Genomic DNA, 72,089 nt, shown 5'->3' on the forward strand with positions numbered 1-72,089 from the left:
AAATTAAAGCAAGATTAGACGTTTTAACTACTCTGACATCTCTAGGCCATATTTGGTGGCATACCCTTTAAGGGAAAGGATTCCCATTTTTTGAAAAAAATTGGGGATTAGTTGTGGAACCCACTTCACATCGAACTTTAAAGATCCGAACTGTCTATTTTGTAAATCTTGATTCATAGATCATCTTTACAAAAAGTCAATTGAATCCAAAACCATTTGCTTATATAACTATCACAAAAAAATTTCAGTGTTTCTTATAGAACAAAGTGTTTGTCAATTTTTTTGAACTCAATTAGATATCTTAAATATTTCCAATTTGGCTAATATTTTGCAAGGGTGATCTATGAGGTGCAACTTGAAAAATAAACGGTTTGAATCGTTGAAGTTCGATATGGTGTGAGTTTCACAATAAATCTCCATTTAAAAAAAAATAAAAAATAAAAAAAATCCTTTCCCTCAAAGGCCTTCATATATATGAAATATATGGATTTGTCGTACTTAAGTCTTCGAATAGGAGTTGAGATGTTGAGTGTTTCCTAAATTTGACTTGGAATTAATGCTGTATGGTGGAGGCACACCAAATTTGATTTCCAACTTTGGCATGTATTAGCAGCAATAGCATTATATCGACCAATCATTTCCCACAAACGAAGAGTTAGGTATATATGGTCAATTGCTTGCGCCCTTTGGCATCGTCGTCATTATCTATTTGTTTTCGGGGAAGTCATTGAACAGATTTACTGGGATCACACGCACGCCTCAACTACTCGCGTCTATGTCATTCAAATCTACGTACTTTGACTACTGCATGTCGAATCTACGTAATAAGAAGAGTGAAGAATTAGGAGGGAATTAGCAGCGTAAGAATCTCTACTCTTCCAATCTATTCTCTCTAAATAGGAGATAACTGAATGAAAGAGAGATTTAAAGAGGAGAGAATCTTACTCTTTCCCTCTAATGATAGAAGAAAATGAAATGGGAAAAGTAACGTAGTTTACCTTTGATTGTTGATCAGTAATTAGTGGAAATGATGGTTGTATATGATGAAAGTTTGGCCATTGTGTAATCAAATGCTGAGTAAAAGTGGATTTCGAAAGTTGTGTTGCTGAGTAACTACCAACTAATGCTTTCGGTGCCATAATATATGGTTGTTGCTTTCTTCAACATATAATGATTCGTGGATTGAAAGTAGGCCTGACAATTTCTGACACGACCCGATAACCCGACCCGACACGACACGAAATTAACAGGTGTTTGAGTCGACACGATAACGAATCGGGTCTTATCGGGTAACCCGATAAGCACCTGTTAAGATAACGGGTTGGTTCGGGTATACACGTGGGTAACACGAAACACGATAAGCAGAATATTATTTTTATAATTTTATAACCCTAAAAAAATACTGTAATAATTATATACATTAATTTTACAATTTTATACCCCTAAAAATTATAATAAATATATATATAAATAATTAACTATAAAATTTATAATTATTATAAATTTATAATAATTATATATACTATAATAATTATACCCCCAAAATATTAAGTCCATCTATAATAATTATATATATATATTAAATTTTATAAAAACTGTAATAATTATTAATTAATAATTTAATATGCATGATCATGCATTGCATATTTGCATGATTTTGCATCCATTGAAATTTGATGCGTCAGACTCAGATGTGATTTGTTTCCATTCAAATTTCAATAATCAATTTTTTGCCATTGCCATTTGCCAACTTTGCCGCCCTTTTTGAAAAAAAAAAATGGAGGGAAAATGAAAATGTTAAGAAAAGTTGAAAATAAAACAAAAAAGTGAGGGAATTAGGGAAAGATGTTGGAGGAAAAAGTGAAAATGATAAGAAAAAGTTGAAAATGTAACAAAAAAGAGAGGGAAAAATGAAAATTAATAGAAGTGGTGAGAAATTTTTTTTTTTTTTTTTTAAGTTATTACCTATCGTTTTACGAAAAGTGAGGGAATTAGTCAATCTATCGTTTTACAAATTCTTCAAAACTAATTTCAACGATCCAAACCGTCAAAATTGTTTGTATATGCTTGGAGATCACTTCACCAAAAAATCACAAAAAAAAAACATTCAGAGATCAAGTAACGGGACAAAGCTTTTCAACGGTTATAAACGAAAAATCACGATTTAACGGTTATTTTAACTCCGATTTTGATGATTTTTTATAACTACACTCATTGACCCTATATGAATACAATGAATGAATTCGATCTTCAATTTAAAATATTTACACAAGTGGATACCACAAAATCTTATGTTATACTTAATGAAAGTATAAATAAACTCTAAGTGTTAGTCAATCTATCGTTTTACGAATTCTCCAAAACTAATTTCAACGATCCAAACCGTCAAAATTGTTTGTATATGCTTGGAGATCACTTCACCAAAAAATCACAAAAAAAAAACATTCAGAGATCAAGTAACGGGACAAAGCTTTTCAACGGTTATAAACGAAAAATCACGATTTAACGGTTATTTTAACTCCGATTTTGATGATTTTTTATAACTACACTCATTGACCCTATATGAATACAATGAATGAATTCGATCTTCAATTTAAAATATTTACACAAGTGGATACCACAAAATCTTATGTTATACTTAATGAAAGTATAAATAAACTCTAAGTGTTAGTCAATCTATCGTTTTACGAATTCTCCAAAACTAATTTCAACGATCCAAACCGTCAAAATTGTTTGTATATGCTTGGAGATCACTTCAGCAAAAAATCACAAAAAAAAAACATTCAGAGATCAAGTAACGGGACAAAGCTTTTCAACGGTTATAAACGAAAAATCACGATTTAACGGTTATTTTAACTTCGATTTTGATGATTTTTTATAACTACACTCATTGACCCTATATGAATACAATGAATGAATTCGATCTTCAATTTAAAATATTTACACAGGTGGATACCACAAAATCTTATGTTATACTTAATGAAAGTATAAATAAACTCTAAGTGTTAGTCAATCTATCGTTTTACGAATTCTCCAAAACTAATTTCAACGATCCAAACCGTCAAAATTGTTTGTATATGCTTGGAGATCACTTCAGCCAAAAATCACAAAAAAAAAACATTCAGAGATCAAGTAACGGGACAAAGCTTTTCAACGGTTATAAACGAAAAATCACGATTTAACGGTTATTTTAACTCCGATTTTGATGATTTTTTATAACTACACTCATGGACCCTATATGAATACAATGAATGAATTCGATCTTCAATTTAAAATATTTACACAAGTGGATACTACAAAATCTTATGTTATACTTAATGAAAGTATAAATAAACTCTAAGTGTTAGTCAATCTATCGTTTTACGAATTCTCCAAAACTAATTTCAACGATCCAAACCGTCAAAATTGTTTGTATATGCTTGGAGATCTCTTCAGCAAAAAATCACAAAAAAAAAACATTCAGAGATCAAGTAACGGGACAAAGCTTTTCAACGGTTATAAACGAAAAATCACGATTTAACGGTTATTTTAACTCCGATTTTGATGATTTTTTATAACTACACTCATTGACCCTATATGAATACAATGAATGAATTCGATCTTCAATTTAAAATATTTACACAAGTGGATACCACAAAATCTTATGTTATACTTAATGAAAGTATAAATAAACTCTAAGTGTTAGTCAATCTATCGTTTTACGAATTCTCCAAAACTAATTTCAACGATCCAAACCGTCAAAATTGTTTGTATATGCTTGGAGATCACTTCAGCAAAAAATCACAAAAAAAAAACATTCAGAGATCAAGTAACGGGACAAAGCTTTTCAACGGTTATAAACGAAAAATCACGATTTAACGGTTATTTTAACTCCGATTTTGATGATTTTTTATAACTACACTCCTTGACCCTATATGAATACAATGAATAAATTTGATCTTCAATTTAAAATATTTACACAGGTGGATACCACAAAATCTTATGTTATACTTAATGAAATTATAAATAAACTTTAAGTGTTAGTCAATCTATCGTTTTACGAATTCTCCAAAACTAATTTCAACGATCCAAACCATCAAAATTGTTTGTATATGCTTGGAGATCACTTCAGCAAAAAATCACAAAAAAAAAAACATTCAGAGATCAAGTAACGGGACAAAGCTTTTCAACGGTTATAAACGAAAAATCACGATTTAACGGTTATTTTAACTCCGATTTTGATGATTTTTTATAACTACACTCATTGACCCTATATGAATACAATGAATGAATTCGATCTTCAATTTAAAATATTTACACAGGTGGATACCACAAAATCTTATGTTATACTTAATGAAAGTATAAATAAACTCTAAGTGTTAGTCAATCTATCGTTTTACGAATTCTCCAAAACTAATTTCAACGATCCAAACCGTCAAAATTGTTTGTATATGCTTGGAGATCACTTCAGCAAAAATTCACAAAAAAAAAACATTCAGAGATCAAGTAACGGGACAAAGCTTTTCAACGGTTATAAACGAAAAATCACGATTTAACGGTTATTTTAACTCCGATTTTGATGATTTTTTATAACTACACTCCTTGACCCTATATGAATACAATGAATGAATTCGATCTTCAATTTAAAATATTTACACTAGTGGATGTGGATATCACAAAATCTTACGTTATAATTTATATACTTAATAAAAGTATGAATCAACTATAATATTAATAATTATATACATTAATTTAATAATTTTATATCCCCTAAAAAGTAAAAACTATAATAATTATATATATTAAATTAAATTTAAAAATTGATGACCATTGGATCGGTTGAGATTAAATCTCAGCCGTCCATTTCATAATTATATATATATATTTTATTAAATTTGAAAAATTGATAACCATTGGATCGGCTGAGATTTAATCTCAGCCGTCCATTGTGTAGGTAATCAACACTCTCATTAACTCATCTTCAACATTACTCTTGAAGGCAATAAATCAAGCCAAAGTTCTAATACAATTTCATGATGATCGATGTAAATTGAAGATTTTGTAAATGAAGGTGTAAAGTTTTGAGAAAGACTTACAATCTTAAAAACAAAAACTCTTTATCCTTGCACATTTAATATTTGTAATAGATTAGTAGTGTATGTATTATTTTTTTATTAGGCTTTTATTTTTGAGTGTAGACATAGTACTTGAACGAGAAATGTTTTAATGTTTTGAAGTAATATTTTACGTGGCAATGTGTGGTATGTGCAAATTTAAAAAAAATATATTTTTTTCTTAACGGGTCATAACGGGTTGGGTCACTTTACCCGTTGGGTAAAGTGACACGACCTGTTAAGGACCCGTTAAGATAACGGGTGTGACACGACACGACCCGTTAAGATAACAGGTGTTACACGAAAACGACACGAACACGATAGACACGACCCGTTTGCCAGGCCTAATTGAAAGAATTACATAACTTGTGCGTCGAGTCAATTTAGCTGCAAAGATTTCCTTGTATTATTTGGTTAGATTTAGAATTGGAAAACTTTCGATGCGGTCTCTAGTTATTAATGTTTTTGACTGAAATTTTGTAATTTTTTGATTTTTTTTATTGAAGTCCTAGACATTAATGTAATAATAATTATTATAATTATTAATTAAAATTTCAGATTTATGGTTCTTTATAGTAATGAGATTCTAAATAAAAACTCATAACTTATGAAAATAAAAATATTAAAAGATAAATTATACTCTCCAATATATTATATATAAGCATAGGTACATTCATGAAAATTAACCAAAATATTATGTACCAAAACACGGGTGCACGGGTGCATTTTTCAAAGGCACAAATATATATATATATATATATATATATTATGCTTAATAATATTATTAAATTTCTTCGATTAAGTTTGATATGGATACATTCTCAAATCAACGAAATAGAATGTACCCTTATAAGTTTAAAAAATGAATTAGAAAAAAAATGAATTGATTATATATACAAAAAATTGGTACATTTTACATATAACAAATTGGTATATTTAAAAATGGTTATATTTAAAATTAAAAAAATTAAAAAAAAATATATGAATGGGTACATATAAGATTAAAAAATTGAAAATATTTTTATAAAAAAAACTAATGGGCACAAATTTATCCTAATCTTAATTTTTTTTTATTTTAGAAATGTTATGGATTAAATGTGACAACCTGTTCCTAATTTTACAATTTTATTAATTTTAAAAGAGTGAATTGACGAAAATGCCCTAGAGGCGAGATCGTTGACTTTAGTTGACTGTCATTTAGTGACGCATGCAAGTTACTATTTTAGCTTAGCGTATTCATGAAGTACTCAACGATACGAATGCGTAGGTGCATGCAGAATTGAAGTTGGGGCTACTATTTTTATATTTTATATATTTTTCGAAATTATTATATTATTGTACTATTATTTAATATTGTCTATTTGGTTATTTTAATATTTTCAGAAGAGATTTTTCTCTTCTTTTCTGTCCGGTGGGAACACATCCACGTGGGGGACTCCCCACTCCACCTATCACGAGTCTTCCAACCCATCTGGACCTTCTCTCCCATGCTGCCACCTCACCCCTCTTTCCCCTCATTTCACTCTGTCTCTCTCTCATCCCTCTCAGTTTCATCTCCTGTCTCTCTCTGCAAGTGCAGAGACCAGAGCCGTCCATCATCACTCGCGGCTCACCCCAGCGAACCTCACCACCACCGCAACACCACCTAACTACCCACGTCACAAACCCGAGCCCTGGACTGTTTATCCTCTCTCCCTTCTCCCTTTCTCTGTACAGTGGCGCCGCCACTGTTCAACATTTACTTCGGCGAGTTTCTGGCTGGTATAGGCGAATGTAAACTTTGAAAACGCCTAAGAACTTCTTAAATCTTGTTTTGGTGTACGATTAGGATAAATTTAAGTTGTTTTAGTGACATTTTGATGTACAAATGCCTCGGGGAAATCCTAGAGAATATCTAGCAAGTAAATGTTGCATCATTTTTGGAGTTATAGGACTTGCTTGTGTCTATATTCGGACCAGTTCACGTCTCTTGCAGAATAAGTATGGTCATCCAGCGGAATTATTATGATTCCACCTAGTGCCCCGAGTAGAGTGATGGTGGCACCCTACTCCATCTGATACAGTTGTGCCCGGAGCTAATGACTCCATGATCGAACTTCTGAAGTGACAGTACCCGAATCAATCTTACTTCGGCCCTGACAAATCTCGGTCCCACACAATAGTTTTAGTCATATTTATGTGAAAGGGAACTTTAAGTTTATTAATTCAGTTATTGATAAAAATTCTTCATCGTGAAGCATTCATGCCATTATTGAATACATCAAGTGGCTTGTTGAGGCAAACTACTAGTATTGACCTCTCTAACTATTACACTCGAATTCGGTTTATGCTCTTTGAAGCGAGATCGACTTTTCTCTTTACTTATACAAGTACTAGATGTAAATTGTAATTGTGAATTTTCGTTGTAAAATTTTGAGTCTTTGGCTGAAATGATCTAAAATCAAAAGCTGCTAAAATGATAAATTTTTAGTATGCCATTAATATCTCATCGTTGTATTGTTGACATATGATTAACATGTCATCAACATTTAATTTTAGTTAATTAAAAATACAGCACTAAATTAAATCATTTCAGCCAAAACATGTAATTTTTGTTTGTGTTTTAAAAAAGGAATATCGTAGTGGAATGATCAAAAAGCAAAAGAAATAAGGAATAAGGGGGGTTTGCCAATTTGCTGAATATTTTGTTCAATGGTATTGGTTGGATCACGAAACTACCATGCCGTAAAACACAAGAAATGAAGGCCACAAGTTCAAAGCAAAATGTCATTTTCATCCTTTCTCTCTGGCCTATGAAGTCTCAAATCTCAATTCTCTCCCAACCGAGTAAGATTTTCTCCTATCTTAATTTTCTCGTCTTTCTTCTCTTCTCTCACATTTTTTTTTAATTTTTTTTATGTTTACCTTTTTCATATAAAAATTATTATACTATATTAATACGGCTTAATCATAATCGTTCAAATAGAAGTAGAAAATGAAGATGGAAAGGCTAGGAGTCCAAGAAGTTGATGATGATGTAATATCCAATAAGACCGACCAACCGAACCTCCAGTGGACCTTTACTGCACCACCTCGTTGCTATTGCTCCGTGGTCCCTACATTCCACACCCCACGTTCTCCTCCCCATTATACGCAAGTTAATTAAAACGCACTCCATCCCACGTGTAGTAGCATTGTTATCCTACATTCCTCACATCCTAACCCTCCAATCCTAATCATCCTTACTCCCATTCACCCAACGGTTGAGATGGGCAGATTGTGCAAGATAAAGGGCAATTGGAAGGGCATAATTATAGAGAGATTATGTTTACACACCTCAAATTATTTTTATCACAATTTTTTAATTTTTTAATATTTTTTTATACATTATTAACACTTGATAGAAAAATAATAAAAAACTAAAAAAGTGTGGGGAAAGTAATTTGAGATGTATGAATATAATCTCCCTAACTTTTATATGTCATCGTTGTGTATTCTTTATATTAATGTCAGAGAGATTAAATTTCTAAATCAAATTTTGTAAACTAAATAATGTAGAGATTGATGATTGAATTATTATTTAAATGTTAATTAACGTGCTTATTTTTTATTGGTGACACATCATTTGAATTAAAAAATTTAATCTTTCTACCATTATTTTTATGATAGTATTATTACTTATTATTATTATTATTATTATTATTATTATTAAACAGTATTATCTGTATTAAGAGGAAGGAATTGAACTTAACCTTATAATGAGCTAACAATAATATGATACAAATTTACTTTTGATGACTATAATATTGTTCAAATTTATTTTTAGCGATAATTGTTCAAATTCGCCGCATGTTAAGCATATGCTTCAATAACATAATTTCATGAGTAAAAAACCTGCACATAATGCCTTATTAGACCAAAATGCTTAGAAACAGTGAACTTTGAGTACAAATTAATATTTCTTGCAATGGACAGGAAGAGCCCCACAGACTGCAAACTGCAATTCTGAATAAAGTAAACAACCCCCTCATTTGACCATAAGATTAAGAGAATTTTAATAAAAAATTCTCGATATTATTTATTTTAATAAAAAATTATATTTTTATAATAAAAAATTAATCTTAATACTATTTATTTTATTTTTTATTTTATTTTTATAGTTAAAATTTAAAATTTTCAAATTATTTTTATTTGTTCTGTTAAAGATCGAAGCTTTAAGTTTGATAGAGAGAGCAAGAAATGAGAGAATATTTTTTTAATTATAAAAACATAAAATCAGGAGTAAAGTAAAATGGCTGACATCAGCGTACCTTTGACTCCCCTACTCTCTTTCTTCCTTTCTCTCTCTTGTCTTGTTTAAACCCACACCTCTCTTGTCTTGTCCATCTTCCTTTCTCTGTGTCCTTTTATTCTCTCGCCACCCAAAATTCCGAAAGAGGGGAATAGAGAGAACGACGACGGAGATGGTGAGGGACGACGACCTCTACGTCGCGGTGCCGAGCTTCTTCCGGTGTCCGATATCGCTCGACATCATGAAATCCCCTGTTAGCCTCTGCACCGGCGTCACCTACGACCGCTCCAGCATCCAGCGCTGGCTCGACGACGGCAACAACACCTGCCCCGCCACCATGCAACTCCTCCACACTAAAGACTTGCTCCCCAACCGCAACTTGCAGCGCCTCATCCAGATCTGGTCTGACTCCCTCCGCCTCCCCCCACGCAACTCCACCTCCTCCTTGCCACCCTCTTCACCCTTCCAACCACCACTGCCCAAGGACCAGATCCGCCACCTAATCCACCGCTTGGACGCCTATACCGAACCATCTTCCTCCTTCGATTCCCTTTCCAAGATTGCCCAGTTCGCAAGAGAGTCCGACGACAACCGCAAAATCCTCGCCGAAAGCGATGGTTTCATCCAAGTCGTCGTCGAGTTTCTCGGTGGCAGCGGCAATGCCGAAGACAAAAACATCGGCGCCCTCGAACAAGTTGTGAGAATCCTTGATCTGGTGAAGGACAAAATACAAGACCGGGAGGAGCTGTCGAGATGGATGCTAAAAAAGAGCGGTCAGGATTGCGTGGCTTCTCTGCTTCTTATTGCACAACATGGAAGCGTGGATTCTGGAATCGCATCGGCTGGGGTTTTGGAATCAATCGCGGTAAACGCGGAAGCAAAAATCCTGATAGCCGAGAAAGAAGGGCTTTTACCCCAGCTGCTGAAGTCGACGGCTCCGGAAAAGGATCCGACGGTCATTGAAGCGAGTCTCTCTTGCTTGATCGCCCTGTCGACCCCGAAGCGAGTGAAGGTTAGATTGGTCCATTTAGGAGCAGTGAAGCTGCTGTCCAAGTTGCTGTGGAACCCGAATTCCACTACGGCGACGGTGGAGGAGGCGTTGAAGTTGCTGGAAACGGTGTCGTCGGTGAAAGAGGGGCGGGGAAAGATATGCGAGGACGGCAAGTGTGTGTCGGCGATCGTGCAGAGGCTGCTGAAGGTGTCGAGTGCGGCGACGGAGCACGCGGTGACGATACTATGGAGCGTGTGCTATTTGTTTAAGGAGAGGGCGGCGCAAGAGGCGGTGGGGAGGGCGAATGGGTTGACCAAGATATTGCTGCTGATGCAAAGCAATTGCTCGCCGGCTGTTCGGCAAATGTGTGCCGATTTGCTCAAGATTTTTCGTGTGAATTCGAAATCGGTTATTTCTTGTTATGATACTAAGACCACTCATATCATGCCCTTCTGAGATTTGAGAGACGAACGATATTGTAAATGACACAAATTTTGTTAGTCCAATACAAAGGAGAAATTCGTTTTATTTCAGTTTTTATTTTATTTTATTTTTTTATCAACATTTTATTTCATTGTGAACGTAAATATATTGGAGGGTTATTATCATGAATGGTTCGTACAATTGATGGTAGAGTATACGAGCGCGAGTACATTGACATCATCGGTAAGGATATTGAAGAGACATGATGTTGTGGTATTGGGTACGTAGTCAACCATCTCTGTAATTATGTTTGTGATCTTTTCTATTCCAGATACAATGTAGATGTACAATAGGTGTAAACAGATTTAATGGATTGTAGGATCTTTACAATGGATGCAAAGTGTATATGTACCTCTAACCTTTATTAATAAAAGTAACGGTGTCTTGCTCAAAACACTAGTTTCAAGTCTGTATCAGAGCGAGTTCGAAAGGACACCGTCTCTCACCTCGGAACAATCCCTCACCGCACTCCTCACTCAGTGCTACAAGGGCTTGAATGAAAATACTTATCCGACCCATCAAACCACCGCCCCAAAATCTTTCATCAACGTTGCACATATTTTACCCCCACAAAATCCCAATAGTTCATAATGGGAGATTGGTGGCCCAAAATGGGTTCTCTAAAAACAGCAGGTTAGAGCTAAAAAATGCATTTGGATCCAAATATTGGAAATTCTAAGAATTTTCACATCTTAGCCCTTCATCGTGCATCGTGCGGTCATAAATCATTTGACCTTTTTTTATTTAAAATTAAACACAAATAGTACCTAACGAAAACTGACCGCCCGATATATAATGAACGACTAAGATATGAGGATATGAATCTGGAGAGGATCCTTTTTCGAAAAAAAATACTGATGGTGCTGACAAGTCCATTTAAAAAAGTGATCACTTGGGAATGCCTAACATTCGTAGCCATTGCAGGTAATGGTGTTAAGGTTTTAAATATGTTTGCATATGTTTCTAATAGTGCATGGATAATTGATTCTGGTGCTATGAATCATATGATATTTGATTCTATACAGGTCTCACCCTTTAAACTATCCTACAAAAAGTTTGTTTCCACCACCAAAGGTACTCCTGCCCTGGCTTCTGTTTTAGTTGTTCCATATTTGGAGTATAATCTTTAGTCAATTGTCCAAATATCCATTTCCTTATCTGGTGTCGTAATTTTTTGAATTGAATTTTGTGTGTTGAAGGACATCCAAATAAGGCAAACCATTGGTTGTGCTGTTAGGCAAGGGAAGCTCTATTACTTGGATTTGGTGCTAAATAGTTGCATTAAGCTTTAATAGTGGACAAATCTGAGGGGAAGAACAGAAAATCTAACATTTGGTTTTAGGCATGCTTATTTCGGGTATCTTAAGAGATTATTTCCTAGTTGTGGGACCTTGATTTTCTTAAGTCGGAGTAAGGTTGATTTGAATACCGATACCTCAGAAGTCCAATCATGGGCTCACTATTTTCGAGCGGACTGGATTAGATAGAAAAGTGGTGCACCATTATTGTGTTTTGGGGCAATAGGCGATGTCCGAGCGACTCCATTGGAATGACCATGCTTGTTCCACGAGATATGATCCAGATATAGACACAAATAGATTCCTCACAAGTCTTTGAGTTCTTACAATCTAGGAATTAGCATGCGCTACAAGTAATCATAACTCTTAAGAAGGTGCAATATCTACTTTTAGATATCCTCTAAAATTCTTCCGGTTTAGAACAAGGATTCTATCCTAAAATGTTCTATCCTTACCTTATAAATACACTCATCTAGGATTTGTCTCTGGTAGCGCAATCTTTGTACTCTAATTATCTTGCCCTTTGCTTGAGTCTAAAACAGCTTACTGTTGGAACCAAATTTGCACAACTCCACAAGCGATGGTCAAGTGCAAATCTGAGTAAACCTGAGCAACCTGCAAAACAGTAAACAACCATGAGCAAGCCTGAGACTTGGAGGGCGAGGGGGTGCGTGCTGGCCATAGGCTATTCGATGGTCAAGTTAGCGAATGATTTTGGACTCAAGCACTGGGCGAGAGAATTCAAGTGTTTAGATTCTGTTACTATAGATGAACCCTAGGAGGGTGTATTTATATTGTGGGAGAGAGACATTTGTAGGATAGAATCCTCGTTCTAAGCCAGGAGAATCCTACAAGATATTTAGAAGTAGATATTGCACTATCTTAGAAGTTCTGATTACTTGCGACGCACACCAATCCCTAGGTCGTAGGAACTCCAAAACATATAGGATTTGATTATGTACTTCTAAATATTCTCTTAGGAGTTTTGATTACTTGCGGCGCACACCAATCCCTAGGTCATTTAGCGGAGTCATTAGGACTCCGCCTAGTGTCCCATAGTAAAGTGATGGTGGCACTGCTACTCTTTCTGATACAACTCTTCTAAGAGCTGGTAAGTCCATAATAGATTTATGAGGTAACTATATTCAGATCAGACTTACTCCGCCCTAGAAAATCATGGTCCCACACTTACTAACTTGACCGTTGGAGAACCTTTGATCGACGCACACCCCCTTTTGGATTTTAGGCTTGCTCACAGTTGTTCTCTGTTTCGTAGCTTGCTCGAATTTATGCATCCACCATTTGTGGCCTTGCGCATATTCAATTCCAACACCAGTTTATTTGCAAGGTTTGATGTTTCTAATTTCTGTTGTGATGTTTCTGAACTTGTAAAAAGCTGTTGTGATTTTTTCCAATCAAATTTGAATATGAGCTGTTCATACATTCTAATTTTTGGAGTCCATCCAAAGTCACTTCCTTGGGTGGATGTTGCTGGTTTGAAATTATCCATTGATCCTAATCATGTAACAAATTGATAAAGGGATCATAGGAAGATTGATGTACATAGCACATACAAGGCAAGACCTTACCCATGCATTAAGTATTGTCAGCCAATTCATGCATAAGCCAAGAGAGCAACATATGAATGTAGTAATTCAAATTTTGAGGTATTTGATGTTTGCTCCTGGAAAGGGAATTTTCTTCACTAAAAATGTAGATCATCGAAATGTTCATGAATATAATGATAATAATTGGGCCAAAGCAATAGATGACGGGCGATTTACTTTAGGCTTCACCTTCGTAGGTGGTAATCTTGTTACACTGAGGAGCAAGAAGAAGAATGTTGTTGCGCAATCAATTGTAGAAGCCGAATATAGAGGGATAGAACTTGGAGTTTGTAAAGATTATGGCTAGGATTTCTCTTGAGGGATTTGGCTATCTGCCTAGACAACGAATGCGATTACATTGTGAGAATAAAGCAATATGTGATAGTGCCTGAGGATGCAAATTTCTTCCTCCTTGATCTTGGACAAAATTGCACTCACAAAACAAATAACACCTTGGTCAAGGCCAAGAGCCTCACGTGCCCACGATGAATGTTTTAAGAGGGGGGGAAGCTTTGGCTTTGGGCGAAGAACCTCCGATGCCAAATTTAGAATTTTGAAAGAAAATTGTTTGATAATTTTGGAAAATTTTAGCAAGAGTGAAGACCTAGGTTTTAAGAGGAAATGAGGTTGAATATATAGTGCATGGCCGGCCCCCTTGGGAGAGAAGGTGACCGGCCTCTATGTATTTTTTGGGTATAATTGGTGATTTATTGGCCATAAATAGATTAATTAGGTAATAAATCCATTAATTAGCCAACTAACATAATTTAAAAGGAATGTTTTGGGGGTTACCTTGTGGAGAGGATTTGATGAAGATGGATGAAATAGGTTCTGAATTGTTTACCTATTTTGAGCACTTTTTGACTTGGTTGAGTGATGATTGTCTGCTGCTCGTGCATAGGAATCCCGGTATGCCTTAAGGGTATATTTGTCATCTTCTATCCAAAAATCCACGTGTCGCCTTGTAATTATTTTTGGCTCCACAGTTTCCATAATCCGGTTCAACATGATTGTACCAAGCACGTGGAAGTAGACAGATTCTTTATAAAGAGAAGTTAGATATGAAAATTCTGGAGTTGCCTAAGATTCGACCAGAGAATCAGTTGGCCAACATCCTCAACAAAGCGGTTTCAAATCAAGTGTTCTTAAAGTTTTTGGGTAAGTTGAGCATGTGCCACATCTATGCACCAACTTAAACGGGAATGTTGAGATATTGGGTTCAATAGCAATGAGCCCTATAAATTCCCATTCTATATACAATGTAGATATAATTTATGCATGAACATATTCAATGGATTCAAAGTATAGCTTAATTGTAGGCTCTACACACTAGATCCAAAGTTTATATGTATCTGTACAGCTCTTCTAGTAAAAATAATGAAGTCTTATTCAAATCACTATTTTTCAAGTCACGATGACTCAAAAACCTATCCCACAAAAACATCCGTGTTGCTTAGCTGCGTGAACAGCAACCCAATAAGCAGTTTTATTGCTTTATCTTGGAGCAAATTTGACCATGACGGTCCTTAGTTGAGATGCCAAATTATAATTCCGTGATTTCATTGATATCACAATATTACAAATATATACTAGTAAACTGATTTGAGGTACAAGTAATCTTAAGTCCACATGAATTTACAAAGCCTAGCCCAATAAAATCCTAAACGGATTTTCTACACTAACACAGTCACACCCTCCCGCTCCACCTACACATAAAAATACACTTGCGAATGATCTCACAACCCAACCGAAAGCACCCTGCTTTGGACTAGAGCTCCATGCCCCATTAGAATTGAGCTTCCCCTCCCCAAATGCAGGTTTCCTCCACTGTAAGTGAGCATAAATAGTTGTATTAACCTTTGTATGAAGGTGTTAGGGCTCAAAAATTTCACAGTCATACGATCTTGTGTCGCTCTTAATATATTTTGCACATTTATTGGAAAATCAATAATAAGCAAGCCTTTAAATACATTTAGTAATACGATATAGTGGTATTCCTCTTCACTTGTAAGTGAGAGATCTTGGGTCCAATTCTGGCCAAAAGTGAATTTGAACTACATTATTGCTAGACCATTGTGAGGCTAAGTCCATTCTCCCCCCCCTCCCTTAGTGTAGATAATATCATTTGTTAAAAAACAAAAAAAAATTCTCATACTATGCCAACAAACAAGGAAATGTATCATGCCATGCCAAGTACACTCTTTTAAACCCAGTTCCTACCAAGCTCACATGACCCAAGACATGTGGTTTCATGGAGCTTGCTAGAGGGGTTGAGATTTGGAAGGTTATGAAGGTCTACAAGGCCCATGAAAACTCTTCGATAATAGAGACTTTAGTCTACTTGGGAGCACCAATGTCACATCCCAGTCTTGACTCCACCGTAGCACGATATTGTCCTGCCGGCGAGGGCGCCAGGTTCCCCTTAAGTGGGGTGGATTGTAAGATCCCAAAAGGCCTCATGCTATATGGAGGTGGGCATGTACATATAAGACACATCACCCCCTTAAAGTTAAGGGAGTTTGGGTAAGAGCAGTCCTAGGATTGGTAACCCCCCTAGGAATTTCTCGTGCCAAAACCCAAAAACAAAACCGTGAGGGAATGGTAAGCCCAGAGCGGACAATATCGTGCTATGGTGTAGTCAAGTTGGGATGTGACAACTCTGTCGTAGCACGATATTGTCCGTTTTGGACCCCGACCACGCCCTCATGGTTTTGTTTCTAGGAACTCACACTAGAACTTCCCAGGGGGTTACCTAGCCTGGAATTGCTCTCGCCCGAACTTGCTTAACTTCGGAGTTCCAATGGAATCTGAAGCCAGTGAGTTCCCAAAAGGCCTCGTGCTATATGGAGGTGGGCATGTACATATAAGGCATATCACCCCCTTTCCGTTAGTCGATGTGGGATGTTACACCAAAGTTCAAGGCCATTACTTGGAGTAATCCCAGACTAGGTAAGCAAATTTTCCCTGGTTCCGGAATGTGACATAAAAGGTTTAAATTATTCCAACTAGTTTGAGAACTTTGTATGAATACTCAAATTTACACTCACAATTGAACTAGGATTCTATATTTGTTTCCTACATTGTTTTATTTTTTTAATAGGAATAGTATAAATATTGTTTCGGTATGTTAGACACTGTTCTCACAAATTACAGGCTTAATAGTAACACAAAACATATTATTGTTTAAGCATTTAGTTTTGTAAGACAGGAGGTGTACTATTTTGAGTTCTGTTATTCGATTCTAGTGTGGAATTTCCTTCCAATAAACCCTGAATTCTAATTAACAACAATATGGCATTGTGCAGTACTGTAGCAAAAATTTCACCGGATTAGCCGCTGGTATCTTCATATGCATAGTCGCAGAGCCCAAGACCCCAAGTGGTGTACATGATTGTGAGTTGCCATACAAATTACAGTAAAAGAAAACCCATCCGTATTCCGCAGGGTAAAATGTACGCACATAACTGACCCAGAGCAATTTATTTATTTTTTATTTTTGAAAAAACGATATTATTTACAATTAAGGGGAAGAAGGATAAGCTTAGCCTTATAAAGAACTGCAATAATATGTTACAAATTTGCCTTTGACGAAGATCAAGCTTAAAATTTCTCACTTACAAGTGAAAAAAAACACTATAAAATTATAATACTAAGTGACTACCTGAAACATTTAGAAGCGAGGAAAATAAAATAATATAACGATTGAAACAAATTATGAATAGCAGTTGGCGTGAGTGTCAGAATCTCTTTCTGAATATCTCTTGACTGATAATTGTGGAAATGGGGTAAAAAAACAGGAATTGGATCCTCTTCGAGGTAATGCTTTGGGATCCTATCGACCGAACAACATAGACCGTTAGATCAAAATTCAACGGTTTATATTGTCCGGTTAGTAGGATTCCGAGGTATTGCCTCAGAGAGGATCCAATTCAAAAAAAACAGACAGTAACGTTGACAGAAGGCAGGGATATGATATTACTGCAGCTTGAGTTCGATTCAATCATACAGTACATCTCTTTATATAAAGGTTCTTACATGAAAAAATGTACATATAGCATGTAATGCCAAGGCTCCAACACGCCAACGAGTTTGCATGGATAAGACATTTCAAAACTTTGTGATATAAGTAGCTTATACTATTTCACCCACGTATGCATTTACACCATGGCATACCTCTTCTTTTACCATGCTATCCACAATAGTACCAACATTTATTTATTTTTGGTTTGGAGAGAACATAGTATAGTTCGACATCGAGAAACGAAGGGGTGTTGAGAGTATAATCTTATATTAAAAAAAAGGTATTTTACATATATTTAATAGTAGTTCAACTATTTTAAATATTATCAATTAGTTATACGATGAAACCTCGACTTTCTACAAATAGAAATAGGATCAGAAACATGTTATAAGAAGGCAAAGGGAAAATCTATTAAAAATGAGAAGTGCAAAGTCGGATGCACAGAGACTATTTTATAGCTCTCTACTGTGCTGAATAAAATACGTGTGGTGCAGGAGCTATTGGACAGTCGAATGCACAAAGACTATTAACAAATGCAGTCAATTAGAGATGCAAATAAATAGACTACCTTTACAGTTCAGAGTAAGATAGACAGACAAAGTGCCGCAATTGCTGAAATGGTTGCTTTGCTGACTCTAATTCTAAGCTTTCTTTATAAATTAAAATTGGTTTGATAGCTAGTTGGCTACAAACGTATGAAAGGGATTGGAATCCCAATCCATAAAGAAATATGCTAAAGGAGAGAAATATATACAAATTTGACCACTCCAAATCCCTAAGACGTGTATGCATACGTACATTCGGAGGCACATTTTTAGCATATATTTTTGTAGAGTTCATTTTGAAATGTACTTTAACAATATAACTGTATGTCATCTGAACATTAGATTAAATCTGAGGTCGTACGGTTCTAGAAAATGTACACTAAATTTAATCCAACGGTCATATAATTTCGAATTTAAATGACTTTTGGTAGACATGATCTTTTGATCAAAACCTAAAAGATAAACATTTAAATCATTTCAATACATCACATATCGAGCTTCACAAAAACTCCCTTAAAATGTACAAAACCAAGTTTTCCACCTTTTTTCTTATCAGTACACTGATATTTTTACACTAATGGGAGAGGGAGTTCGGCAAAGTTGTTCAATAGGAAGCCTAATTTGGTATCAAATTTGCCATTCACGAGATTCGAACCTAAGACCTCTCACTTCCAAGTGAAGAGGTATACCATCAAACAGTAGTATTGAGTGGTAGTTAGTCCACCTCATTAAATTTGTTAATTCACAATCTAAATAAAAGCGGGTGAATGAGATCCACTACGGATCTTTGTGTTCGGTAGGGATATCCGGACTGTTCAAGAGCAAGAGAAAAAAGATCCAAATCGTTCAAATTTTTGTGTTTTTGTGAAGTGAACCAATAAGATGGGCTAATAGGACTTGTTTAATTGAAATTGAGTAGTTTGAATCCCTAGATTCACAGGCTCGTTTGGATCCTTAAATTCGCAAGCTCCGAACATAAAAATCAGAGTAGATCTCAATCAGTGAAAAAGGTGAGTGTAAGACCAACTACAAGAATAAGGCTCTTTTGGGACACTCTGTGCCGACAGAGCACTCGATTTAATTGCTGATAGGACATATGGAGGAGGTCTTGGGCTTTTTAAGTGCTCGGCTTCGCCCTTACAAGTTCATTAGGCCTTTGGGCACGTGTTCCTTTGAGCCTGTCATGGTCGGAAAGAGCCCTCGATAACAGGATTAACATCTGTTGAGAAGTGCAAATTCAAATGTTGGGGGAATGGTTCCCCATTCACATGGGAGTTGGGAGGGCCCTTACTTCTTTAAGTTTACATTTCTCCAGGTTCTTGTATCAATATTTACAGCTAACTATATTTAACAATCTGAATGTTTGAAGTGGATTTAAAAATAATTATGAGGTTATAATTTTCTCATATTACACAGGGAAATTTTGAAATTGTATCATTTGACCACTCTGAACATCTAATTTTTAATAAATTGATGAGTTTTTTTATCACTGTACATAAGGGTGTAATATTTTGCCGAATTATTGTATCAATTGAATTACCAACTGTACCATATCAAATTTGCGCAAAAAATTTGTAGCATTACGTATTTGTACCAACACATAAATTTTTGATATGGTTAATGGTAGCTAAAATCAGTACCAATGGTATATCGTACCTAACCGATATATTAATATTATATTATTGTTTAGGCTTGAAATATAGGTTTGGGCTGAGAATGAGTAACCCCAGTTGGATAATAGTATATTGTCCGGTCAGCACATCCTCATTTTATATAACTAAACAATATTGTGTTGAAAACCGGTGACACCTTCAGTTTGAATAAGTAAACAGTATTGGAGCTATAGAATCAAGCAGCATAAGAGCATCTTCAATTTGAACAAGTAAACAACATTGCTTCTAGGTTGGTTAGTTATCTATCCAGGTCTGGGCAGGCAATGAGTTCTTAATTATTTCGACCAAAAAGGTCACTTCACTAGCTTCCCAGCGAAGTGAAGGTTCTATGATTGATTATTCTCAAGTGCATTTTGCAGTATAGTATTCAGACGGTTGAACCATATTCACCATAAATACATTTGTAAGACCCTGTACGACTGGACCTGTGGCTCATCAATCTAGGCTAGCACACGAGTCGGAGTCATCTAATGTGACCTGTACGATATGCTGGGTATAAATATGTACGCTAAAGTGCTAAGATCACATGAAAGCTGTGCTAAATTGCGGGTCATCTATGAGTCGGAACCACCTATTATGGTTTGTACGACAGGCTGGCACCAAACTTGGATCCAAGGTGAGCATGCGGTGCGGGAGGTGAACAATCACGTGAAGGCTGGCCCTAGCCCCGGGCGGGAGCACTAATATCGGGGTGCAGCCATGATGAGCTCTAAATAAATGTGTGCATATGATGCGTTACGAATGTGACACATAAATTAAACCCTATTTGTGACAATTGTAGTAATGATGTAAGTAGGGATCGTTTTAACCGGGGATTAACTAGGGGTGCTAAACACTTGACTCAAATAAATAAAACTAATCTTTAAACACTTAAATCACTTAACGAAAACTCAAAATAAGTCCACAAGACTCCAAATACTTAAAAACACAAAATAAGATAGATTAAGACTACACAAAATATGGGGGGGGGGATTGAGGTTTTGACGAAATTAAACTAAAATGCACAGATTGTAATTAAGGGCAAAATGTAAATATGAATGTGATGAAAATATGGATGAATGCTAGCTAGAAGGTTCTTCTCCACACATGTTACACTTGCATACAAGATGATTCTCGGTTGGTCTTTCGATGAATTATGAAACTCAACACCCCGGGTTAATTAGGTCCGCTTAAATTAACCGTCAAGTTTTCCTTAAGTTAATGAATTGGATGATTGCATGCGACAACCCAAAGCATTCCCCACAAGTTCCCTACATGAATTGCATAATAGAGATACAAGTAAGAATCATTAAGCATCATGAAAACTATAAGTGTTGAACGAGGCATTCGTTACTATGATGAGCATGAACCTAGTGCCGAGAATTCATTTAACGCGATTGTTTATAAGCAACCTCCACTACTTGTGAATATAAGTTCATAACTATTAGGTGAAACTCACTTATATTCTAGCGTCATATTCATGCATGAAAATTAAGCGTGCACTCTCAATAAATGTACATAAATAAGTTATCAATCAAATAGTTAAACAAATTGAATTCACAACTCATGAAATTCCAACCAAAGGTAATCAATTCATATTGCAAGCATAAACATGGTTTCGAATCACCCCCTAGCTAATGGGGGGTTTAGTTCCTCATACGTACAAAACAAAGATAAGTAAATTTAATCATTGAAATCAAGGAAAAGAAAACACCTAAAAATTCCAACAACTCAAACTTGAATTGTATGAACGTTTAGGCCCTTCTCCTCCTCTTTGTTGCGGCACAAGGTCTAAGGATAGGTTTTGGGATGTGTTTGTATGTGGAATGGATTGGGGAATGGTTGGGTATTGTTTTGGGAGGATGGGGAGTGCTGGAAATGGAAGGGAAGGCACGGCAAAGGCTAGGATTTTCTGGAATGGATGGTCTTTTGCACGGCAAAGGATGTTGTTGTTGGTGTTTATGGAAGAATTTCTGTGGTGAATGGAGGTGTGAAATGAATGATCCTTTGTGGCTGCAATGGATGCTTATTTATAGATGGATGAATGATTAAAAGAGGGAATATGACAGCTAGGAGGGAATGTGGAATGGCAGCTAGGTTGGTTGGTGGAAAGCTGGAATTGCAAAGGGGGGTGCACGGCTTTGAAAGGAAAAATGTGGCTGATTGTGAATGTGTTTGCATGTGAATTAAAGCTAGGGTGAATGATGATGAATGCATGTGGATTAAAGAGGGAATATGGAAGAGAATGTGGCTGCAATGATGAAGTGGGAAGGCTGGAAATGCAAATGGGATGCACGGCAAGGGCTTGTGGATGCTGGAATTGAATGTGTTTGCATGTGAATTAAAGCTAGGGTGAATGATGATGAATGCATGTGGATTAAAGAGGGAATAGATGGTTTTGCTGGTTCTAAGGCTTTGTTTGATTGGGCTAGGCCCTTTGTTTTATGTCCTAAAGTGCATACAAGGCTTCAATTTCGTCCAACACTTTGGCTCCAAGCATAAGCTATCCATTCTCAGCCCAATTTTGCTCCAAAATGCACCTTTTTGCTTCCTTAGCCATATGAACCTAGAAACACACGAAAATGGCATAAAGGACTAAAATAACTAAAGAAACATAACGTAAATGCACGAGAACAAGCCAATTAAGTCGCATAAATATGCTCCTATCAAATTCCCCCACACTTAGCTTTTGCTAGTCCTCGAGCAAAACAAAAAAACAAAACAAAACAAAACAAAACAAAACAAAACAAAACAAAACAAAACAAACAAAAGACAATCTAAACCTTCCAACAATGGTCTCAGGGATTTTCAATGCGCATGACATGTTAAAATTCGTTATCTCCACAGATTTTAGTCATCTTCACACTTAAGTACATTCTTACTCATAGTCACCACATACTAGTTCACAATTAAGCATTTAAAACCATGTTTTGAATGTAGTAACATGCCTTAGAGAATTTGCTCAATTCCTTATAAGATATGCACTCAATTTTCACTCAGATTTTCTAACTACACACTATAATCTAGTCATATGTGAGAAGATTGATGTAAACATGAAAACGAACACTCACATATATGTATCACAAAGAAAGCAATTTCTGGAGTTAATAAGCATGTGTAGTTATGATCTCATAAATGGAATGCTACGACTTAGATGCGAGAACGAGTGACACCATATGCTCATACTAACTTCAAACTCCACAAATTGAAATGCACAACACTCAAGATAGAAGTCAAGGGTTGTAATGGGGCTTAGGGTATTGGTTAACAATGGAAAGATAGAGGGAAACAAAGGTTCTTAAAGAAATAGTGAGCAAAGCATTCAAATCAACTTAAGATTCACTTTTGAATGAAAACTCAACTTTTGAACAAAAAGGGAAAATTTAGACAATTTAGGGTCAGATTTGGTGTTTTGGACCCCTTCTTCAACATTCAACACTTAATCACTCATTCTTACATCTTTTCAAGCTTTTTTTTTTTTTTTTTTTTTTTTTTTCAAATCAATGTATATAAACTTAAGAACAAACATTCCTTCCCCCACACTCATTTTCTTGCATAATGTAACTCAAAAGGAATTCATTTAAGTCATGCTCACTATCTTTTAAGAACAAGGGTGTGGACTGTCCTAAACTAGGCTAGGTGAGGATAATGTGGGTTAACAATGAATAAAGGCTTAACAAGGCTCAACGGGGTTAACTTAAACAAATAATGAAGTAGGATACACGGCAATTTGGCTTTGGTGGTGGTCACTACACAACTTCTTCTTGAATATGTGTTATGCAAATCAATAACATGCTTTGAATGAAATGGGCATGAGTTCTAGCATTTGGAACTATATGATGAAACGCCTTCTAAGTAGTAACCAAGCAAAGAATAATGAGATCATGCAACGACTTTAGAAACAATAATGAACAGATTTTAACTCTCCAAATAACGTTTAGGCTTAAGTCTCACAAGGTTGTAGCGTTTGTTTGAGTTCCTTCCTTCAAGCATGTTACAAAAACTAATTTTTCTTTTAGGATTGTATGTGAAGTCATACATTATAACCATAACCAAGCATATACCAAGAGTATATCAAACTTTTCTCCATGTTTATAACTCTTCTTAACAGTCATGCAATTAAAAACCAAATCCTCATCATTGTGTTGGAAGGTACCCTAAGACACAAACACACAAAACGACTCAAAACACTCTTTTTAGGCTTTTCAAAACATGTTTTTCAATTTTTTATGTGATTTTCGGAGTTATAAAACAAAACACACTAAAACACTCCAAATCAGCTTAAAAACATTTTAAAACAGCAAGGAACAACACTTGAAGTTATGGGTGACAAAATCCAACAAATTTGCATCAACATACTTAGTTACCCCCCCCACACTTCAATCAAACATTGTCCTCAATGTTTTAAGCCTAAATTCACACCAAACAAAAGTAAACACATAAACAGCAACTAAACATACTAAACATGGCAGAATGTATCTAACAAAGAGAAGAGTTTAGGGATGCAAATCTGGTTATGGAGTGTAAATTCCATCTTCTCCTTGGTGATTGCATTGAGGCTTGATCGTGAGTTTTTTCCACAGGCTAATCTTGAACTGGGCTGGAGGATGCTGACACATGGCAGGCAAGCACAAGGTGGAGGTGATGACCTGTTTCTTTGTTCAATCTTTCCAATTCGTATTGAAGAGGGTTAAAGGATACTAATTAGAAAGATTGATTTTTCATTGTCACTCGTCTTTCTCCAAGCAGATGTGGTCCCTTCTCTGGAAGTGTATCAACCTTTGAAGATGACTACTCGAGAGCAACGCTAGGTAAGCAACCAGGGAATAGATTCCAGGTAGTCGGTTCCAAATTGGTAGACTGACTTCAAGTGCCGGCTGATTGCTCACTTCACTTTGCCATGCGAGTAGTAACAAGGACAAAGGAAAAGACAGGGAAAGATCATGATATGAGATACCTTTGTTTTCGCCCTTGATGATATGAGATACTTTTGCTTTTGAAGAAGCAGCGAATGAATCAGCACATATATTTGTTGCGCTTGTCTCCACATGCTTCGATCCACTGTTTCCTCTTGCCTCATCTGTACTCTAGGCATCTGGTATCTTCTTTGGGGGATACATCAATGGTTGAATATGTGTTCTCAAGGGAAGAAGAAAACTGAGCATGTTTGAAAGGTTTGGTTGCAGCTACATTCTCGGCCGAGAAGAAAAGTCATGCATTTTTTGGGTGTATGCCTTGCCATGAATGTTGATGTATATAGGAATTGTAATGGCAAGTAGTAGTGCGGATGCGGCAATGACCTCCACGCATTTTCAACTTTGTCAGAGATCTTTTGACAAAGTTGCACGCGTTATCTGAAAAGTCGAGATTGCGGCTTTGTCACCCACGCTTGTCGGCAAAAGTGTGTAGCTGGGATGATGACCTCCATGTGTTTTCAACTTTGTCAGAGAGCTTTTGACAAAGTTGCACGCGTTATCTGAAAAGCCGAGATTGTGTCTGAAGAGTTGGCGAACTTTACGCAGGAAAATCCGGCTTTGAAGAGTGGTGTCTCTTCAATTCTGAATCGGTGATTGTGTCGCCTCTCATTTTATAGAGGTGATCGATCACCTCTAACATGCACACTTTGAAGATTGCCTATTCGTGAAAATCGTCTCCGGCCCTTTGAGATTTTACTCCATCCAACCCTTCTCTTTTAACTTCTTGAAAATGGCTAACCCATCTAACCCATCTAACATTTGCTTAGATTTGAGTCTCAACAGTGATCCGGTCGCACCGCGTCAGGGTAAAGTATGGTGCCCGTCTTTCTTATCTTCTAATGGCCCTCTTACAGGTGAAGACTCTGTGATGACGGATGCAACAACAACTACGATAGTAGCTAGGAACCTCCTCACTCCTAAAGATAGCAGGCTGATTTCAGGACGGTCCGATGAGTTGGCCGTTCAAGAGTCCCTAGCTCTCAGTGTTCAGTGCGCGGGCTCTGTGTCCAAAATGGGCCAACGCCTACTTGCTCGATCCCGTCAAGTTGAATCATTGATGGCAGAGGTGGAAAATCTCAAGCAAGAGATCAAACAGCTTAAGCACGAGAATAGAAGTTTGCACGTGCTTGTAAATAATTATTCGACGAGCATGAAGAGGAAGCTTGATGAGATGCAAGAATCTGAAGGTCGAATTCAAAGTGACCGTCAAAGGCTTGCGGCTTTCTTCCAGAGGCACATTTTTCCTGCGTCATCTAGCGTTCCACCAAGTATTGAGGCCTCGAATGATCTATCTTCGATGCCTCCCGCTCCGATGCCTCTCGCTCCGATGCCTCTTACTCCGATGCCTCTTGCTCCGATGCCTCTTGCTCCGATGCCTCCCGCTCCTAGAGTTGTGCCACGTAGTGGGGCTTCACGTAAACAACCTTTGTGAAGGCTCCATCTTTCTTTCTTTGTTTTTTTTTTTTTTTTTTTTTTTTTTGTCTCTTGTACTTTCTTGGAGATCAATGAACAAGCTTTGTTTTATTCAGTGTATTGGGTTGCCTCCCAAGTAGCGCTTTCTTTTACGTCTTGCAGCCGAACGGTACCTCCGTTTAAGCTTGACTAGGTTCCACGGCATGGAGGGGTACCTCCTCCACGACATGCTCCTCAAACGTCTCGTAATAGGGCTTCAATCGATGCCTATTCACTTTGAATTCTTGCTGCGTCCTTGAACTTTTGATTTGCACTGTCACTTTGAATTCTTGCTGCGTCCTTGAACTTTTGATTTGCACTGCACCATGAGGGAAAACATTAGTGACAATAAAAGGACCAACCCATTTGGATCGCAACTTACCCGGAAACAACCGAAGGCGAGAATTGAACAACAACACTTTCTGCCCAATAGAGAACGTCTTGGCACGAATCATCTTGTCATGGAATGCCTTCGTTTTCTCCTTGTAAATCCGGGCATTCTCATATGCTTCATTTCGGATTTCATCAAGCTCACACAATTGAAGCTTTCTATGTAAATATGCGGCATCAAGGTCCATATTGAACGTTTTGACGGCCCAATGTGCACGATGCTCTAACTCGACAGGAAGATGGCATGGCTTCCCATAGATGAGCCGAAAAGGTGACATCCCAATGGGGGTTTTGTAGGCAGTGCGATACGCCCACAATGCATCGTTTAAGCGCAAATTCCAATCCTTCCTTGTAGGCCCTACGGTCTTCTCAAGAATCTGCTTGATTTCCCTATTCAAAACCTCGGCTTGCCCGCTCGTTTGAGGATGATAAGGTGTGGCCACCTTATGCGTGACATTGTATTTCTTGAGCAATGCCTCGATGGTTCGATTACAAAAATGGGAACCTCCATCACTGATTAGCACTCGTGGCATTCCAAACCTTGCAAAAATGTTAGTTTTCACAAAATCTGCAACCACTCGAGAATCATTAGTTCGGGTGGCTTTTGCTTCCACTCATTTCGACACATAGTCCACAGCAAGCAATATATAAAGAAACCCATGTGACGAAGGAAAGGGACCCATAAAATCAATACCCTAAACATCAAAGATTTCAACACTAAAAATGGGGGTTTGCGGCATTTGTTGTTGAGGACCAATATTGCCGGTTTTTTGGCATCTATCACAAGACATGCAAAATGTTCTAGCATCCCTAAAGATGGTAGGCCAATAGAAACCACATTCTAACACCTTAAGTGCTGTTCTTTGAGTGCCAAAGTGTCCCTCACAAGCATAAGTGTGACAAAAGGTTAGAATAGCATTAAACTCAGAATCGTGCACACACCTACGTATAACTTGGTCAGGGCAATATTTCCATAAATACGGGTCATCCCACACATAAAACCATACCTCTTTCTTCAATTTATCACATTGGTGTTTAAGTAATTCACTAGGAACATGTTTAGACACCAAATAATTCACCAAATCAGCATACCATGGTTCACTTACCTTGACGGACATCAGTTGCTCATCTGGGAATGTCTCTATGATAGGCACGGCATCCTCCTCATGCACCATACGGCTCAAGTGGTCAGCCACCACGTTTTCACTTCCCTTCTTGTCCCGGATTTCGATATCGAACTCTTGGAGAAGAAGCATCCAACGAATGAGTCGTGGTTTGGCTTCCTTCTTGGTGAACAAATACTTCAATGCTGCATGGTCAGTATAAATAATAACTTTAGTACCAAGCAAATAAGAAAGGAATTTATCTAAAGCAAATACAACAGCAAGAAGTTCTTTTTCAGTGGTAGAATAATTCAATTGTGCATCATTTAAAGTCCGAGAGGCATAATAGACAACATGCGGCCTCTTTTCCTTCCTTTGCCCCAAAACAGCTCCTAATGCATAATCGGAAGCATCGCACATAAGCTCAAAAGGAAGGCTCCAATCCGGTGGAACTATGATAGGGGCCGAAGTTAGCATTTCTTTGAGGTGATTGAACGCCTTCTCACACTCCTCGTTGAAGTCAAACGCCACATCTTTCTGGAGGAGACGGCAAAGAGGGTTTGAGATCTTGGAGAAGTCCTTGATAAATCGCCTATAAAATCCTGCATGACCAAGAAACGAACGAACCTCTCGAACCGAAGTAGGAGAGGGTAAGTAGCGTACAAGATCTATTTTCGATTTATCCACTTCAATTCCTCTTTCTGAAACAATATGCCCTAGAACTATGCCTTGTCTAACCATAAAGTGACATTTTTCCCAATTAAGCACTGATAAGATTAAAAGCACACCACAAAGTAGCACACAAATGTCCTATTAATTTTCCTTATTAACAATAATATTTGTCAATTGTAGCATATGAAAATAAGGGTCTTTCCCGCAAAAGATTGTTTTATCTAACTACCTAAACTGTCACAAAAACTGGGCTGTTGTCCCTACTGACCAGCCACCGAAAAATAATTATTAGACCGACTTACACTTATCTAAAGTCTACGAAGTTTTATATGCAGATACTAGACACACAGAGCTACACTCACACAAATTTTTGGTATTTTTGGAGTTTATTTGATATTTAAATTAAATCGAACAAAAACAAGACAGAGACAGATTTTTAAGTAGTTCACAAATTAAGAAAAACGAGTTAGGGGAATTGCTATCCACCACCAAATAATCATGCAAACATGTTATGTTTCATTCAAATTCCTTTCATTTTTAGATGAAGATGCTCAAGTTGGCTCAATGTTAGAACTCAACCTATTACTCTTTCTTATGTAGTATGTTAAGAGAATGGCGTTTTCAACTTAACTTAGTCCCTAACATGCAATCTCGAATGGTGTGTTCATAGATTTAACAAGTAGAAATCATTAAGAATGAAAAGAGTTTGAGTCATCACAAGGCATCGTAAGTACTAGCGTTGTCTTACTTATCCTAGAAATTGATTCACATGTTAATCGCAATTAACAAGTACTACTCTAGAACATATGTAGGTCCTCATTCGACAAGGGCAGGCACACACATATTCATAGCATTAGAATTCTAGATATGCTTACTAAGTATGCATCCGTAGAAAACACAAAAAGAATTCATCAATGAGACAAGTAGTGAACCAATTTTCATCCATTCGTAAAAGTAATTCAAACGAAATGTCATAACAAACTTGCAATCATATTCGGGGCTTCAAAACAGCCCCTAACTACTAAAAATTAGTTACACATAATTCTCAAATTAAACCAAAAGAAAGACATGAGTTTGAGAAGATAAAACCGAGAGAAGAGAATGCCAAGATTTCCTCCTTCCTTTCCTTCCTTCCCCAACGCAACAGCCTTGCTTTTTTCCCTTGCTTTACTTCTTTTTTTTTTCTATCTTTTTTTCACACTTTTTCTCCCCCTTTGTTGCTGCAACTTGTAGGTCTTTTCTTCTTTTCTGCTGCCACAGTTTTTTCTCCATAACTCACCCCACTAACAGCCATTTAGTGATGACAAAAAGTGGGAGGAAATGCTAAAACAATTGTAACTCTTTGGGCAGCCTTTATGCCCATTACTCTCACTTAATTTTTCATTTCCTCTGATATTTGAATAGGTGTTAACTGGTTTGTTCTTGGCTGCATCAGTTTTGGCTGTTAGTTTTATGGGATTTATTGCTTTCAATGCTTTCTTGTCAGTTACAAACTGCTCAGCCTCCTGGGAACCTTTTAGTGTTTGAATGGCCATAACTTTTTCTACAAAAATGATATTAACAATCCGTAAAATGCTCCAGAAAATAGACATCCGTAGCTTTCCAAGCATATAAGGCTCATTCTCTAATTCATTCTGAGCTGTCCGCAACTTGCTTCCAAAGTCAGCTGACCTGCACAAGCAGTTTTGATGAATTTATTACTTAACATTCCACTTGTGTTATTTTTCTTTTCTTTACTTGACAAATCCTACAAAACACAAAAACAAGGTAAATAACTCAAAAATATAAGGAACTAACTAAGAAAAGACAAGTGAATTTGATATAAAATATATATAAATATAAGCTTATCAAATACCCCTACACTTAGCTTTTGCTAGTCCTCGAGCAAAACAAAGAAAACATGAAAAAGTAGCAACATGAAAAACATTAGCTTCCCCTATGTGACCCTCATAGAATTTCATTAAAGAAAACAAATCATCAAGAACCTTAGCTAGCACCAAGCAAGCTAATCCAAGCTCATCTTCCTTATTCAAATGTTAACAGCGACCTTTTAATCATCCTGGAAGTGTAATGTGTGTAATAGCCATGCTAATGCAATTTCAAGTTTTGTTTTAAAACACTACATGCAAACTAGTGACCTTCTCACGGGGCATCCACTCAATCACACATATGTTTAGTTTAACGTGTTTTGCTCAAAGAATCAAATGTGAAAGATCTACCATAAGCTTGCATAAAGATCTCATCTCCACAATCATAATTGCAAAACTAAAATCAAGAGGACTTTTATTGGTTGTAATGAGGCTTAGGGAGAGGGTTATAGAAATGAAAGGATAGGTAAACACAAGTTCCAAGCTACATAGCAAGCAATTCTTTTGTTGAGATTTATAAGAACTCAAGCTCTCCAACCACTCTACTAATACCTCCAATCACACCCCTAAACTTTTTATTTTCTTTGTATACAATTTTTTTCTTCTTCTTCTTCTTCTTTCTTTTTTTTATTTTTTATTTTTTTTTGAACCAATTTTCGCACATAACTAAATACAAACATGAAATACCCCCACACTTATTCTTTTGCCAAACTCCTTCAAAGTACTTCACAAACATTTCTCATAAGACAATCTCACATTTCTCACTAGCTAGCTTGGAAAGGGTAAGGAAAAATGTTTAAGGTATAAGGGTAGACATATCTGGTGATAAGAAATAAAAGGCTTAACATATACGGCTCAAATTGGCAATCTAATGATATCATTTTTCTTTAGGAAACATGCTTATTTGGGCCATGGTGATAAACCTAATGCCTCTATCCTTTTCAAGTTCATGCAATCAATGACAAACATTTCGAAAGATCGTTACGCAAGTTCTAGAGATGCAAGTCACATAAGTTCATCACACATGAAAGAATAGGAGTGTATGAAAAATGCACACACTTTCAATAGGCTCAAAAACTCACATAGGTTGTATATGGTCACTATGTTCACATATGAAGCTTTAAATCATGCTTTAATTTCACATCAACAAGGCTATGTGCTTTTGGTTTTTCAAAGATGATTAAACATGTACAAGGCTAACAAGAGAATAAGGAATTTCACACAATACATGCTTACTAAGTTCTTGATCACCGTGGTTCAAATTCAATCCAATTATATCATTGAGTCAGGAAACTAATAAAAATCTAATTCAAAACAATATATAAAACAAGACTATTTTTTTTTTGGATTTTCATATTTTCAAAATTTTCTTTTTTTTTTTATTTAGGGTAAACAAAAATAATTAAGAAAACAAAAAGCAACAACAAGGAAACAAATTAAACCAGTTCTTAGTCAAAGGGACGAAAATTTTCAAATTGGTCATTTTTTCAATCCTTACCCCCAAACCTAAACTGGACATTGTCCCCAATGTCAGAAAACACAATAATGCATAAAATAAAAATAAAATAAAATAATAAGAAACAAAATAAAGCATTTGGACTAAAAACTTCCCCAATTTGTAGTAAAAGCAAACGATGACCCCCAAACTTCAATTTTGCAATCAACTCCAAGGGTGGACATAAGATTATTTCAAAGAAAAGAAATAATTCAGCTTAGCACGCAAGAAAACTTTTAAAAAAAAAAAACAAACAAAAAAATTGAAAATGACATAAAAAGACAATGAATAGAAATATTGGGTTGCCTCCCAATAAGCGCTTGCTTTTACGTCCGCAGCCGGACGGTACCAAGAGTAATCATTCAAGGGAAGCTGGTTCTTGGAGGGGTACAACCTCCACATCATGCTCCGCAAAAGACTCGTAATATGGTTTGAGTCTATGTCCATTCACTTTGAACAGGTTTCTGGTCTTTGCACTTTGGATTTCCACTGCACCATGAGGAAAAATATTAGTTATAACAAACGGACCAACCCATCGAGAACGAAGCTTACCTGGAAATAACCGAAGGCGAGAATTAAATAGAAGAACTTTCTGTCCAATGGCAAAGCTCTTCCTTGATATCATCTTGTCATGAAATGCCTTTGATTTCTCCTTGTATATTCGACTAGACTCGTATGCAACATTCCGGATTTCATCTAACTCATTCAATTGAAGCTTCCTCTGCTGTCCAGCAACACTCATGTCCATATTGTAGGCTTTGATAGCCCAATAAGCTTTGTGTTCTAATTCTACTGGAAGACGGCATGGTTTCCCATAAACTAATCGAAATGGGGACATTCCAATAGGAGTCTTATAAGCAGTCCTATAAGCCCACAATGCATCGTTCAAGCGCATGCTCCAATCCTTCCTACTAGGACTCACAGTTTTCTCCAAAATTTGCTTCACCTCACGGTTTGATACTTCTGCTTGACCACTAGTTTGCGGATGATAAGGTGTAGACACCTTATGTGTGACATTGTACTTCCTAAGCAACGCTTCAAATGTTCTATTGCAAAAGTGACTCCCTCCATCGCTAATGATTGTTCTAGGTGTGCCAAATCTTGCAAAGATGTTAGTCTTAATAAAATCTGAAACAATTTTTGAATCATTAGTTTTGGTGGCTTTTGCTTCCACCCATTTAGAAACATAATCCACAGCCAATAAAATGTAAAGAAAACCATTTGAAGATGGAAAAGGTCCCATGAAATCAATGCCCCATACATCAAAGATCTCAACAATCAAAATAGGGGTTTGTGGCATTTGATTTCTTGGGCCCAAGTTACCTGTTCGTTGACAACGATCACATGTTGCACAAAACTCGTACGCATCCTTAAACAAACTAGGCCAATAAAAACCACTCTCTAACACCTTAAGGGCTGTCCTTTTTGCTCCAAAATGGCCGCCACATGCATAAGAATGACAAAATGTTAGAATAGATTTAAACTCAGATTCAGGGACACACCTTCTAATCAATTGATCAGGGCAATATTTCCACAAATAAGGATCATCCCACTCGTAGTATTTGGCGGTTTTGACAAGCTTATCTTTCTGAGCACGTGTAAAATTATCCGGAATCTTTTTGGTGACCTTGTAATTGATAATATCTGCATACCAAGGGTCAGTAACCTTTAATGAAAACAATTGCTCATCTGGAAAACTCTCACGTAAAGGGATGAAATCTTCCTCTGTGTTTGAGTGCACAAGTCTGCTAAGATGATCTGCTACAACATTCTCACTCCCTTTCTTATCCTTGATCTCTAAGTCAAACTCTTGCAGCAGAAGTATCCATCGAATGAGTCGCGGTTTTGCATCTTTTTTTGTGAGTAAATACTTCAAAGCTGCATGGTCAGAAAACACAATAACTTTAGTTCCAATCAGATAAGATCGAAATTTTTCTAAAGCAAATACAACAGCTAGAAGCTCCTTCTCTGTTGTTGAATAATTCAACTGTGCATCATTGAGTGTTCGTGATGCATAATAGATGACATGTGGCATTTTGTTGACACGTTGTCCTAGAACTGCACCGACAGCATAATCTGAAGCATCGCACATTAACTCAAAAGGTAAACTCCAATTTGGTGGCATGATCACAGGAGCCGTGGATAACAACTCCTTAAGTTTGTTGAATGCTACCACACACTCTTCATTCACATCAAATGTTGCATCCTTTTGAAGCAAACGGCACAAGGGTCTAGAAATCATTGAGAAGTCTTTCATGAACCTACGATAGAAACCTGCATGTCCAAGAAAAGAACGAACCTCCCTGACAGTAGTAGGGAGCGGTAAAGAACTAACAAGTTCTACTTTAGATTTATCCATTTCAATTCCATTTTCAGATATGATATGCCCTAAAACTAATCCATGCGAAACCATGAAATGACATTTTTCCCAATTTAAGACCAGATTAGTTTCTTGACAACGTTTTAAAACTAGGGACAGATTATGTAGACATGTATCAAAAGAATCACCATAAACTGAAAAATCATCCATGAACACTTCAATTATTTTCTCAATCATATCAGAAAAGATACTTACCATACACCTTTGAAATGTGGCGGGGGCGTTGCAAAGTCCAAACGGCATCCTCCGGTATGCAAATGTGCCAAATGGACATGTGAAAGTCGTCTTTTCTTGATCCTCCGGAGCAACTGCAATTTGATTATATCCAGAATAGCCATCAAGAAAGCAATAATGAGAATGACCAGCTAACCTTTCTAACATTTGATCAATGAATGGAACTGGAAAGTGATCCTTGCGTGTGGTGCTGTTTATCTTCCGGTAGTCTGTACAGACTCTCCAACTATTTTGCACACGTGTAGGCACTAGCTCACTAGCTTCATTCTTAACAACTGTGACTCCGGATCGCTTCGGAACTACTTGAATAGGGCTCACCCACTTGCTGTCCGAGATAGGATATATGATGCCAACATCAAGAAGCTTGATAACCTCTTTCTTGACGACCTCCATCATGAGTAGGTTCAAACGGCGTTGAGCTTCCCTTGTAGGTTTTGCACCTTCCTCCAGCAGAATCCTATGCATACAAGTAGCTGGATTTATACCTTTGATATCTGCAATGCTCCAAGCTATGGCAGTTTTGTGATCCTTCAGTACTCGGATCAATTTCTCCCCTTCTTCTGCTGTGAGTTGTGATGATATGATGACCGGTAATGTTTCATCCTCTCCCAAAAATGCATACTTCAAATGTTCAGGAATCGGTTTAAGCTCTAATTTGGGTGCCTGAATCACAGAAGGAAGTATTTTTTCGTTAAAAGTAGGAAGAGAAATAAAATAGGAAGAAAACTTACCACGAATTGGTGAAAGAGACTCAAGGGCTGCCACTGTCTGGATTAATTCTTCTTCAATGTGCTCGGAATAATTAAGTTTTCCATGTGTAATGATATGCACTAACGCCTTCTCTAAATTGTCTTGTCCCACACCTTCATTAAAACAATCCTGCACAAAATAGTCAAACGCATCAATAGACAAACAAGATTCAAAATCACTAGGGTACCTCATAGCATCGAAGATTTTGAACTTGACGCTTTCTCCATCAATTTCCATGGTTAAAGTACCATCGTAGACATCAATCTTCGTACGTGCCGTTCTAAGGAATGGTCTTCCCAATATAAGAGGAAGTGCAGTAGGCATAGGGTCATGTTCCATCTCAAGAACAAAAAAATCAGCGGGAAAAATAAGTTCATTCACTTGCACAAGTACATCCTCCAATAGGCCTTTGGGATATCTATTTGAACGATCTGCCAACTGGATTACTACCTTTGTTTCCTTCAAGTCTCCAAGGTTTAGTGATTCATACACTGAATATGGCATCAAATTGATGGATGCCCCCAGATCACACAATGCTCTCCCAAACTTTTTCCCTCCAATTACACATGGAATGGTAAAGCTACCGGCATCCTTCAACTTCGGTGGTAGCTTTCTCTGCAAAACAGCTGATACTTCCTCGCTTAATGCCACAGTTTCTTGATCATTGAATCTTCTCTTGTTCGTACAAAGCTCTTTAAGGAACTTTGCATACTTAGGCGCTTGTTTTATGGCATCTAAAAGAGGTAAGTTCACTTGAACTTTTCGGAAAGTATCCAAGATTTCCTTATCAGTTTGCTCTTTCTTAGACTTCATAAACCTACGAGGAAAAGGAATAGGGACACATGAGTTAAATGAATTTTGAACTTCTTTACTTACCTTATCAGAATCTTTTTTGTTTAATTCTGTATCTTGATGAGACTTTTCAGTTTCTGTTGAAGCCTCATCTTGCTCAAGATTTTTGGTTTGTTGCTCCCCTTGCTCATCTGTATCTTTTCTAGTCCTCTTTTGCATCCTTGGCTGCTCAAAAACTTCTTTTCCACTCCTTAAAGTCACAACATTCATTTGCTCCGCATTTGGATTCACCACGGTTTGGCTAGGCAACCTTCCTGGTTGGTGTTGTTGCCCCATCAAACTTGCTAACTGACTCATTTGGTGCTCAAGGTTTTCAATTGCTTTGTCTGTTTTCTGTTGATGAGATTGAGTAGAGTTAGCTAAAGAAGCAATTAAATCCTCAAGAGACTTACTTGGAGCTTGTTGTTGTTGAGGCTGAAATGGTGCCTGTGGTCTTGCTTGAAAGAAGCCAGGTGGACGGTTGTAGTTGTTGGGAACAGATTGTTGTCTGTTGTCTTGATTGTTCCACTTTAAGTGTGGATGATCGCGCCACCCTGCGTTATAGTTGTTGGAGTATGGATCATACTTTTGTCTTTGTTGCCCCTGAAACCCTCCTAACGCATTAGCTTGCTCAAGACCACCTTGATCCAATAACGAAGGGCACATATCCGTGGCATGTCCCATCATTGAACAAACACCGCACACCTGTTTTGGAGCCACCATAACCTGTTGCACAAGATTAGTCAAGTTAGCTAATTGTAATTCAATACTAGAGTTAGCACTTACCTCGTTAACTTTCTTAAGAGGTAGCTCATCTCTCCCTCCAAATTGTCGTGTGTTGCCAGCAATGTTCTTTAATAATGCCTTAGCATTTGTTGGTGTCTTGTCCATGAATGCTCCTCCACTTGCTGCATCAAGCATTACACGATCAGTACCACACAATCCTTCATAAAAATATTGTATTAAAAGATGCTCTGAAATTTGATGATTAGGACAAGATGCAACCAAATGTGTGAATCGCTCATAGTAATCTCCAAAGGGCTCTCCATGTTGTTGTCGGATTGCACATATGTCTTTCCTTATGCTTGCAGCTTTTGTGGCCGGAAAATATTGCTCCAAGAATGCTTGCTTCACCTGGTTCCATGTGTTCATTGATCCCGGAGGTAAATTGTAAAGCCACTCCTTTGCCTTAGCTTCTAATGTAAATGGGAATGCCCTCAACTTGACTTGCTCCTCATCCACATTGGCTGGTCTCATTCCCGAGCATACCACATGAAACTCCATGAGATGCTTGTTGGCATCCTCTGTTGAGAAGCCATGGAACTTAGGCAAATAGTGAATCATGCCGGACTTAAGCTCAAATCCTCCTTCTGCATTTGGATATGTGATGCACAATGGTTGTTGATCCGTATTAGGCGTTGCCAACTCCCTCAAAGTCCGGTTATCAGCCATGCCTTCTTGTGGTTCTTCCTCCTCTTCCGAACTCAAATGTGGTGGAGAAGATGGTGGTAAAGACACCGATGCACGCTTCTGCTTGATTGTTCCTTGAAGCTTTCGAAATGTTTGTTCAACCTCAGGATCGTAGAAAGCTAGATCAATGCTCTTGGACCTTCGAGTACACATATACTACGAAGAGTACTTGAAATAAAAACAAAAACAAAAACAAAAACACTAATTAGACAAGAAAAGAAAACAATAAAAAATAAGTAATTAGAAATAACAATCCCCGGCGACACGGCGCCAAAAATTTGATAAGATTAAAAGCACACCACAAAGTAGCACACAAATGTCCTATTAATTTTCCTTATTAACAATAATATTTGTCAATTGTAGCATATGAAAATAAGGGTCTTTCCCGCAAAAGATTGTTTTATCTAACTACCTAAACTGTCACAAAAACTGGGCTGCTGTCCCTACTGACCAGCCACCGAAAAATAATTATTAGACCGACTTACACTTATCTAAAGTCTACGAAATTTTATATGCAGATACTAGACACACAGAGCTACACTCACACAAATTTTTGGGATTTTTGGAGTTGATTTGATATTTAAATTAAATCGAACAAAAACAAGACAGAGACAGATTTTTAAGTAGTTCACAAATTAAGAAAAACGAGTTAGGGGAATTGCTATCCACCACCAAATAATCATGCAAACATGTTATGTTTCATTCAAATTCCTTTCATTTTTAGATGAAGATGCTCAAGTTGGCTCAATGTTAGAACTCAACCTATTACTCTTTCTTATGTAGTATGTTAAGAGAATGGCGTTTTCAACTTAACTTAGTCCCTAACATGCAATCTCGAATGGTGTGTTCATAGATTTAACAAGTAGAAATCATTAAGAACGAAAAGAGTTTGAGTCATCACAAGGCATCGTAAGTACTAGCGTTGTCTTACTTATCCTAGAAATTGATTCACATGTTAATCGCAATTAACAAGTACTACTCTAGAACATATGTAGGTCCTCATTCGACAAGGGCAGGCACACACATATTCATAGCATTAGAATTCTAGATATGCTTACTAAGTATGCATCCGTAGAAAACACAAAAAGAATTCATCAATGAGACAAGTAGTGAATCAATTTTCATCCATTCGTAAAAGTAATTCAAACGAAATGTCATAACAAACTTGCAATCATATTCGGGGCTTCAAAACAGCCCCTAACTACTAAAAATTAGTTACACATAATTCTCAAATTAAACCAAAAGAAAGACATGAGTTTGAGAAGATAAAACCGAGAGAAGAGAATGCCAAGATTTCCTCCTTCCTTTCCTTCCTTCCCCAACGCAGCAGCCTTGCTTTGCTTCTTTTTTTTTTCTATCTTTTTTTCACACTTTTTCTCCCCCTTTGTTGCTACAACTTGTAGGTCTTTTCTTCTTTTCTGCTGCCACAGTTTTTTCTCCATAACTCACCCCACTAACAACCATTTAGTGATGACAATAAGTGGGAGGAAATGCTAAAACAATTGTAACTCTTTGGGCAGCCTTTATGCCCATTACTCTCACTTAATTTTTCATTTCCTCTGATATTTGAATAGGTGTTAGCTGGTTTGTTCTTGGCTGCATCAGTTTTGGCTGTTAGTTTTATGGGATTTATTGCTTTCAATGCTTTCTTGTCAGTTACAAACTGCTCAGCCTCCTGGGAACCTTTCAGTGTTTGAACGGCCATAACTTTTTCTACAAAAATGATATTAACAATCCGTAAAATGATCCAGAAAATAGACATCCGTAGCTTTCCAAGCATATAAGCTTCATTCTCTAATTCATTCTGAGCTGTCCGCAACTTGCTTCCAAAGTCAGCTGACCTGTACAGGCAGTTTTGACGAATTTATTACTTAACATTCCACTTGTGTTATTTTTCTTTTCTTTACTTGACAAATCCTACAAAACACAAAAACAAGGTAAATAACTCAAAAATATAAGGAACTAACTAAGAAAAGACAAGTGAATTTGATATAAAATATATATAAATATAAGCTTATCAAGCACAAGGTTAGTTTCTACACATCGTTTCAAAATTATTGTGAGATTTTCCAAACAACCATCAAATGAATCACCAAACACACTGAAATCATCCATAAATACCTCAATAATCTTTTCCAAAAAATCTGAAAAGATACTTGCCATACACCTTTGAAACGTGGCCGGAGCATTGCATAAACCAAAAGGCATGCGACGATAAGCAAAAGTACCAAAGGGGCATGTGAAAGTTGTCTTTTCTTGGTCATCCGGCGCTATGACAATCTGATTATATCCAGAATAACCATCAAGGAAACAATAAAAAGGATGACCGGCTAACCTTTCAAGCATTTGATCAATGAACGGCAAAGGGAAATGGTCCTTCCTTGTGGTGGCGTTGAGCTTCCTATAATCAATGCACACTCTCCAACCTGTTTGGATACGGGTTGGCACAAGCTCATTCTCGGCATTCTTCACCACTGTCACTCCGGACTTCTTTGGAACACATTGCACCGGTGATACCCAACGACTATCAGAGATCGGATAAATCACTCCACAATCAAGAAGTTTGATAATCTCCTTTTTCATAACTTCCATCATTGGAGGATTGAGACGGCGCTGAGCCTCTCGATTTGGTTTAGCCCCCTCCTCTAGAAGTATGCGATGCATGCACGTAGTCGGGCTAATTCCCCTAATATCGGCCAAAGTCCACCCAATGGCCGTCTTGTGCTCTTTCAACACTCGGATCAACTTCTCCTCCTCTATGGTCGTGAGTGATGAGGAGACAATGACGGGAAATGTCTTGTTGTCTCCCAGAAAGACGTACTTTAAATGATCGGGCAACGGTTTAAGCTCAAGTACGGGTGCCTGAATCACTGAGGGTAACAACTTATTAGTGGAAACTGAAATTGAAATTGGGTTAGAAGGCTTACTATGGTGTTGAGGTAGTGACTCAAGGGCAGCCACTATCTCGGCCTCCTCCACACTTCTAGGCACGGCAAAACCAAATTTTTGCCCAATTCCTTGTGCAATTGTTGTTTCAAGTGTATCCCTCTCCAAAGAATCGAGAAAATCCTGCGCCAAATAATCAATTATATCAATAGAAAAACAAGAATGATCGTCCTTAGGAAATTTAATACTTTCAGAAAGATTGAAATCAATGACTTCCCCATCAAATTCCATCGTTAAAGTTCCTTTAAACACATCTATCTTGGTGCGGGCTGTTTTCATGAAGGGCCTCCCTAATAGAATCGGCAATGGGGTGGAATGGGGTGAATCCTCCATGTCAAGCACGTAGAAATCCGCTGAAAAAATCAAGTTACCAACCTGCACCAAAACATCTTCCAAAACACCCTTTGGATATGCATTAGAACGATCGGCTAATTGAATTATCACACCATCATTTTTAAGCTCACTTAAGTTCATAGATGCATAAATAGAGTATGGCATAACATTAATCGAAGCCCCTAAGTCTAACATGCATTGTTCAAACTTAGTATTACCAATAACACACGGAATTGTAAAACTACCCGGATCTTTGCATTTAGGGGGTAATTTCCTTTGTAACACAGCAGAGACATTTTCACTTACTTGAACCACCTCTTTGTTCGAAATCCTTCTCCTTGTTGTACAAAGTTCTTTTAAAAACTTAGCATACCTCGGGACTTGCTTAATCGCATCAAGGAGCGGGATATTGACTTGAACTTTCCGAAAGGTCTCTAGAATGTCCTTCTCGGCTTCTTCCTTCTTTGATTGCCTAAACTTGCCAGGAAAGGGCACATTTAGTGGAATAGAACTAGAAAAAGTCGAATTGGGACTTACCTTGGTGGTTTGGGATGGTTTAGGAGGACTAGATGAATTCGGCAAGGTTTGGTCATCCTTGGCCGTGGGCTTTGCAGCAACTTGTCCTCCTCGTCTTGACTTGATTTGGATGTATTTGAGTCCGTTTCAACCTATTTACCACTTCTCAACACGATGGCCTTAGCGGTTTCAAATCTTCCCTTCGGGTTCATAACGGTTGAACTAGGCAATCTGCCTTGTTCTCTAATTTGCCCCATAAATTCGGCAATTTGACCCATTTGCTTCTCCAAATTGTCCACCCTCTTGTCTTGGATTTGCCTCTCTTTGTTTTGAGTTTGGACTTCCTGCGTCAAAGCAGTAAGTAATTGAAAAATCCTATCATTATCACTTGAATCACCTACATTGCTTTGGGCAGGTTGTGCTTGGGCTTGTGGTGGTGCCAACGGCTTTTGATAGAAACCCAGGGGTTGTTGCCTAAATCCGCTTTGTTGTTGACCTTGTTGGGGGTCTCGCCATTTGAAATTCGGATGATCACGCCAACCGGGATTGTAAGTATTAGAAAACGGATCACCACGTAATTGGTATTGGTTGCCATATCCCACGGCATTGAGTGTCTCCCACCCTCCATTTTCGATCAATTGTGGGCACGTGTCCGTAGGGTGTCCTTGCATGGAGCATACGCCACAAAAAGCTATGGTTTTGACTTTTGGACCTTCCACCACCTGAGAAAGCAACGTAGTAAGGTTAGCCATTTGATTTTGAAGTTCGGTTATGGCACTTACCTCATTGACTTGGTGTTGCCGTGGGGTACTCCTCTGTCCAACGCCTTCGTATTGTTGAGCGTTCAATGCTCGATTAGCAATCAAGACCTTTGCAGCCATGGGTGTCTTGTCCACCAATGCTCCACCCGCCGAGGCGTCGAGCATTTGACGTTCCATTGGTAGGAGCCCCTCATAGAAATATTGCAGAAGCAACTCCTCCTTCATTTGATGCTGTGGACAAGAAGCAACAAGAGATTTAAAACATTCATAATACGTAGGAAAAGACTCACCTTCATTTTGTTGGATGCCACTAATCCGTTTCCTCAAGAGAATGACTCTTGAAGTTGGGAAAAACTTCTCCAAGAAAGCTCTTTTCATACTATCCCAAGATGTAACCGTTCCGGGTGCTAACTCGTAAAGCCAATCCTTCGCCTTTTCCAAAAGTGAGAATGGAAAAGCCTTCATCATCAGAATGTTCCCGTCGACATTTATGGGTGTCATGCTCGAACAAACAACCTCGAACTCCTTGAGATGCTTGTTGGGATCTTCCATGGAAAGCCCATGGTATTTCGGAATGTGGTGCAACAAGCTTGACTTCAACTCGAATTCATCGGTCTTGCCTTGGGCAGCCGCGGGGTATTGAATGCATAATGGTGCGGCATTGGCTAAACCCGAGGCAGAAAGCTCCTTGATGGTTCGATTGTCCGCTGCCATGGTTGGTACTTTCTCTTCAAACTTTGCCGTGGCCTCCTCTTCAACCTCAACTTCTACTTCAGGTTCGGGACTAGGAGGATTAGACTCTTGCAATTTCTTTTTCCTTCTCAAAGTCCTCTCGAAATCGCCGTCAAAGTCGGAGATATGCTCACGAACAGGTTGTGAGCTACGGGTCATAAACTAGTACCTACACACAAGAGCAAACAAGATAAGTAACCCACTTAATAGACTCGGCACAAGTAAGAAAATAAGTTGCCACACACGGCACAAAAACAAAACACATACACACGGTGCAAAATTTAAAACAAAATAGAAACTAAACAATTTAAACAAGACTCAAGACAAGGGATTAGCAACTTTGCTAATCCCCGGCAACGGCGCCAAAATTTGATGCGTTACAAATATGACACATAAATTAAACCCCATTTGTGACAATTGTAGTAATGATGTAAGTAGGGATCGTTCTAACCGGGGATTAACTAGGGGTGCTAAACACTTGACTCAAATAAATAAAACTAATCTTTAAACACTTAATTCACTTAACGAAAACTCAAAATAAGTCCTGAAGACTCCAAATACTTAAAAACACAAAATAAGATAGATTAAGACTACACAAAATATTGGGGGGGGGGGATTGAGGTTTTGACGAAATTAAACTAAAATGCACAGATTGTAATTAAGGGAAAAATGTAAATATGAATATGATGAAAATATGGATGAATGCTAGCTAGAAGGTTCTTCTCCACACATGTTACACTTGCATACAAGATGATTCTCGGTTGGTCTTTCGATGAATTATGAAACTCAACACCCCGAGTTAATTAGGTCCGCTTAAATTAACCGTCAAGTTTTCCTTAAGTTAATGAATTGGATGATTGCATGCGACAACCCAAAGCATTCCCCACAAGTTCCCTACATGAATTGCATAATAGAGATACAAGCAAGAATCATTAAGCATCATGAAAACTATAAGTGTTGACGAGGCATTCGTTACTATGATGAGCATGAAACTAGTGCCGAGAATTCATTTAACGCGATTGTTTATAAGCAACCTCCACTACTTGTGAATATAAGTTCATAACTATTAGGTGAAACTCACTTATATTCTAGCGTCATATTCATGAGTTGTGGATTCAATTTGTTTAACTGTTTGATTGATAACCTATTTATGTATGTTTATTGAGAGTGCACGCTTAATTTTCATGCATGAATATAACGCTAGAATATAAGTGAGTTTCACCTAATAGTTATGAACTTATATTCACAAGTAGTGGAGGTTACTTATAAATAATCGCGTTAAGTAAATTCTTGGCATAAGTTTCATGCAATTCATAGTAACGAATGCCTCGTCAACACTTATAGTTTTCATGATGCTTAATGATTCTTGCTTGTATCTCTATTATGCAATTCATGTAGGGAACTTGTGGGGAATGCTTTGGGTCGTCGCATGCAATCATCCAATTCATTAACTTAAGGAAAACTTGACGGTTAATTTAAGCGGACCTAATTAACCCGGGGTGTTGAGTTTCATAATTCATCGAAAGACCAACCGAAAATCATCTTGTATGCAAGTGTAACATGTGTGGAGAAGAACCTTCTAGCTAGCATTCATCCATATTTTCATCACATTCATATTTACATTCTGCCCTTAATTAAAATCTGTGCATTTTAGTTTAATTTCGTCAAAATCTCAATCCCCCCCATATTTTGTTTAGTCTTAATCTATCTTATTTTGTGTTTTTAAGTATTTGGAGTCTTGTGGACTTATTTTGAGTTTTCGTTAAGTGAATTAAGTGTTTAAAGATTAGTTTTATTTATTTGAGTCAAGTGTTTAGCACCCCTAGTTAATCCCCGGTTAGAACGATCCCTACTTACATCATTACTACAATTGTCACAAATAGGTTTAATTTATGTGTCACATTCGTAACGCATCAAATTTTGGCGCCGTTGCCGGGGATTAGCAAAGTTGCTAATCCCTTGTCTTGAGTCTTGTTTAAATTGTTTGGTTTCTATTTTGTTTTAAATTTTGTACCGTGTGTATGTGTTTTGTTTTTGTGCCGTGTGTGGCAACTTATTTTCTTACTTGTGCCGAGTCTATTAAGTGGGTTACTTATCTTGTTTGCTCTTATGTGTAGGTGCTAGTTTATGACCCGTAGCTCACAACCTGTTTGTGAGAATATCTCCGACTTTGACGGCGATTTCGAGAGGACTTTGAGAAGGAAAAAGAAATTGCAAGAGTCGAATCCTCCTAGTCCCGAACCTGAAGTAGAAAAGCAAGAAGTTGAGGTTGAAGAGGAGGCCACGGCAAAGTTTGAAGAGGAAGTACCAACCATGGCAGCGGACAATCGAACCATCAAGGAGCTTTCTGCCTCGGGTTTGGCCAATGCCGCACCATTATGCATTCAATACCCCGCGGCTGACCAAGGCAAGACCGATGAATTCGAGTTGAAGTCAAGCTTGTTGCACCACATTCCGAAATACCATGGGCTTTCCATGGAAGATCCCAACAAGCATCTCAAGGAGTTCGAGGTTGTTTGTTCGAGCATGACACCCATAAATGTCGACGGGAACATTCTGATGATGAAGGCTTTTCCATTCTCACTTTTGGAAAAGGCGAAGGATTGGCTTTACGAGTTAGCACCCGGAACGGTTACATCTTGGGATAGTATGAAAAGAGCTTTCTTGGAGAAATTTTTCCCAACTTCAAGAGTCATTCTCTTGAGGAAACGGATTAGTGGCATCCAACAAAATCAAGGTGAATCGTTTCCTTCTTATTATGAACGTTTTAAATCACTTGTTGCTTCTTGTCCACAGCATCAAATGAAGGAGGAGCTGCTCATTTAATACTTCTACGAAGGACTCCTTCCCATGGAACGCCAAATGCTTGATGCCTCGGCGGGAGGTGCGTTGGTGGATAAAACTCCGGGGGCTGCAAAAGTTCTAATTGCCAACCGAGCACATAATGCACAACAATACGAAGGTGTTGGACAAAGAGACCCCCCACGGCCACAAGTGAATGAGGTAAGTTCTATGCCCGAAATTCAATCCCAATTAGCTAACCTTACTTCTATTGTTTCTCAGTTGGCCGAGGGAATGAAGATTCATGGACCAAGTGTGTGTGGCGTGTGCTCTATGCAAGGACATGTCAACGATCAATGCCCTAAATTAATTGAGAATGGAGGGTGGGAGACACTTAATGCCGTGGGATATGGCAACCAATACCAATCACGTGGTGATCCGTTTTCTAATACTTACAATCCCGGTTGGCGTGATCATCCGAATTTCAAATGGCGAGACCCCCAACAAGGTCAACAACAAAGCGGATTTAGGCAACAACCCCCGTGTTTCTATCAAATGCCGTTGGCACCACCACAAGCCCAAGCACAACCTGCCCAAAGCAATGTAGGTAATTCAAGTGATAATGATAAGATTTTTCAATTACTTACTGCTTTGACGTAGGAAGTCCAAACTCAAAACAAAGAGAGGCAAATCCAAGACAAGAGGGTGGACAATTTGGAGAAGCAAATGGGTCAAATTGCCGAATTTATGGGGCAAATTAGAGAACAAGGCAGATTGCCTAGTTCAACCGTTATGAACCCAAAAGGAGGATTTGAAACCGCTAAAGCCATCATGTTGAGAAGTGGTATACAGGTTGGAACGAACTCAAATACATCCAAATCAAGTCAAGACGAGGAGGATAAATTGCTGCAAGAAGAAGCACAGGGAGCAAAGCCCACGGCCAAGGATGACCAAACCTTGCCGAATTCATCTAGTCCTCCTAAACCATCCCAAACCACCAAGGTAAGTCCCAATTCGACTTTTTCTAGTTCTATTCCACTAAATGTGCCCTTTCCTGGCAGGTTTAGGCAATCAAAGAAGGAAGAAGCCGAGAAGGACATTCTAAAGACCTTTCGGAAAGTTCAAGTCAATATCCCGCTCCTTGATGCGATTAAGCAAGTCCTGAGGTATGCTAAGTTTTTAAAAGAACTTTGTACAACAAGGAGAAGGATCTCGAACAAAGAGGTGATTCAAGTAAGTGAAAATGTCTCTGCTGTGTTACAAAGGAAATTACCCCCTAAATGCAAAGATCTGGGTAGTTTTACAATTCCGTGCGTTATTGGTAACACTAAGTTTGAACAATGCATGTTAGATTTAGGTGCTTCTATTAATGTCATGCCATATTCCATTTATGCATCTATGAATCTTGGTGAGTTAAAACAAGATGGTGTTATAATTCAATTGGCCGATCGTTCTAATGTTTATCCCAAGGGAGTTCTTGAGGATGTTTTAGTGCAGGTCAATCATCTCATCTTTCCTGCAGATTTTTATGTCATAGAAATGGAGGATTCGAGCCATGCTCCATCATTGCCACTCTTGCTAGGCCGTCCGTTCATGAAAACAACTCAAACAAAGATTGATGTGGCCAAGGGAGCATTAACAATGGAGTTTGGTGGTGAAATAATTAAATTCAATGTTTATAACTCTATTAAGAATTCTAACGATAGTCATTCTTGTTTTGTCGTAGGTGTGCATAAGGACAAAGGGCCGAAAGGATCCACACTTACCACGAAGGATGTATCAAGCACCACCATGGGAGAAGAACTTGGAGTGATTGCCCTACAACCACCCAATATGGCCGAAACTTCAAATGGGGACATTGTTGATAGGGCTGCCGATTTTGAACCTTCACTACAATATGCTAGTAAGTCTCCAATCCCAATTCCGATTCCCATTTCAACTAATAGGTTGTTACCTTGTTTGGTGCAGGTACCCAATCAATTTCAAGGTGGTGGGAGCTTTTACAGGGACTTTAGGAATCCAAACGCCAGAATCAGGGAGGATCACTATCCCCTCCCATTCATTGAGCCGTACTACGAGAACTTGATTGAGCATGTTGTGGAGGAGATCCCATTGCATGATGTGGGTCCTAAGTGAGAAAAGAAGGTCTCGTCCGGCTGCAAGACGTAAAAGAAAGCGCTACTTGGGAGGCAACCCAATACACTGAATAAAACAAAGCATGTTCATTGATTTCCGAGAAATTACAAGTGCGAAAAAAAAAAATGTATCTAACAAAGAAAGAGAAAGATGGAGCCTTCACAAAGGTTGTTTACGTGAAGCCCCACTACGTGGCAAAACTCTAGGAGCAGGAGGCATCGGAGCAAGAGGCATCGGAGCGGGAGGCATCGGAGCATAGGCATAGGAACGGGAGGCACCGAAGATAGATCATTCGAGGCCCCAATACTTGGTGGAACGCTAGATGACGCAGGAAAAAGGTGTCTCTGGAAGAAAGCCGCAAGCCTTTGACGGTCACTTTGAATTCGACCTTGAGATTCTTGCATCTCATCAAGCTTCCTTTTCATGCCTGTCGAATAATTATTTGCAAGCACGTGCAAACTTCTATTCTCACACTTAAGCTGTTTGATCTCTTGCTTAAGATTTTCCACCTCCGCCATCAATGATTCAACTTGACGGGATCGAGCAAGTAGGCGTTGGCCCATGTTGGAAACAGAGCCCGCACACTGCACACTGAGAGCTAGGGACTCTTGAACGGCCAGCTCATTGGACCGTCCTGAAAGCAGCCTACTATCTTTAGGAGTGAGGAGGTTCCTAGCTACTATCGTAGCTTTTGTTGCATCCGTCATCATGGAGTCTTCACCTGTAAGAGGGTTATTAGAAGATAAGAAAGACAGGCACCATACCTTACCCTGACGCGATGCAACCGGATCACTGCTGAGACTCAAATCTAAGCAAATGTTAGATGGGTTAGCCATTTTTCAAGAAGTTAAAAGAGAAGGGTTGGATGGAGTAAAATCTCAAAGGGCCGGAGACGATTTTCACGAATAGGCAATCTTCAAAGTGTGCATGTTAGAGGTGATCGATCACCTCTATAAAGGGAGAGGCGATACAACCACCGATTCAAAATTGAAGAGACACCACTCTTCAAAGCCGGATTTTCCTGCGTAAAGTTCGCCAACTCTTCAGACGCAATCCCGGCTTTTCAGATAAAGCGTGCAACTTTGTCAAAAGATCTCTGACAAAGTTGAAGACGCGTGGAGGCCGAGAATGCAGCTACACACTTTTGCCGACAAGCGTGGGTGACAAAGCCGAAATCCCGGCTTTTCAGATAACGCGTGCAACTTTGTCAAAAGATCTCTGACAAAGTTGAAGACGCGTGGAGGTCATTGCCGCATCCGCACTACTACTCGCATTTACAATTCCTATATACATTAACATTCATGGCAAGGCATACACCCAAAAACGCATGACTCTTCTTCTCGGCCGAGAATGTAGCTGCAACCAAACCTCTCAAACATGCTCAGTTTTCTTCTTCCCTTGAGAACACCTATTCAACCAGTGATGTACCCCCAAAGAAGATACCAGATGCTTGTAGTACCGATGAGGCAGGAGGAAAAGGTAGATCGAAGCATGTGGAGACAAGCGCAACAAATATATGTGCTGATTCATTCGCTGCTTCTTCAAAAGCAAAAGTATCTCATATCATCAAGGGCGAAAGCAAAGGTATCTCATATCATGCTCTTTCCCTATCTTTCCCTTTGTCCTTGTTATTACTCGCATGGCAAAGTGAAAGAGAGCAATCAGCCGGCACTTGGAGTCAGTCTTCCGATCTGGAACCGACTACCTGGAATCTATTCCCTGGTTGCTTACCTAGCGTTGCTCTCGAGTAGTCATCTTCAACGGTTGATACACTTCCAGAGAAGGGACCACATCTACTTGGAGAACAGCTAAGACGAGTGACAATGAAACATCAATCTTTCCAATTCGTATTGAAGAGGGTTAGAGGATACGAATTGGAAAGATTGAACAAAGAAACAGGTCATCACCTCCACCTCGTGCTTGCCTGCCATGTGTCAGAATCCTCCAGCCCAGTTCAAGAGTAGCCTGTGGAAAATCAATGATTGGAGGAAACCAGAAAATCTTCCAGTCAAACTAAAGATCAAGCCACAATGCAATCACCAAGGAGAAGAAGGAATCTACACTCCATAACCAGATTTGCGTCCCTAAACCTCTTCTCCTTGTTATTTACATTCTGCCCTGTTTAATGAGTTTAGTTGCTGTTTTTGTGTTTGCTTGTGTTTAAGTGTGGTTTTAAGCGTAAAACATTGAGGACAATGTTTGATTGAAGTGTGGGGGGGGGGGGGGGTAACTAAGTATGTTGATGCAAATTTGTTGGATTTTATCACCCATAACTTCAAGTGTTGTTCCTTGCTATTTTAAAATGTTTTTAAGCTGATTTGGAGTGTTTTAGTGTGTTTTGTTTTATAACTCCGAAAATCACATAAAATTTGAAAAACATGTTTTGAAAAGCCTAAAAAGAGTGTTTTGAGTCGTTTTTGTGTGTTTGTGTCTTAGGGTACCTTCCAGCGCAATGATGAGGATTTGGTTTTTAATTGCATGACTGCTAAAAAGAGTTATAAACATAAAGAAAAGTTTGATTTACTCTTGGTATATGCTTGGTTATGATTATAATGTATGACTTTACATGCAATCATAAAAGAAAAATTAGTTTTTGTAACATGCTTGAAGGAAGGAACACAAACAAACGCTACAACCTTGTGAGACTTAAGCCTAAACGTTATTTGGAGAGTTAAAATCTGTGCATTATTGTTTTCTAAAAGTCGTTGCATGATCTCATTATTCTTTGCTTGGTTACTACTTAGAAGGCGTTTCATCATATAGTTCCAAATGCTAGAACTCATGCCCATTTCATTCAAAGCATGTTATTGATTTGCATAACACATATTCAAGAAGAAGTTGTGTAGTGACCACCACCAAAGCCAAATTGCCGTGTATCCTACTTCATTATATGTTTAAGTTAACCCTATTGAGCATTGTTAAGCTTACATTCTTTGTTAACCCACACTATCCTCACCTAGCCTAGATTAGGACCATCCATACCCTTATTCTTGAAGCATAGCAAAGCATGATTTGAATTGAACTCCCTTTGATTAATGTTTGGCAGAACCCAAGTGTAGGAGAATTTGGTTTCATGTGAGTTAATGTGCCATAGGCACGGGTGGAAAAGAGAAAAGGAAAAAGAAAAAGAAAAGAAAAAATTGTGAAAAAAAAAAAAAAAAAGTTTGAAATAAATGAAAATAAGTTCACATGTTTGTGGTAGTTGAGGAAAGGGTCCAAAAATGTTGAATATGGCTCTGAGTGTTGCTTAGTTCTTCCCTTTGTGTTAAAAGTTGATTTCTGTGTTTTAAAGTGAGTTCTAAGTTTCGATTTCATTACTTTGCTTGCTATTGCTTTAAGAACCTTTGTTTCCCTCTATCTTTCCATTGTTAACCAATACCCTAAGCCCCATTACAACCCTTGACTTCTATCTTGAGTGTTGTGCATTTCAATTTGTGGAGTTTGAAGTTGGTATAAGCATATGGTGTCAATGGTTCTCGCATCTAAGTAGTAGTATTCCATTCATGAGATCATATCTAAACATGTTTATTAACTCCAGAAATTGTTTTCCTTGTGATATATATATGTGAGTGTTCTTTTCATGTTTACATCAATCTTCTCACATATAACTAGATTAGGGTGTGTAGTTAGAAATTCTGAGTGAAAATTGAGGGCATATCTTGTAAGGAATTGAGCAAATTCTCTAAGGCATGTTACTACATTCAAAACATGGTTTTAAATGCTTAATTGTGAACTAGTATGTGGTGACTATGATTAAGAATGTACTTAAGTGTGAAGATGACTAAAATCTGTGGAGATAATGAATTTTTAACATGTCATGTGCATTGAAAATCCCTGAGACCATTATTGGAAGGTTTAGGTTTTGTTTTGTTTTTCTGTTTTGCTCGAGGACTAGCAAAAGCTAAGTGTGGGGGAATTTGATAGGAGCATATTTATGCGACTTAATTGGCTTGTTCTCGTGCATTTACGTTATGTTTCTTTAGTTATTTTAGTCCTTTATGCCAATTTCGTGTGTTTCTAGGTTCATATGGCTAAGGAAGCAAAAAGGTGCATTTTGGAGCAAAATTGGGCTTAGAATGGATAGCTTATGCTTGGAGCCAAAGTGTTGGACGAAATTGAAGTCTTGTATGCACTTTAGGACATAAAACAAAGGGCCTAGCCCAATCAAACAAAGCCTTAGAACCAGCAAAACCATCTATTCCCTCTTTAATCCACATGCATTCATCATCATTCACCCTAACTTTAATTCACATGCAAAAACATTCAATTTCAGCATCCACAAGCTCTTGCCGTGCATTTCATATCCACTTTCCAGCATTCCATTTCATTATTGCAGCCACCATTCACTCTTTAATCCACATGCATTCATCATCATTCACCCTAGCTTTAATTCACATGCTTTCACATGCATTTTCAGCACCAAAGAAGCCCTTGCCGTGCATCCCATTCCATTTTCCAGCTTTTCTCTTTCATTGCAGCCACACTTCCACATGCATTCCCTCTTTTAATCATTCCCTCCTAGCTGTCATATTCCCTCTTTTAATCATTCATCTATCTATAAATAAGCATCCATTGCAGCCACAAAAGATCATTCATTCCACACCTCCATTCACACAACAACAAACACAAAAACAACAAGCAAGCCGTGCATTTCACTCTTCATTTCCAGCATTCTCCCCTTCCATTTCACCACTCCCCATCCCTCCAAAACACTACCCAACCATTCCCCACTTCATTCCACATACAAACACCATCCCAAAACCTATCCTTAGACCTTGTGCCACAACAAAGAGGAGGAGAAGGGCATAAACGTTCATACAATTCAAGTTTGAGTTGTTGGAATTTTTAGGTGTTTTCTTTTCCTTGATTTCAATGCTTAAATTTACTTATCTTTGTTTAGTACGTATGAGGAACTAAACCCCCCATTAGCTAGGGGGTAATTCGAAACCATGTTTACGCTTGCAATATGAATTGATTACCTTTGGTTGGAAGTTCATGAGTTGTGGATTCAATTTGTTTAACTGTTTGATTGATAACCTATTTATGTATGTTTATTGAGAGTGCACGCTTAATTTTCATGCATGAATATGACGCTAGAATATAAGTGAGTTTCACCTAATAGTTATGAACTTATATTCACAAGTAGTGGAGGTTGCTTATAAACAATCGCGTTAAGTAAATTCTTGGCATAAGTTTCATGCAATTCATAGTAATGAATGCCTCGTCAACACTTATAGTTTTCATGATGCTTAATGATTCTTGCTTGTATCTCTATTATGCAATTCATGTAGGGAACTTGTGGGGAATACTTTGGGTTGTCGCATGCAATCATCCAATTCATTAACTTAAGGAAAACTTGACGGTTAATTTAAGCGGACCTAATTAACCCGGGGTGTTGAGTTTCATAATTCATCGAAAGACCAACTGAAAATCATCTTGTATGCAAGTGTAACATGTGTGGAGAAGAACCTTCTAGCTAGCATTCATCCATATTTTCATCACATTCATATTTACATTCTGCCCTTAATTAAAATCTGTGCATTTTAGTTTAATTTCGTCAAAACCTCAATCCCCCCCCATATTTAGTTTAGTCTTAATCTATCTTATTTTGTGTTTTTAAGTATTTGGAGTCTTGTGGACTTATTTTGAGTTTTCGTTAAGTGAATTAAGTGTTTAAAGATTAGTTTTATTTATTTGAGTCAAGTGTTTAGCACCCCTAGTTAATCCCCGGTTAGAACGATCCCTACTTACATCATTACTACAATTGTCACAAATAGGGTTTAATTTATGTGTCACATTCGTAACGCATCACAAGCCAATTAAGTCGCATAAATATGCTCCTATCAGCATACCAATGCAATACAACCCATTCAATCACATAATACTCACTTGAAGCTTACCAGAGTCTTCGCAGCATCACACAATACAATTCACAAGTGTAACAGTGCAATATTTAAAATGTAACTTATTTACGACATGGCAAACAAAGCATAGTTCCATATAAAAACGATTCTGGAAACCGTAAGATATACATATACATACACACACACATATATATATATATATAGAGAGAGAGAGAGAGAGAGAGAGAGAGAGAGAACAAATGCCCACTCACATAACATGAAGTCGGGTCGAACCCACCTTGCGGGCTTCGAAGATCCTTGCAATACGTTTCACCTAGAAACAAAACCATTATGTAATTATGTATAACGTATTAACGTATAAACGAGTTTTCCAAATTTTATTTCATGTTTTTCCCCTAATTGTAGGAGCTCATTTCAAGCTCCAATTTCAATGATTCAAAAGCCAACTAGAAGCTAGAAACGTGGGGAACATGTTTGTACCAGTTTGGAGTCGAATAGTGGCCGGAGTTGACCGGGAAAATGGTCTGAAAATGGCCAAATGGCCACGGGTCCAAGTTTTCCAGAATCTGGGAAATTTCATCCCAAATTCCAGGGCTAATTTCTAGCTCGATTTTCAATCAAATTAGATGATTCAAGATCCATATTAAAGCTAGAAATGTATAGAACAAGTAAATACCAAATTGTAGCCGAGGTTATGTCGGTGTTGACCAGAAAAATGGCCTAAAGATGGTCAAATGGTCACGGCCAAAATTTCCAGAAATCTGAAAATTTCTTCCCAAATTTCATAACTAAATTCTAGTTCGATACTTAACCAAACTTGATGATTCAAAAACCATTTTGAATTTAGAAATGTAGAGAAGAGATTTACCCTTAGGAGGCCCAATGGAGATCGGAGTTGGCCGGAAAAATGGCTGAAAAGTGGCCAAACGACCACGGGTTGAAAATTTCCAGAATGAACAGTGACCTTCCTTTGTGTTTTCCGAGCTCCTACACCACCAAAACCACCCAAAAACTTACCAATCATGAACCTAGACATGATCTACAATAATAGGGACCAATTTCGAGGCTTACCTTGGATGGAAATGGTCAGAATTCACCGGAGAAGAATGATGCACAGTGATGGTACTGTGCAGTGCGGGGAGGTAGTTTACAAGGTACTTTTCTCCTATTTCTAGGTCTAATGGCTCACAAGGATTACAAGGGATGATGGTGGGGGTGTTGCCTTACCGTGGTTGCAAGTGTAGAGGTGTGGGTGTGTGTGTGTCTCGGCAAAAGAGGAGGAGAAGGAGTAAAGGTGAGTGAGAGTGGAAGAAGAAGAAGAAGAAGAAAATAGAGAGTGAGAGTGAGATATCACGGGACAAAAAAGCAAACCCCCAGAAAAATGGGGAATCTTGCCATGTGCAAGTGTGGTCTAAAATACTCTGATCGTTCTGAGTTTTATAACATTTTCGTTTTAACTTCAAATTCAATTCTGCTTATGTCTACGCGTTCGTATTGTCGACAACTATGCAAATACGCTAAAAGAATGAGTCATACATCCCTCTAACTGATGGTCAACGGAAGTTAAAATTCTTGCCTCTAGAAACATTTTCGTCAAATCACTCATTTAAAATTAATAAAATTATAAAATTAAGGGCGAGTTGTTACATCCTGTATTTTAAATTATATTTATTTACTTTCGAGTTTTAATTGAAAAGTTTTGTGGTATTTTACTTACATATGTATTAATCATACTTTGATTCCTTGACGTGTTGTATTGATAACTAGCATTTTGCATGACATTTATATAACTTAATTTGATCTCAGTACTAGTATGTGGTAATCCATTTAAGTGCGTGTCAATGGTTCCCTCATCTTATTTGCATGCACTTAGACACCTCCTACTTAGAAATTATGTCCAGCTCCACCTCCCTTCCTAATGTCATATTCTCATGTCTTTGCTCTAGCCATTCGACACCTCAAGTGCTTATTCACCAACATGGCCGACCTATGTATCCTATAAATAACATCACTACTTCTCAAATTTTATTTATATCAACTTTTCACCTCTCTTTACTTATGACGTTGCATTGCATGCATATATATAGTAGTAGTTGAAATATAATATATATATATATATATATATATATTGAGAGAGAGAAAAGAAAGAGAGTCAAGGGTTACACTATGTTTGGATAAGGGAAATAAACTTAGAATTTCGATAAATGTCAAAATTTATAAATTGATATGCACCAATTCCTTTGTTTGGATTCATAAACATGGAAATTTAGAATTTCCACGTGGAAAAAAACTTGGAATTTGGGACATTCAATTCTCAAGTTTAAATTCCATGTAAATATGTGTTATTTTTCAATTTCTATAATTGAGAGTTTAAAAATAACAAACTCTGTGCTCAATTCCATTGTTCTTTTAGGTTAACCAAATAAGAAAATTCACAAATTCTAGAAAATAAAATCTCGTCATTTCAATTTCCGTCATTTTAAAATTCTTTAGTAATCTTAAATTTGTTCCTCCAAACATAGTGTTAGTGAGTTGGTTGTGTGGAAATTGTCAGTGGGCTTGTCTTGTCGAGGTTCTAGCTATCGATCGAGGTGAATAGTTTATGTAATGTATTTAGAATATTCTTATTTTCAGATAATATGAAAACCATGAGTTATCATGGGATTTATTGTATTTATAAATCTTGATACATTTTTAAGTCAAGCATGTTTGATTTCATTTAATCGCTTTTGATATGTTTATATATGTTCTATGTGGAATTGTTGGAGATGTTCATGAAGTATGAGAACTTTAGTGCTGAGTTATTCAAGAGATAAATGTATGGCACAAGGGGATACTAGGGCAAAATGGTAAATTTAGGGATCACATGGTGAGCTACATATTATGAAGGATAACCAACACGTGAAGGGATGATGTGCTATGACACTACGTGACTAAAGCTTAGATATTATTTTCATATTTTATACAAGCTGAGGTTGTGTTAGACGAGGGATTCAAGGGTTTTTATTTATTTTGTCTACCTTGTAAGAGTTTTCAGATTATTGAATCAGAGTAGATTTTTTTTAAAAATCTTTTTATATACTTTTGCTCGCGCACCGGCCATGAGTTCATTTTTTCCACTGACCTCGGGTCCAGGGTGTGACATCCCATCCTGACGTTTATTGTATTTTATTCCCAATAGTAGTGAAATTATCAAAATACCTTTAAGATGCCACATAGGCCTTCCACATGGACCTCAATTTTTCCTTTCACTTTTTCAATCTTATTTTACTATTTTCGAATAGTACTCATTTTTACAAACACGTGGCCGCAGACAGAACTCAATTCAAAGTTATAACAAAGAAGTTATGTTCGGAATAGTATAATTTACCTAAGATAATTTCAAATTCTAATAACCGACCTTGTGCAGTGTGCATCACTGCTTGCCATACAAGTGGTTTTAAATAAATAATTATTTTGGGTTCTAAAACCCACTCTTGTCAACAACACCCACTAGACTCATCATTTCACCCAATTAGTACTTGTTCCCTCTCTCATGTCACATCTCACAATCTCTCCCTTTTCACTTTATTCACTCTCTCTCACTCTCTCTCTCTACCTACTCAGATATCATTCTCTTCTTTTAAAATTTTTTTTCTCTCTCTCTCTTCCCACTCACTTGCCCTAAGCTCTCATCTCTTCCCTCTCTAATTCTCCCGATTCCCCTTCTCTCTCTCTCGCTCTTTCTCTCACTCACCTTTGCTCCACGAGAACACTGCCGCTGCAACACCAGTGAACTACACCAACCAACCTAGGCCAGCTCTCATCTCCCCCGCTCTCATCCCTCTCGTCTTCCCTCTACCATTGACTGGAGCACCACCATCACCATGCCGTTGCATTTTCACTACTACAAAGGGGCCTTATTGTATCGGTGGGTGGTGTCGCTTTTATACAACATAGTGGTGGATAAGACATTCCGACACCCACTTAATATGATGTTGGAGTTACTGTCAGTTATAACCAACATAAACTGTTAATGTTGCTTATAACTAACACTTGATTTTAATATTTTTAATACTGGTGTCGCATAAAAAAAAAAAAAAAACTACGTCGCTTTTAACCAACATAACGTTAGCGTCAGTAAAAGACAACTGGTGTCACTTTTGGCTGACACTAACGATAATTTTTAAATATTTTCAAAAATAGTGTTGGTTGTAGCCGACATAGGTTTAAATTTTTATTAAAAATTTTGAAACCTGGTGTCGGTTGTAACAGACATAATGTTATTGGTTAAAAGAAATATTTTCAAAGTCGGTGTCAGTTTTAGCCGACACAATCTTGATGTTATGCATATTAAGAAGAATATATGTGACAATGTGGTGGGAACATTGCTAGATATAGAAAGGTCTAAAAATGGATTGGTTGCATGTGCAGATCTTGTAGTCTTGAACATAAGACATAGTCAACACCCACGCAGAGAATGAAGTAGAACATTTTGACCTCCATCATTGTTTATGTTGAAAAGAGAAGAAAAAACTGCCTTTTGCAAAGTGTTGTCTACTATTCGGGTCCCCAATGGATATTCATCAAATCTGTTGCGATGGGTGCACGTGAATGAACAAAAAATACATGGGTTGAAAAGTAACGATTGCCATGTTTTAATGCAGCAGTTACGCCCACTTGCAATATGTCTAGTTTTGGCTAAAGCTGTTACTATGGTATTATTAGAGTTGAGTTCAATTTTCAAATAGTTGTGTAGTAAGAATGAGTCTGAGGAAGGATTCAAGCAATTGAATTCAAGAAATGCATTGACATTATGTCAACTTGAAAAAAATATTCCCTTTTGCATTTTTTGATATAATGGTGCACCTCCCAGTTCACTTGGCAGATGAAACAGCTCTTGCAGGGCATGTTCAATATAGATGGATGTATCCAATTGAACGGTAATTAACAAATTTTTTTTATAATTTTTTTACAACTATAGTCATAACATTAATTAATAAGTATAATAATTTGTGTTTCATTTTATAATTGTAGGCATTTGCAAACATTGAAGCGTTTCGTTCGTAATACGGGTCATCCTGAAGGTTCTATTGTTGAAGCATATTTGGTGGACGAGTGCTTGTCCTTCTCTGCGATGTATCTTAGAGATGTCGAGTCTCGTCGCACCTGTAGAGGTTGAAATGAAGATGGTATTGATGTGATATATAATAGCACACAGATTAAACCCTATAATTGTAGTATATGTAAGTAGGGATCATTCTAGGCCAGGGATTAAAAGGGATGCTAATCTACACAATTTAAACTCTAAAACACTAAACTAGACTCAAAAACAGAAAACTAGACTCTAACAACTCAAAACAAGCTAAATACACTCAAAACACACAAACTAAGTTAAATTGACTGAAAACAGGTACTAGAAAGTGATTTGGACTAAAATTGAACCAAAAAGGCTTAAGATACTAAATAGGGACAGATTTGAAAACGTTTCTAACTAATCTAACACACTTAAATAAAGGGGGGGGGGATTGATTTTGATGAAATTAAAGTAAAAACAAGTAGACTTAAAGACTCTAAACAATTTGAACGAAATTGGGTGTTTAAATGGGTGAATGACTAGCTAAAGGGTCATTCTCCACACATGACACATATGCATATAAATCGATTTCCAGTTATTATTCCTTTAAACCATGAATGACAATGCCCCAAATTAATCGTGAAAAGCACAAATTAACTTTCAGATTTTCCTAAATTCATTGAATTGGATGGAATACGCATTGGTAATCAAATTATTCTTATCAAGTTCCCTACATGAACAACATAATAGACATACAATCAAAGATCATTAAGTTTTGTGAAAATCATAAGCATTGACATGACATTCGTAACTATGAACTGCATGATACTCCTACCATGGATTTACTTAACACGATTGTGACTAGCAACCTCCACTACTTATAAATATAAGTTCATAACTATTAGGTGAAATTCCCTTATATTTTAGCATCAAATTCATGCATGCAAACTAAGTGTGCACCCTTAATCAACATACAAGAATAAGTTATCAATCAAACAAATAAGTAAATCGCATTCATGTTTTACGAAACAATAACTGGAGGAAATCAATTCATATCACATATATGTTCATGGCTTTGAATTCACCTCTAACTAAAAAGAAATTAGTTCCTCATGTTCGCAATTAAACAAAGACAATTAAATTTAAACATTGAAAACTAAGATAGAATACACCAAGAAACGCTCCAACAATCCAAGCTTGAATGTGATGGCACGGCTAAGGCTCTCCTCTCCTTTCTCCTTGCTAAGCTGTGACACAAAAGGGATTTGTGTGATTGATGGATGTGTGGTGTGAAATGTGGTGAGAGGTGGGTGGTGAATGAGTGTTGCGGCATCATGTATTTATAGGGACAAGGACAGGCACGGCATAGGCTGAAAATGAGGGGAATTAGGACTCCAAACCAACAAAGAACAAGGACACTCTCAATCAGATTCCAGAGAGGACAAGGAATGATCCTTGTGGCAAGAAACATGTCTTCTAGAAGGGATAGGTGTGGCACCAATGTAGGAGAAGGATAGGGCTTCTAGAAACCTGATATTTAGGTGTTCTAATGTCATTTGGATGTCCCCTTTGCAGCAGGAATTCAGGTAGCAAAAGATTATGATAGGATAAGATAAGACAAGATTGGATAAGGTTTGGATAAGATAAGGTTGTTTGGATAATGTTCCTTCTTTGTAGCTGATTCCTTATCTTCAATGCTTCCAAATTTGTTTCTCCAGATATTAAGCACATTCCTAGCCTCTCTTGATCTTCAAATTCGTCCATCCACCTTGCTCCATGCATGTGCAATCCATTCCAAGCCCAAAACTGCTCCAAATAGGTCCAAAATGCAATTTCTTGCCTCTTTTGCCATTTAGACCTACAAACACACGAAAATAGTTGAAATTACTATGATAAATAGAAACTAACTATGTAAATGCAAGAAAACAAGCTGACTAAGTCGCATAAATATGCTCCTATCAAATTCCCCCACACTTAGTTTTTGCTAGTCCCCGAACAAAACAAAGAAAACAAGACACAACCTAAACCTTCCAACGATTGCCTTAGGGATTTCCAATGCAACATGACATGTTAAAAATCACCACTTCCACAGATTTTAGCTATCCTTACTCTTGAGCATACACTTAACCGTAGTCACCACTCACTAGCTCGCATTTAATCAATTAAAACAACATTTTGAATGTAGTAACATGCCTTAGAGAATTCCCTCAATTCCTCACTGTATATACTCTCTATTTTCACATAGATTTTCTGACTACACTCCCTACACTAGGTATATGTGAGAAGATTGATGTAAAAATGTAGACTAGCACTCACATATGTATAATCAAAGAAGACACTTTATGGAATTATTAACATGTATATGATTATGATCTCATGAATGGAATGCCACTACTTAGACGTGAGAACCAGGGATACCATATGCTCAAACCAATTTCAGACTCCACATATTGAAACACATAACAATCAAGATAGAAGTCTAAGGGTTGTAATAGGGCTAAGGTATTGGCTAACAAAGAAAGGTAAAGATAAACAAAAGTTCTTAAAGCGATAGTAAGCAAAATAATGAAATAAACACTTAGAACTCACTTTTGAATGCAGAAATCAACTCTAAACACGAAAGGAAGATTCACACAACACTTAGGGCCAGATTTAAACTTTTGGACCCTTTCTTCAACAACCAATACTTGTGAGTTCAATCTCACTTATTTCTCAACTCTTTTTTCTTTCCTTTTCACATTTTTTTTTTTTCTGTGCCCTTTTCGTTTTTTCTTTGGCACTACAAACGTACAACCTCATAGAATTCCAAAGAAACACCTTCCCCCACACTTGTTTTACTGCAAATTGTAGATCAAAAGGAATTCCCTCTAAGTCATGCTTCACTATCCTTTAAGAACAAGGGTATGGATAGTCCTATTCTAGCCTAGGTAAGGATAGTGTGGCTAACAAAGAAAATAGGCTAAATAAGGCGGGTAAGGCTTTTTGGCTCTGGTTTAACTAAACAACTTCATCTTATTGTATGTTATGCAATCAATTTTATGCTTTGAATGAAACGGGCATGAGTTCTAGTATTTGGAACTATAGTGATGAAACGCATTCTAAGTAGCAACCAACAAAGAAATAATGAGATCATGCAACGACTTTAGAAAACAAAAACATCAAGATTAATAGCTCTCCAAATAAAGTTTAGGCTCAAGTCTCTCAGGGTTGTAGCGTTAGTTTGAGTTTCTTCCTTCAAGCATGTTACAAAAACTGATTTTTTTTCTTTGTGATTACATGTGAATTTGTAAACATCAACTACAACTAAGCATAAACCAAAGAGTATATCAAACTTCCACCCATGTTTGTAACTTTCTTTAACAGTCATACAATTAAAAACCAAATCCTCATCATTGTGTTGGAAGGTATCCTAAGACACAACATACAAAAACAAAAACGACTCTAAAAATAACTCTTTTTGGGTTGTCAAACACTTTTTTTCGATTATTATTTTTTTTTTTTTCAAAATTTCGGATTTTCCTTTCTAACCACATTAAAACACCTCAAAACACACTAAAAACACTTAAAAACAGTGAGTAACAACTTTAGAAGTGATAGGTGATAAAATCCCACGAAAATTAATGAAAAATCATTTGTTTACCCCCCACACTTAAACCAAACATTGTCCTCAATGTTTCAAACATAGACTCACAAACAAACAAACAAATAAAACAACTAACAAACACGACAATAATGGCAAAATAGAAGCAATAAAGAGTAGGGTTTAGGAATGCAAATCTGGTTGTGGAGCCGGAGATTCCTAGGTCTTCTTTATTTGAGCGCATGGGTTACTTCCCAAGAAGCGCTTGCTTTAACATTTTCCAAACGGACGATACCTCATTTTAAGCTCCATTAGTGCCTATGGCATGGAGGGGTACATCTTCCACGACATGCTCCTTAAAATACTCATAATAAGGCTCAATGAATGGAAGAGGATAGTGATCTTTCCTGATTGTGGCATTGAGTTCCTAAAGTCCATGTAAACTCTCTCACCACCTTGGATTTGATTGGGAACCTGCACCAAAGAAGGTAACAACCTATTAGTTGAAAAGGGAATTGGAATTAGAATAGGTGGCACACCAATATATTGCGATGAAGGCTTAAAAATAGCAGCATTGTCAACAAAATCACTAGGGGTACTTTTGGCCAGATTGGGTTTCTTGATGGCAGGGGCATGTCCCTTATGCTTTATTCCAATTCTCTCTTCGTTGGTGGTCCAAAATGCATCCTTCTTAATTGGTGTTGAACTGGTCCTGCCCTATATTTTTAATTACATCAATGGCAAAACAAGAACGAACATCATTAGGATTCTCAATAGATTTAGAAACTTTAAAGTTAACCATATCGCCATCAAACTGCCATAGTTAAAGCTCCCTTAGCCACGTCAATCTTGGTGTGGGCTGTTTTCATGAAAGGTCGTCTAAGTAAGATTGGTGATGGTGGAGAGTGGGCCGAGTCCTCCATGTCAAGTACATAGAAATCTGCAGGAAAAATCAGGTGGTCTACCTGCACCAAAACATCTTCCAAAACTCCTATCGGGTATGCATTAGATCGATCGGCTAATTGAATAATAACACCATCATTTTTAAGCTCTTATAGATTCATAGATGCATAAATAGAATATGGCATAACATTAATTGATGCACCTAAATCTAGCATAGCATGTTCAAACCTTGTATTACCAATTACACAAGGGATAGTGAAACTACCTGGACCTTTGCATTTAGGTGGCAGCTTTCTTTGCAACATTGCAGGAGACATTCTCACTTATATGTACCACCTCTTTCTCCCGAATTCGTTTCCTTGTTGTACAAAGCTTCTTCAAAAACTTATCATACTTCAGAATTTGCTTTATTGCATCAAGAAGTGGGATATTGATGGGCACCTTCCTAAACGTTTCCAGAATGTCTTTCTCATTCTCTTCGTTCTTAGATTGCATAAATCTGCTAGGGAAATGCGCATTGGGTGAAATAACGTTAGAGACAATTGAATTTGAACTTCCCTTGGTGGTTTGGGACAGTTTTGAGGCCTTAGGGGTTGCGGCAAGGATTGGTTTTCCCTTGCCGTGGCCCTTGCTTCCTGTTCTTCTTCTTGCAATAGCTTTTCATCCTTATTAAGGCCTTGTTTGGATGGTTTTGGGTGATTTCCAAGCTCCTTGCCACTTCTCAATGTAATGGCCTTGGCAGTTTCAAAGCCTCCCTTTGGATTCACAATGGTTGAACTACGAAGTTTGCCTTGTTCTCGAAACTGCCCAAGGAACTCTGAGGTTTGCCCTATTTGCTTCTTCATGTCACTCATCTCCTTGTCTTGGTTCGCTATTCTATTATTTTGATTTTGTAATCCCTGCGATACAGAAATTAGTAATTGAATAGCTTGATCATTATCAAATAGTGAGCCTAAGTTTGGTTGAACAGTTTGTGATTGAGGTTAAGATTGTGTGAATGGCTTTGATATATCCCAGGGGTTGGTTGTCGAAATCCTCCTTGTTGTTGAACTTGTTGAGGCTCCCTCCACTTGAAATTTGGGTGATCTCTCTATCCCTAATTGTATGTATTTGAGTATGAATTATTCCTTTGCTGATTTTGGCCTTGATAACCTATGGCATTGGCGCTTGCCCATCCTCCATTCTCTATCAATTGAGGACATTGAGCATTGAGGTGCCCTTGCATAGAGCACACGCCATACACACTTGGTGTAATTCCTTGCATTTTGCATCCTTCGGCAACCTGAGATACAAGCATAGTGAGGTTAGCTAATTGAGATTGAATTTTAGCTATTGGACTTACCACAAGGACTTGCTACCATGGGATGTCTCGTTGTCCAACACTTTCGTATTATTGTGCATTCAAGGCTCAGTTTGCAATTAAGATCTTGGCAGCCACCAGTGTTTTGTCAACCAAAGCACCCCCTGCCGAGGCATCTAGCATTTGTCTCTTAATTGGAAGGAGTCCCTCATAGAAATATTGAAGAAAAAGTTTCTTCCTTCATCTGATGTTGAGGGCACGATGCAACTAGAGTCTTAAAACGCTTACAATATGCTGGAAAAGACTCCCCTTGGTTTTGTTGAATTCCGCTAATCCTCTTCCTTAAAAGAATGACTCTTGAAGTTAGGAAGAATTTCTCTAAGAATGCTCTTTTCATGCTTTCCCAAGAAGTGACGGTTCCAGGTGCTAATTCAAAAAACCAATCCTTAGCCTTTTCCAAAAGAGAGAATGGAAAGACTTTCATCTTCAAAATATTGTCATCCACGTTGATTGGGGTCATGCTTGAACATACTACTTCAAATTCCTTAAAATGCTCGTTTGGATCTTCCATGGACAGCCCATAGGTGTTTGGGAATGTGATGCAGCAAGCTAGACTTCAATTTAAACTCCTCGGTCTTGTCCAGAGCTGCCTTAGGGTATTGAATGCAAATAGGCATGACATTGTCCAAGCCCGAGGCTGAAAGTTCCTTGATTGTTCGATTGTCCACAACCATGTCTTGTTCTTCCTCCTCTTCTTCTTCAAATTCGGATTCAGAGCTAGAACTAGGGGATTGGGTTCTGGTTGCTTCCTCTTTCTTCTTAAAGTTCATTCAAAACTGTTGTCAAACTCCAATATATGTGCATGAACAGGTTGAGAACATCGAGTCATACACTAGTACCTAAAACAAGGAAAACAAAACAAAATAAGAAAACAAGAAAAACAAAACAGAAACAAATGGGAGATTAGCAATTTTGCCAATCACTGACAATGGCGCCAAAATTTGATGTGATATATAATAGCACACAAATTAAACCCTATAATTGTAGTACATGTAAGTAGGGATCGTTCTAGGCCGGCGATTAAAAGGGATGCTAATCTACACAATTTAAACTCTAAAACAGAAAACTAGACTCAAAAACAGAAAACTAGACTCTAACAACTAAAACAAGCTAAATAGACTCAAAATACACAAACTAAGTTAAATTGACTGAAAACAGGTACTAGAAAGTGATTTGGACGAAAATTATCTAAAAAGACTCAAAATACTAAATAGGGACAGATTTGAACATGTTTCTAACTAATCTAACACACTGAATTAAAGGCGGGGGGGGGGGGGATTGATTTTGACGAAATTAAAGTAAAAACAAACAGATTTAAAGACTCTAAACAATTTGAACGAAATTGGGTGTTTAAATGGGTGAATGGCTAGCTAGAGGGTCCTTCTCCACACATGACACATATGCATATAAATCGATTTTCAGTTATTATTCCTTTAAACCATGAATGACAATGCCCCAAATTAATCGTGAAAAGCACAAATTAACTTTCAGGTTTTCCTAAATTGATTGAATTGGATGGAATATGCATCGGCAACAAATTATTCTTATCAAGTTCCCTACATGAACAACATAATAGAGATACAATCAAAGATCATTAAGCTTTGTGAAAATCATGAGCATTGAGATGACATTCGTAACTATGAACTGCATGATACTCTTACCATGGATTTACTAAATACCATTGTGACTAGCAACCTCCACTACTTATAAATATAAGTTCATAACTATTAGGTGAAATTCCCTTATATTTTAGCATCAAATTCATGCATGCAAACTAAGTGTGCACCCTTAATCAACATACAAGAATAAGTTATCAATCAAACAAATAAGTAAATCACATTCATGTTTTACGAAACAATAACTGGAGGAAATCAATTCATATCACATATATGTTCATGGCTTTGAATTCACCTCTAACTAAAAAGAAATTAGTTCCTCATGTTCGCAATTAAACAAAGACAATTAAATTTTAACATTGAAAACTAAGATAGAATACACCTTGAAACGCTCCAACAATCCAAGCTTGAATGTGATGGCACGGCTAAGGCTCTCCTCTCCTTTCTCCTTGCTAAGCTGCGGCACAAAAGGGATTTGTGTGATTGATGGATGTGTGGTGTGAATTGTGGTGAAAGGTGGGTGGTGAATGAGTGCTGCGGCATCATGTATTTATAGGGACAAGGGAAGGCACGGCATAGGCTGAAAATGAGGGGAATTAGGACTCCAAACCAACAAAGAACAAGGACACTCTCAATTAGATTCCAGAGAAGACAAGGAATGATCTTTGCGGCAGGAAACATGTCTTCTAGAAGGGATATGTGTGGCACCAATGTAGGGGAAGGATAGGGCTTCTAGAAACTTGATATTTAGGTGTTCTAATGTCATTTGGATGTCCCCCTTGCAGCAGGAATTCAGGTAGCAAAAGATTAGGATAGGATAAGATAAGATAAGATTGGATAAGGTTTGGATAAGGTTTGGATAAGATAAGGTTGTTTGGATAATGTTCCTTCTTTGTAGCTGATTCCTTATCTTCAATCTTCCAAATTTGTTTCTCCAGATATTAAGCACATTCCTAGCATCTCTTGATCTTTAAATTCATCGATCCACCTTGCTCCATGCATGTAGAATCCATTCCAAGCCCAAAACTGCTCCAAATAGCTTCAAAATGCACTTTCTTGCCTCTTTTGCCATTTAGACCTACAAACATACGAAAATAGCTTAAATCACTATAATAAATAGAAACTAACTATGTAAATGCAAGAGAACAAGCTAACTAAGTCGCATAAATATGCTCTTATCAGGTATTGGACGTGGAGTATTTGGTGGGTTATTAATTTTTGACTGAAAAGGATGTTATATGGGTTCAAGAGAAAATGTGGAGCTCGATCTAAATGTTCTTGATCAGTGCCATAGATACATTCTAAATAATTGTGATGAAGTTAAACCATGTAGAAGGTAAGAACGTTTAATCATACGTCTTAATGTTTTATTTTAACTTTTAAAAAATAATTATCTAAATTTGAACATAATTGCCCAGGCAACATGAGCAATTCTTGAAAACTAAACATTGTTGAGAAAGGTTAACTAAGCGACAAATTAAGAAGCTAAGCAAGAAAGAATTTACAGAATGGTTGAAGCAACGTATGAGTTGATATAACAATCACATTATTTATTTATATTTTTACATTTTAGTTATAACATGTTTATAGTTATCATGTCAACTTTTATCTTCATTCGTATTACAGATGAATTCAAGATATCATCCTAATGACACGTTGATATCTCAAGACCTGCATTGGCTAGCTAATTATCCTAGTAGGGTTGTGAGTAGATATAAAAGTCACATTGTTCATGGGTTCAATTTCGCATAAAATTTGTGGATGATAAGCATAAGAATCAAAATTGTGGTGTCTTTGTACCTGCAAATGTTCCTGGTACAATTGGGCAAGTGAATTGTTATGTCTGAGTTGTAGATGTGTTCGAGGTTAAATATTGTGGTCATACTAAGGCAGGAGGTAGGGGTCAAGCTATTATGTTATTTAAGTGTGAATGGGTTAATAGTGAAGTCAATGAGGAATGAAGACCGATCAATATGGATTTACTATGGTAAACTTCAATCGATTGGGATTTAAAGAGGATCCTTTCATATTAGCATCACAAGCATTACAAGTATTTTACATTGAGGGCTCAATTGAAAAAGATTGTCACTTAGTTGTTCGAATGCATCTGAGGGATTTGTTTGACGCATTAGAGGATAGTGATGCAATTGATGATTATGCCATACTTAATTTGGATGATCGGATACTTGACAATGAAAATTTCCTTACAAGGGTTGGCATGGAAGAGACTCCTTTTCATGAATCATTACTGTTGCCTACTGAGTTCGTTAATTATGCCAATACCAATGACGACCTAATAGATGATGACTTGGAATAAATATATTAATTATTTTATGTATTTTAAGTATTTTTAAACTAGTATGCTGTCGCTTTTAGCCGATGGCATTGGTTGGATAATTTGAAATATTAGGTGGGAAATTTCCCGCTTGATCTGGACGAGGAAATGGATGGAGAGACTTAGTGTCGATTTTAACCGAGGCTATCGTCTTTTAATTCAACGCGAGTTTCATTAAACCGATGCTACATGAATTTCAAAAAGTGTGTCAGAAGTTGGTGTCGGTTAAGACCGACACCAACATTAATTTAAACCGACGCTATGATTGTCAATAAAGAGTGTCAAAAAGTTGAAGTTGGTTTCGGTTAAGGCCAACACCAACATTAATTTAAACCGACGCCGTGATTTCCAATAAAGAGTGTCAGAAAGTTGACTGGTTCATTTAACTCGTTAGTAAAGTGTGTCAGGTTGGCGTCGGTTTTAACCGATGCCATGTACATTTAATTCGACACCAGTGGCTTTTAATTCGATGTCAGTCAAACAATGTCGGTTTGAACCGACGCCAACTAAGTACCCATATTTAAACCCCTCTCTTTCCCATTTCATCTGTGCTTTCATTTCTCCCCCAATTTCAGTCTTTCTTCTTCTCCTTCCCCATTTCATCTGTGCGTCCCTTCCTTCCTCCTTTTTACTTTTTCCTCTTCTCCTTCCCCATTTGCTATGGATCACCATTTTGAAGATCAACATTCCGAGGAACTCCAATTCGAAGAGGAAGAGCTCGAAGGTGGTTCATTTTTAAATTATTATGAGTATTAATTTTAGTTTCTGTTTTGTATTCTAACTAGTTTTATGCTTAAATTGAAAATTTATTTTTTTCTTGGTTTTTAATTGTTTTTTTTTTCTATATTTATAAGGATCAACTCAACGGAGACGCGGACTATCAATTCCGAATTGGAAAAAACAACCTTATTCATTTGATTTGTTTGGAAAAGCATTAGTGATAATTTTAGTGCGTTTTCAAAACATGTAGAAGCAAAGGTTAGAGATTACAGAAATATTCCGATGGTGGCATACTGAAATAAAGAAAAAAAAAAGGTAAATGTTTCATAATTTATTTTATTATACCTTGAAATTTGTCTAATAAATTCTTTTATTTTTCAGGAGATTGCCGAAAAAAATAAGCATAATTGGCAGTTGAAAACTATGAACCACACAACTGGTTCAAAATCTTTTGCAAGAGTTCGGGAAAAATTTGTATGGGTTGTACATTTTTAAGAATTGTAGTTAATTTTAAATTTAATATATAGTTGGTAGAAATTTTATTTTTAATATGAACTTTGCTTAAAATTGTTTGTTTTTTCATTGACATATGGTGGGAATTATTTTTATATAATTATTTTTAATTATTATTAATTAAAAACTAACACAGATTTTTTTTAAATTATTAATATATTTTGTGTCGCTTATGGATGACTGCATAATAATTATTTTATGTTTCTAGATCTTATGTAATGTCAGTTAAAACCAAGAGTAGTTTGAGTATTTTATTTGTTTAACTGTTGCTTGATATCGGTTAGGACCGCCATCCTGTCAAAATTCAACATCGCTTCTAACCGACGTAAGTTTAAATGTTACTTCTAACCGACATCAATACCCTTTTCGTGACGCTAGCACCGGCGTCGGTTCTCCAATCCGACATTGCATGATTTGATGTCGGATTTTTACCAATAATATGATAGTAATTGGGGCTTCTTGTCGGTTTTTCCACCGCCAGTGATAGCCTCTTTTGTAGTAGTGTTTCGGTGGGCATCACAACCACCTCAGCTCCCTACCCTTTTTTCCCATACCACCTATCCTTTTCTCTCTCTTGGTGTGCTCGCTGCACAAGATCCCCGATGAGTTGCCATGGATTCCAGTGAGACTTCCGTCGAGTTCGCGAGTGGTGGCGCTCAAACTCGCTTGGACTTGATCTTAGGTAACTAAATATATTCATGAATGTGTTTTTTTAGCTGGAAATTGCTATGGTTTAACATGCATACTCTCTGATCTTCGCTTCTGGAATTCAGCGAACCTTGCCGAGTCCTACCTGTCAAATCTGAGGTGGATCCGACCTCTCCTCCTCTTAAACCGAGTTTGGGTAGGCTTCTAGACCATTTTTAGGACATGAAATGGCATTTCTCACGTTGGAATACATTGAAATCATGCTCGGGAGGCCCTAAATCATGTTCTGGGCTCTATTTGCAGATTTTTTGATGAAGTCTGACGGCTTTCGAGCAAGGCCTCATGTTGGTATATTTCTCTTCCTTTTCTCTTAAGTTTCATTTTGGTAGGTGAAGTGTGAAAAATGTTTAAGTTGCTAATCGAAGCCATGGAGGTTTTCCGGGAAAATCGCCAGTTTCCGATGGTTGCAGCAACAACTGGTGGAAGAACAAAGAAAAAAAAGGGTCAACCGGATTCGTGGGCCAGATCCAACCCGGCCCAAACGGGTCAACCCGACTCGGTACAAAAAACAGAGGGGCTTAAGCCCAAACTCGGCCTAAACCTTTGGGCCTTTGTTGCAGCCTTGGTCTACTTCATATTTTGAAGGGAATATTCTCTTTGGAATATTTCTTTAACCTCCCAGTTAATTTTAACAGAATATTCCATCTGAGAATGGAATATTCCATTAAAGTTAACTGTTGATCATTAGTTGACTTTTGTTGACTTTATTGAAATTTTCTCGAGAACCCTCCTAGGCTAATTTCGACGTCCCGAATCCATTTTTGACATCCATTTAGGAAAATTCTGAAGCTTTAACATAGTTGATCACTGGGGTGTCTCAGTTGACTTTTTACAAAATTTGCCCAGGACCCTCTTTAGTGTATTTCGACGCATTGATTTCAAATCTGCCGTACATTTTTCCAAATTTAATCGTTTCTTTTCACTTCTACTGATGGGACCTAATATTATGCTTAGGTGCACTATTGGAGACTCCGACTTTCTCAGCTCGAAAGGATGTGACATCGCAAGTACCTGTGAATGGGTCTTTTATTTTTACATATATATATGTATATGTGATTATGTGATTTTCCCAACAATTTCTTTCATATATATTGATGTGACATACTATGTTTAGCTTTACAAATAGACTTTTTGTACACTTTATGTTTTTAAAATTATTTGTGAGCATAAACTTGTGGCATGACATCCTTGTGTTTTACCTGCTCATTATTATATGTTTGCACTGTGTCTCTTAGTTATTTGTACTATCTTGGGCCAAGGACTAGCTTCATGTGTAGTTCACATGCACCATTTACATTCGCTTTGGATCCAAAGTTAGGTGCTAGCATGTTCTTTTGTGTGATATTTTGGACTTGCATGTGATGCAACTAGCGCAGCTCACGTGATGCAGTACTAGAATGTAAAACCTACACCTAACCTGTTCCATTGTTGAATGTCTCTATAGTAGACTTGTGTGCCCACATAAATTAATGAGCATAGATTTCTTATAATAACAGTTTAAGATTTAATGTTGAGATACCTTGTTGTTGTACCCAACATCTTTGACTCACTTCTGCTGCAGGGTACCTACTACATACTATCATTATAATATTTTATGGAAATCATATACTTGTTTACAGCGAGGGGTTACACTTCTCGAAAAGGTTTT

At 37.4% G+C, this 72,089-nt stretch overlaps 3 protein-coding genes and 1 long non-coding RNA gene across 4 annotated transcripts; 1 reads left to right on the forward strand and 3 right to left on the reverse strand.

Annotated features, from left to right (window-relative positions):
- The first annotated feature begins 9,399 nt into the window (after positions 1–9,399).
- LOC125471034 (U-box domain-containing protein 27-like) lies at positions 9,400–10,882 on the forward strand. Its single transcript, XM_048570884.1, has one exon. It carries the CDS (start codon positions 9,536–9,538, stop codon positions 10,808–10,810), a length of 1,275 nt encoding a protein of 424 aa, XP_048426841.1. The 5' UTR covers positions 9,400–9,535; the 3' UTR covers positions 10,811–10,882.
- A 21,296-nt stretch (positions 10,883–32,178) lies between these two features.
- Positions 32,179–36,632, reverse strand: LOC125471038. The gene is made up of 3 exons (XM_048570887.1): positions 35,362–36,632; positions 34,770–35,280; positions 32,179–34,304 (listed from the first exon to the last, which is right to left on the reverse strand). Exons 1-3 carry the CDS (start codon positions 36,427–36,429, stop codon positions 32,275–32,277), a joined length of 3,609 nt encoding a protein of 1,202 aa, XP_048426844.1. The 5' UTR covers positions 36,430–36,632; the 3' UTR covers positions 32,179–32,274.
- Positions 36,446–37,734, reverse strand: LOC125471051. The gene is made up of 3 exons (XM_048570918.1): positions 36,898–37,734; positions 36,525–36,837; positions 36,446–36,465 (listed from the first exon to the last, which is right to left on the reverse strand). Exons 1-3 carry the CDS (start codon positions 37,732–37,734, stop codon positions 36,446–36,448), a joined length of 1,170 nt encoding a protein of 389 aa, XP_048426875.1.
- Positions 37,735–53,839: 16,105 nt separating this feature from the next.
- LOC125471040 lies at positions 53,840–55,037 on the reverse strand. Its single transcript, XR_007253345.1, has 3 exons — positions 54,722–55,037; positions 54,519–54,637; positions 53,840–53,963 (listed from the first exon to the last, which is right to left on the reverse strand). It is a non-coding gene; the product is annotated as an uncharacterized LOC125471040 (long non-coding RNA).
- Between the last annotated feature and the right edge of the window lie 17,052 nt (positions 55,038–72,089).

The sequence above is a fragment of a genome, unplaced genomic scaffold (genome assembly GCF_019419815.1).
Source record: "Pyrus x bretschneideri cultivar Hongxiangsu unplaced genomic scaffold, Pyrus_bretschneideri_v1 Contig56, whole genome shotgun sequence".
Classification (NCBI taxonomy): Eukaryota; Viridiplantae; Streptophyta; class Magnoliopsida; order Rosales; family Rosaceae; genus Pyrus; species Pyrus x bretschneideri.

Bases quoted from the DNA above. Each gene is read 5' to 3' on its own strand.
- LOC125471051 (XM_048570918.1), bottom strand. From the start codon at position 37,734: ATGTGTACTCGAAGGTCCAAGAGCATTGATCTAGCTTTCTACGATCCT. The intron at 36,838-36,897 runs GTAAGTGCTAAC...CTTGTGCAACAG, and splicing joins CTCTTAAGAAAGTTAACGAG to GTTATGGTGGCTCCAAAACA. The intron at 36,466-36,524 runs GTAAGTCTCTTG...TCTCATCAACAG, and splicing joins TCAACAACAACAAGCTCCAA to AAAACAGACAAAGCAATTGA.
- LOC125471038 (XM_048570887.1), bottom strand. From the start codon at position 36,429: ATGAGTCAGTTAGCAAGTTTGATGGGGCAACAACACCAACCAGGAAGG. The intron at 35,281-35,361 runs GTGCATATCATT...GCAGCCCTTGAG, and splicing joins ACAATTTAGAGAAGGCGTTA to TCTCTTTCACCAATTCGTGG. The intron at 34,305-34,769 runs GTGTGCAAAATA...GATTAGTTTTAG, and splicing joins TAGTGAGCTAGTGCCTACAC to GGCATATCATATCTGAAAAT.
- LOC125471034 (XM_048570884.1), top strand. From the start codon at position 9,536: ATGGTGAGGGACGACGACCTCTACGTCGCGGTGCCGAGCTTCTTCCGG.